General features: G+C 43.2%; 1 protein-coding gene across 2 annotated transcripts; it reads right to left on the bottom strand.

Moving 5' to 3' along the window:
- Positions 1-29,062: 29,062 nt before the first annotated feature.
- On the bottom strand, positions 29,063-64,537 carry cops9 (COP9 signalosome subunit 9). Of its 2 annotated transcripts, none has more exons than XM_068042043.1 (3): positions 64,357-64,537; positions 60,978-61,050; positions 29,063-40,311 (listed from the first exon to the last, which is right to left on the bottom strand). In XM_068042043.1, the coding sequence occupies exons 1-3, from the start codon at positions 64,417-64,419 to the stop codon at positions 40,292-40,294; spliced, it is 156 nt and encodes a 51-aa protein (XP_067898144.1). In that variant the 5' UTR covers positions 64,420-64,537; the 3' UTR covers positions 29,063-40,291. The 2 variants fall into 2 exon arrangements, with proteins under 2 accessions (XP_067898144.1, XP_067898143.1); XM_068042042.1 differs by lacking the exon at positions 29,063-40,311 and adding an exon at positions 46,127-46,395 and having other exon boundaries at positions 64,357-64,533.
- Between the last annotated feature and the right edge of the window lie 7,552 nt (positions 64,538-72,089).

Genomic DNA, 72,089 nt, shown 5'->3' with positions numbered 1-72,089 from the left:
CAAAGAATGTCATTTCTGACTTTTACAAGGGCCATTTCAGTACTATGGCCGGGCCAGGAACTTTTTTTGGAGGGATCCAAACATGGAATTGCAGGAAGAGCGGGCACAGATTTAGAATATGACAATGCATTCAAGGGCTATGGAGAGGAAAGGGATGTGGGGATGGGGTGGTAGTTTGCAAGGATAGAAGGGTCAAAGATCTTTTTTTGAGAGGGACGATGACTGTAGATTTGATGGCGAGGGAAGTGTCAGGCAAACCCCACCCCCCCAACCTGCCAAGACTGAGGCACACATTATTTCGTCACATGAACATTAAAACCTAAAAATTGCAAGTCCTGACTGGAAAGACATTTGCATAATACCAGACAATGTGGAAACAAAGGGAGCCAGTCCCTGCCCCAATACACAGAAAGAGACTTGGTCAAACCAGTTGGTCACGTGACCACCTGTTGGTCAACTAGGGGAGTTTTAAACTGGAAAAACAGATTTTGAATTCAGAACGCCACTTGCTCATGGACTGAGAACATCTCCTCTCCTGTCTGCCTGTTTCATCTCTTCCCACAGAACTGAATCTTGTAAAAACACATAAAACTCAAAGAGAGAAAGGTTTCCTCCGTGAACAAGGTTTTTAAGATGACTACTGGGCCCCAATGAAATGCAAGACCATATCTTCAATCAAGGACTACAGCAAGCTCGAGAAACAGTAACAAGATATTGCCTCAAACTGTTCTACTTATCTTTTCTTCTGCTCTTTTCTGTCCCTATCTGCATGTTTATATCACGTGTGCATGCTAGCATGGGCGCATCGTATATCCGTAGGCATGAGCCACATTAGTGTTTAAGTTTAAGGTTTAATAAATTTCATCTTCCTGCTTTAAACCAAAGAAAGCCTGTTTGTGCTCATTTCTTTATGTTATAATTGGAAAGTTGTGAACAAGGATTCACAAACGGGGAGCTCAAAACACAGTGTGTTTAAAATTAAACCCTGTTACAGTAAGACCAGTTGAAGACAGCAAAAGACCCCTAGACCATTGCTCACCTGGTCGTAACAGAAGGGAAACAGTACCCGAGGAAAGGGAACCATTAACAGTATCAGCTAACATGGGACCCAGGAAGGGAAGCTGAATGGGCAGCAGTTTGGTCGGAATAGTATCAAGGAATGCAGGAGGTGGGTCTCATGGCAAGATGAAGTCAGAGAGAACATTGCAGGAGATGGGAATAGAATCTGGAGAGGGACGTGAGTTTAGGGCAAGGGCAGTAGGGAACATTTAGGGAAATTTGTCCTGATGGGCTAAGGGAAGGGAAGGAAGCAGCAGAGACAGCCAAATGGAAGGTATCGATCTCAGTGACAAAAAAGTCGATGAGTTCCTTACACTTGTTGTCGGAGGGGAGGATGAAGGATGGAGAGACAGGTGGTTTAAGATGACAGTTTGTGGTGGTGCAGTGGCCTCCAGGTGTTATCTTTGAACAGTGAGCAGTATTAGTGATAGAGAGCATAATTCAATAATGCTTTAAGTAGTTCAGTCAGATAAGGTGATGGATGGTTAAACCAGTTACTTGCCAAAGACAACAACAATTATATTTATTTAGTGCCTTTAATGTAATAAAACGTCCCAAAGCGCTTCACAGGAGCATTATAAAACAAAATATGACACAGCCATACAAGGAGACATTTGGTCAGATGACCAAAAGCATGGTCAAAGAGGTAGGTTTTAAGGAGTCTCAAAGGAGGACAGCGAGATAGAAAGGCAGAGAGGAGTTGGGAAGGTATTCCAGAGATTAGGTCCTAAGCAATTGATGGTGTGACCACCAAAGGTGGAGCGATTAAAGTCAGGGATTTTAGATTAGATTAGAGATACAGCACTGAAACAGGCCCTACGGCCCACCGAGTCTGTGCCGAACATCAACCACCCATTTATACTAATCCTACACTAATCCCATATTCCTACCAAACATCCCCACCTGTCCCTATATTTCCCTACCACCTACCTATACTAGTGACAATTTATAATGGCCAATTTACCTATCAACCTGCAAGTCTTTTGGCTTGTGGGAGGAAACCGGAGCACCCGGAGGAAACCCACGCAGACACAGGGAGAACTTGCAAACTCCACACAGGCAGTACCTGGAATCGAACCCGGGTCCCTGGAGCTGTGAGGCTGCGGTGCTAACCACTGCGCCACTGTGCCGCCCTAAGAGGCTCAAGAGGCCAGAATTAGAAAAGCACAGATATCTTGGAGAGTTATGGAGCTGGAGGAGATAACAGAGATAGGGAGGTGTGAGGGCATGGAGAGATTTGTAAACAGGGATGATAATTTTAAAATCAAGATGTTGATTGACCAGGAGCCAATGTAGGTCAGCGTGTACAAGGGTGATAGGTGAATGGGACTTGATGTGAGTTAAAACATGGGCAGAAAAATTTTGGATGATCTCAAGTTTATGGAGGGTTAAATATGGGAGACCAGTCAGGACTGCAATGGAATAGTTATGTCTATAGGTAAGCAAGGCATGAATGAGGGGTTCAGCAGCAGATGACTGAGACAGGGGTGAAGTTGGGCTATGTTACGGAGGTGGAAATAGGCGGTCTTAGTGATGGAGTGAATATATAGTCAGAAGCTCATCTGAGGGTCAAATGTGACACCAATGTTGTAAACAGACTGGCTTAATCTACATATGTAATCTATGTATAATGTAAAGACATTCAAATCCTTAACCCGTGCACTTAAGGGAGTGGAGAGGAGAGGTATGCCAGAGTGAATAACTGTGGTGAAAAAGAGTAATAATTCTAATGGTGACAAGGGCATTAAAGGTGTTGGGGAGGGTGTGATTTAATAAATCAGTAGCTGCAGAAATATCAGGATGAATTGTATGCCAAAAGCTAAATAATTGGGAATTTGAGACTGCAGTGGTAAGTGACTTACAGCAAGAGTTTTTTCAGGGGTGTACACAGAAAGAAATGCATTTGGGATGGGGAAGAGGAATATGATTAGAGAGCAATACAAGGAAATGATCAGAGATTGCCTCAACAGTGATAGTTACGATGGGAGTAGTGAGGCCACGTGGGACATAGGATATATCGGATACATATACCATAGATAAGCTATTTTTAAAAATCCTGGTTAAGATGAGAGAACTGGTGAAAGATCGTCACCAGATTTGGAAATAGTATTCAAATCTTAGAAGGGTTGACTTTTATAGAGAATTAAAAGTAAATAGGAATAGGAGAGCTCCATTACAATAGGAAAATAAATCACGATGTGTTAGGCAATACATTTAATTTGAATTTAGCCAAAATCAAAAATTAATCTGCTGCCCCTTATAGGCATTATTTTATTAATACTCTGTAGACTGCGTAACATAATTTCGCACTGAGGGAAAAATTGACACATTGAAGTCTAATTGCTGTGGTGTCTGGCTGGCACCAGATCCATCTTCAGCCATACATAAATATTTAGTATTAGCAGTAATTACAAAAGCCATTCAGCAATCTGAGTTTATTAAGAATTCACAATTTTGTTCCAGTACGCAGAGAATATAGAAAAAGCAGGTGTTCACTTAATGTAAAAGCAAAATACTGCGGATGCTGGAAATCTGAAATAAAAACAAGAAATGCTGGAACCACTCAGCAGGTCTGGCAGCATCTGTGAAAAGAGAAGCAGAGTTAACGTTTCGGGTCAGTGACCCTGCTTCGGAACTGCAATTCGTTCACTTAATGTGCTAGTCATACTGCAGATTGTATGTTAGCACAGCACAAATTGATGGAAAATCTGCAGTTCCAGTTCAATGATCTCACCATCACTAAAAAATACCATCAGCATTTGGAGACCAGTTATCAGAACACTGCTCAAGTACAGAGTTCCACTTCCCCAAGCACACAGTATTATAACTCAGTGCTGCCAACTCAGTCAAAAAGCAGGTACTGGTGTTAAAACATAAAAATTTATGCAGGATACTTAAGATCTCAACTAATGTCATTTATGGACAATAAAATATTTATTGTAATTGAATGCAAACTACATTCATTAGTTTCCTATTATTTAAGGAATGATTTTAGAAACAAATACTAATTTAAATAAATAAGGAGGCTGCTTGAATAGATCAATGAGTCAATCCAGCTAGTGGTTGAACCATACTGATCAGGTTTGCTCCTTTACATGTATGCTAGTTGTAGTATCACTACAACTAGGCTCAATGTCCCTGAGGCAGGGAAAGGAAAGTCAATCAATATTCCAATTGCTGTTCATTAACCAGCAGCCCTGCTAGACATGTGTGTCTATAGATGTTAGATGAGAGTGATCAGGCATGGCTGTGATCTCACTCTATGGATAAATAGCATTCCCAACACTCACCTTAAGACTTTTTTTTATTTATTTCCAAAATATATTTTATTCATAAAATCTGTAAAAAAAATACATTACCAAACAGTTCCAAAAAGAACCAAGTCAAACAATACAAAGGAGATCAGTTTCCTTCAATACAGGAGCGAGTTGCCTCACAACCCTTCCATTTTATTTTTCATGCCATGTACATTTTACAGCAGACAACTATTTTCTGGATACAGTTCGAGGGGTATCCCATGGACCCCCCAGCCCCTCAGTTCACCTTGGTGGGGGGACCTTACACAGTGGTCTTTCCCCATTGAGCCTTTGCCGCAGTTGCCCCAAGCTTTAGGGCGTCCCTCAGCACGTAGTCCTGGACCTTGGAATGTGCCAGTCTGCAACATTCGGTCGTGGACAACTCTTTGAGCTGCAAGACCAGCAAGATTCGGGTAGACCAAAGAGCATCTTTCACCGAATTGATAGTCCTCCAGCAGCAAATGATGTTTATCTCGGTGAGCGTCCCTAGAGCACAGTCTCCTGTGTTAGAACTGCTTGGGATGAACCTCAACAAAAACCACTGCATCTCTTTCCACACCTGCTTTGCAAAGACACATTCCAGAAGGAGGTGGGCAAATGTCTCTTCCCCACCACAGCCACCGCGGGGGCATTGTGCAGAGGGTGTGAGACTCCGAGCATGCAGGAAGGATCTGACAGGGAGGGCTCGCCTCACCACCAGCCAAGCTACATCTTGGTGCTTGTTTGAAAGTTCTGGTGATGAGGCATTCCGCCAAATGACTTTGGCAGTCTACTCGGGGAACCATCCGACAGGATCCACCATCTCCTTTTCCCGTAGGGCCTTGAGGACATTCCATGCAGACCACTGCCTGATGGACAGACCACTGCCAAGAAATTTTCCACGAAGGATAGGTGGTACGGCATGGTCCAATTGGATGGAGCGTTCCGCGGCAATGTGACCAGGCCCATCCTTCGCAACACCGGGGACAGATAGAACCTCATCACGCAGTGATACATGGTGTTTGCGTACTGGGGATCTATGCACAGCTTAGTTTAGTTTAGTTTAGAGATACAGCACTGAAACAGGCCCTTCGGCCCACCGAGTCTGTGCCGACCATCAACCACCCATCTATACTAATCCTACACTAATCCCATATTCCTACCACATCCCCACCTGTCCCTATATTTCCCTACCTATACTAGGGGCAATTTATAATGGCCAATTAACCTAGCAACCTGCAAGTCTTTGGCATATGGGAGGAAACCGGAGCACCCGGAGGAAACCCACGCAGACACAGGGAGAACTTGCAAACTCCACACAGGCAGTACCCAGAATTGAACCCGGGTCGCTGGAGCTGTGAGGCTGCGGTGCTACCCACTGCGCCACTGTGCCGCCCCGCACACGAAGGTGGTCATCAGGATGAGTGTGACATTGGGTACTTTTTTCCCGCCCTTATCCAGAGGTTTGAACATCGTGTCCCTCCGGACCCGGTCCATTTTGGATCCCCATATGGAGCGGAAAATGAATCGGGTGACCGCCATGGCGCAGGAGAGGGGTATGGGCTAGACCTGCACCACGTACAGCAACAACGTGAGCGCCTCGCATCTGATGACCAGGTTCTTACCCACAATGGAGAGAGATCGCTGCTCCCACATGTTGAGCTTATGGTATATCCTGGCTACTCGCTCCGTCCAGGTTTTGGTGCACGCCCCGGCCCTTCCAAACCATATCCCCAACACCTTCAGGTAGTCTGACCTGACGGTGAAGGGGACAAAGGATCGGTCAGCCCAGTGCCCAAAGAACATGGCCTCACTCTTGCCTTGGTTAACTTTGGCTCCTGAGGCCAGTTCGAACTGGTCACAGATGCTCATCAGTCTGTGAACGGACAGTGGATCCGACATCATCCATGTACAGGGAGGTTTTGACCTGAGTGCCTCCACTGCCTGGGATTGTCACCCCTCTTATGCTCGCATCCTTCCTAATAGACTCAGCAAAGGGTTCAATACAGCAAACAAACAAGACCGGGGAGAGAGGACAGCCCTGTCTAACTCCAGATTGGATCAGGAAACTTTCTGATTCCCACCCATTGATTGAGACTGTGCTACTGATGTTTGTGTAGAGCAGTTTGATCCAATTGCAGATTCCCTCCCCAAACCCCATTTTGGAAAGCACGTTCATCATGTAGGTGTGCGATATCCTGTCAAAAGCCTTCACCTGGTCCAGGCTGATGAGGCAGGTGTCCACCCTCCTGTCCCATACGTAGGTGATCGTATCCCTGAGTAGCGCGAGACTATCAGAGATCTTCCTGCTGGGTACAGTACAGGTCTGGTCAGGGTGAATCACCAACTCCAGAGCAGACTTGACTCGACTGACTATGACTTCGGACAGGATCTTGTAGTCAACATTAAAGCAGTGAGATGGGCCGCCAGTTTCTGATTTCTGCCCTCTCCCCCTTCTGCTTGTAGATGAGGGTGATGATGCCTTTCCTCATGGATTCTGACATGCTGCCGGCCAGGAGCATACTCTCGTATACTTCCAGCAGGTCTGGGCCGACCCAGTCCCACAGGGCCGAAAACAACTCAACCGGTAAGCCATCGCTTCCGGGAGTTACTCATCATGAAGGACTTGACGGCCTTTGTCAGTTCGTCCAGAGTTAATGGCTTGTCCAGTCTCTCCCTCATGCTGTCATCTAAGACCGCTGTGATAGATGACAGGAAGGACTGGGAGGCTCTGCTGTTTGTGGGCTTCGCGTCATACAGCCCAGCATAAAAGGATTTGCTGATCCTTAGTATGTCGGACTGTGAAGACGTTACCGAGCCATCCTCTTCCTTCAGGCTTCTGATAACAGAGCTCTCTCTGTGTACCTTTTGGAAGAAGTAACGCGAGCACGTCTCATCCTGCTTGATGGAGCGGACTCTGGACCGGAAGATGATCTTGGAGGCCTCCTTGGCAAAGAGCGAGGCCTGCTGGCTCGTCACCTCATGGAGGTCCTCCTTGACCCCGACCCCCATCGACTGCAGCCGGAGCAGATTTTGCATACTTTTCTGGAGTCGGGACATTTCCCTCTGTCTCTCTCTCGCCCTCTGAACACCTTTGAAGATAAAGAACCTTTGATGTTCTGCTTGATCGCCTCCCACCAGTGAACTGGAGACTCAAAGAGGGGTTTCATGGTTCTCCAACTTTTGTAATCCCTTTCGAGTTCCTCAACGTTCTCTGGGGTTAGCAGTGTAGCATTGAGCTTCCATGTCCCCCTGCCAACCTGCTGGTCGTCCTGTAAGTGACAGTCGGCCAGTAAGAGGCAATGGTCGGAGAAGAACACCGGCTTGACGTCGGTGGATCCGACCGTGACAGCACGGGACACAAACAGGAAGTCAATTCTGGAACGGGCAGACCCGTCCGATCTTGACCATGTGTATTTACGCTGCGCTCCGTCTGCAGGTTTGCTGAAGACGTCATGCAGTTTGGCATCTTTAACTGTTTCTATTAGGAATCTGGACATAGCATCCAGTTTGCTGTCGTCACTGCTGGATCGTCCAGCTGCATCAATGAAGCAGTTGAAGCCACCGCCTAGAATGACCGGCCTGGACGTCGCCAGCAGCAGTGGGAGCTGCTGGAAAACGGTCAGCCGTTCGCTGCATTAAACCGGGGCGTACACGTTGATCAACCGGAGTGGAGCATTGTTGTACATTACATTTGCTACGAGGAGGCGACTGCCCATCACCTCCTTAACTTCGGAAATGGTGAAGTTACCTCCCCGCAGCAGAATACCCAGGCCGGAGGAACGGGAATCATTACCCCCTTGACCAGATTGATGATCCGTGGGCCCACCATTGCAACCATTGCCTGTAGGTGCTGAGGTGTGGTATTCCACACTCCTGCAGAAACAGTAGATCGGCTTTGACCTTGGCAAGGTAGTCCAAGGTTGAAACACATCGCGTAGAGGATTTAATGCTACGCCCGTTAATTGAAGCAATCTTGATACCCATTTTCTAAGTTAGTTTTTGCTTCCCATACCATTTGTCCTTGCTAGGCCCAGTCCTTCAGTATGTTCCTGCATACCCATAGCGTACGCAAGCTGTTTCACGTTCGTTGGGCTCAGAAACCCCTCCTGGTTTCTCATGCAGGGTTTGTCTCGCCTGGGTGACATCGGAGGGGGGGCGGTCTTGCAGGCAGCAAGGATTGGGTTTTCCTCTGCTGTTCCCCTCTGTTCTTCCTCGAAAATATCACTGCTCCCAGCTTCCCGGTGCTGGAGTGCGCCAAATGTGTCGTTGCTCTCAGTGTCCCGGAGCTGGGATGCGCTGGGCATGTTGCTAGGTTCGGCGCTTTGGGTTTGGGGCACGCTGGGCCCATCACAGCTTCCAGCGCCCGGGGGCTTTATCTTTCAGCTCCTTTGAGTTTTGCTGCTTCTTTTGCAGGTGCCGTCATTCCGGCACTTCCTTGTCCAGTGAGGAGGAGCTGCTGTAGTCTGTCTCAGACGGTAGCCTCCTCTTGCCACTGGTTTGGGTGGTGGCCTGTTCTGCTTTTGGAGATTTTTTCTTTCTGGTTTTCCTTTTTACCACTTGCCACTGGCCTGTTTGTCCTCCTGCTGCCTCCTCCTCCATTGATTCTGCCTGTGGAGGAGGGGTTTCCAGGCACAGGGTAGGTGTTGGGTCTCTGGTTTCAATTGCCTCCCCTTTCTTCTCCTTCTTAGGTAGACTTTCCTCGCAGCGGAGAGGGTTGCTTGTCTCCTTCCCAGCACCAGACACATTCGTCGTTCCTTCTCCTGGCCTTTCCTTGGACCTTGCCGCCTGAGCATAACTGAGGCAGCGTTTTGGGCAGGTTTTGTAGAGGTGACCTGCCTCACCGCACCACACAAGTTGCAACACTTACTCTGCTTACACTCACCTTCAAGACCACCCATGAATAATGGACACTCGAGTGATGCACCAGAGGGTGCCAGATAACTAGAGAACCGTACCACAGCAAAGGAAAAACACCTTAAGAGGAAAGTGGCAAGAAATAAGCTAATTTTGAATATAGAATACCCAATTATGTTGTGGTCCGTCACTTTCCAGTGTGCAATTGTTAAAATGCAAACAAAGTGCACTGCCAAATTCATCAATCTCCTCAGATTTTAACTATGGGCCATTTAAAAGAATACTTTACTAATAGTTACAATAATGCTCATTTCAAAACATATTCAAAATTACAAATGGAAAAAGCACAAGACAAGCTAAATATGCCATCATAAAGGTTGAGCAGCAGACCGGCCATTTTTTCTTGAAATTTCCCATTTCCCCCCATCCCTGAAGGCAGTGACTCAGGTTGAAGGGCTGTTCCTTGGGCACAAGCACCCCTTCCGCTCCCTTGCCCGACAGGCTGTTCTTCATGTCTGAGCTTCGAGATTGCCAGCAAGCTATTTGACTTTCACTGGGAGGGGGATTTGTGACAGAGGGAACAAACAAACCAAAAATATTTCCAGCAGGGGTTATTGGATAGTGAACAACCCAGGAATCCTGGTTGATTTTTTTTCTCCAAGAGTATATTTAGGGTTAATTATACTGTTCTTATATATGTTCCAGCAATGATCCGCATCTGATCGCAAAGCAGAGATCAGACCTGAGACCTACCTGCTTGGTATGGCTTAATACCACACCAAGGAGCACAGCTACTGACTGTGTCATCTGGGGACCCCTGGACCTGCTGCTTTTTAAGTAACACAGGTAGTTTACTAGAAAGAAAACAAACTGTTCTCCCCACAGTAATTACTAGCCACATGGATGGTTCTTGCCATGTTCTATTAGCATGCAGCGGTCTACTTACCATCCCTTTTAAAGAGCTGGCGTAGTACGTTAGCCTCCAGCGTGTCTGAAAGAGAACAGCAACAAGGCAAACCAGATGTGAGAGACTGAAAGAACAAGAGAAAATCCACTACGAGCTAAATAGGATGTGCACACAGTGGGATCCTCATGTTTCAGTGCTACAGGTGGTATTTTAGTGGAATAATCTTCAAACACTTTATGTCTTTAGTCCCAAAACTAAATCAGCAGGAGCTAGTTGTTAATGTGACTAAATGGAAAGCCAGGCCTAAAACTACAAAGCTAATCCAATTTGCCCAAGGCATTATAGAAATAAAGCCTTCTAGAGCCATCAAGTAAGGCATTTTGCACGTTTGTTCCATATTTCTATTTAAAGAAAAACTTTGCTTAACAAAAAACAACAGTTTATGTTTTAGAATGATTCAGAGCTGATTCACAAGATCGCTTAGACAAACCATCAACACGGTTTTACACTTTATTCTCTCTACAAATTTAAGGGTTTATCACATCTAAAATTTTACTTGCTGGAAATTTTCAGTATTGCAAAGAGGTTAAATAGAACTTGAGCAATGAATGGCACAACATATAGAACAGTCGCTGGGTCAAAATCCTGGAATGCCCTACCCAACAGTACAGTGGGAGTACCTTCACCAGACAGACTGCAATAATTCAAAAAGGCAATTTACCACCACCTTCTCAAGGGAACTAGGGATGGTCAATAAATGCTGGTATTGCTAGCAATGCCCACATCCCAAGAATAAATAATTTTAAAAAGATAACTGGGAGTTTGTTATAAAGCTGTAATTTTGTTGGAGTTTATTTAGTATTTACATAGTTACTGGCTTGTCAAGGTATCTCAACATTGAAATTGAATTACAGTACATCCTTTAACACATTCAAAGGGATTTATTTATATTCACATATATATACGTATTTTATAATAAGTAGGGATTTTCCCCATGATACATACTGAGGACATTAAAATGGCAGTTGCATAGATTAGGCATTGTGATGAGTGTCTTGAAGTTAGATAACATCACAGAGGACTTGTATTACAATGCTTCATTGTAACAATTTGGCAGTTGATAAATATAGATATTGCAGCATATTCATTTTCATTATTTTATGGATAATTTACAGAATTGTATGCAGTCCCACTTCAGTATGAGACAGTCTGAACATTACCTTTATCACAGGCTTACTTCTATTGACTGGTGAATCAAAACGGAACCAGAACCAATGACCAAGTAAGTAGGAACTCATTGTTGTGTGACTTGTATTACCAAATTGCTCACTTTTTAAAAAAATGTTAGACATTTCAATGAATTGGATGAACTATGGGACAAAGAATCTTTGTTATACTCCTGTATAGTTTTCATTATATATTTGTTCCAAAAATGTTAACTTTATGGCCTACAGTGCAGAATGCATTCCACAGAAACATTGATAATGCTTCATTTTAGGTACCCAGTGGTGTAGTCCACTGATGTATTGTATTGAGTCAGATAGGAATTATGGATCCACTCTCCCAACATGACTTTCCACAATGAGTTCTTATGATGGCCAGGCTAGCATAGATGGGTACTAAAGAATGGTCATAGGTCTTTTCTAAAGATAAGAAAGGAGAAAAATATCAGAAGGCAAATTAACCAATGTTTTTCTTGAGTATCTCCTCAAAGTCAGCCCAAGATCAGCTCTTGTAGAAGCCTACGAACCAGTCATCTGTTTTCACCCAACCAATGCCTAGTGTGCAGCTTGCGGGTGGGGGTGTAACAGAAGGGACAAATTAATTTATTCAATGACGTGAGTTCATTTGTGTTTTATATTTGCAAACAATTTAAATAAATTGGTTGAGTGTGAAAACTGCAACATTTTGATTTGGCAATTCTAACAGTTGTGACAGTTCCTGCAAACAGAAACTGCTTCCAACAGGAGGGTCAGTAACCAGAGGACACAGATTTAAGATAATTGGCAATAGAACCAGGGAGAAAAATGAGCTTTTTTTTTTAATATATACTAAATTACAATGATCTGGAATGCACTACTTGAAAGGGTGATGGAAGCAGATTCAATAGTAACTTTCAAAATGCAATTGAATATACAAATGTGAAAAGGGAAAAATTTGCACAAAAAAAGGAATATACTGGATACTGGATAGCTCTTTCAAATAGTCAAGCATAGACACAAGGGGCTGAAATGGTGCCTTTCTATGCTGCATCATTCTATGAAACAGAAAAGAAATTTTATTCATATCAAATATTAAATGTGAAAAATAGGCTTGCAATATTCAAGGGCATTTTATGCTGAAGGAGTATAATTTCGATAATCACAATTTCAGTAAACCTGGTTTTTAGACAGAACTATATAAAAATAGTTGATATACAAAGAGAATTCTTGTGAGGTGAGGATCAAGACTAGTAAGGCAAAACTGAGGGGAAGTCCAAGAAAAAAAATAGCAAACTTTTTTCTGGTGTGATTCTATTGCATAGAATACATTTTAAACAAATAGCCCAGTAATGTGCAAAATAAAACTGACTGTTAAAAGTCTCTTTGTATATTGATCCTCTATTATATTTGCAAGTCAATATAATTTTGCATACAAGTGTACTGCAATATTTACTAATTTAATATACATAGTTCGGCTTTGAAATAGGAACAATTGGGACATTTGGCCAGATGTGGTGCAGATGTCTACTATTTTAATCACCATAAATGCAAGAAAATAGAAAATCTTTAATAAAATATTAAAAGTGGTTAAAATAATTCCACTCACCGGGTAAGAACAAGGCAGTTAGAACCACAGTAGGCAGGATCAAAGACAGCATGTTCCCCTTTGTGCAGCCAATGTTAACCTATATTTCAACACCTGTATATACTGTGGAAAAAAAAACATAATAAAAGATGTGTTTAATTGGCTCTTGTGAGGTTGAGTGCAAATTGATGGCACATTTTCATGTACAATATGGGATTAATAAAATCCCATTTACCAATAAGTAGGAAAATGACAGATCCAGTCTATTTTGTAAGGATTTTTAGAAAGAGAAGGCGGCCATAAACCCATCCCTTTCCACAAACCAACTCCACTTTCTCACCAACTCCATTAATCTCCTTTCTTGGAAATTATCTCATTTATACTTTCCACATCAATGACCATCCTTGGTGACTTATTCCAAAACTCTACTCCTCAGGTTGAAAATATTTAATCTAGTTTTCCTTATTACTCAGTTTGAACCCTTTTCTCTGTTGTCTGCAGCTTCACCAGAGATTTGGATCCTTTCATAATTTTGAAAACGTAAAGTAGGTTGAAGAAAACAAGCCCAACCTCTTTAAACTGTCCTCATAGTTTAAATTCCTGTAATTGGAGCTATCTTTGTTAAGCCCTGTAGCCAATCAACATTATTTATGGAAATCACAGAGTATATTTTGTGAGAGTTTTTTTTAAGAAAACATTATCTCTATTAATAGAGGAAACCATTACCAGCACAGCTGTAATCAGAACTTGCATATTATGCAATACTGTAGCGCATTGATCTAACTTCTCTATCATATAACATTTTAATCTACCTATATATTGGGTTTAAGAGGTGGAGCATTGTCTACTTGTGACACGTGAGCCTTATAAAACCAGCAACAATTCAAAGTAAAAGTGCCCCTCATTTGTTCAGATTCTTTATTTTCACTGGGTCAAAATCATGGACCTTCCTAACTAACAGCATTGTGGGAGCACCTTCACCATGCCAACTGCAGCAGTTCAAATGGAAGGTCAATACCACCTTTTCAAGGGCAATAAATGCCAGCCTTGCCAGCAATGCCTACATACTGAGATTGAATGAAAACAAACAAGAGGATGGTCAGGGAGATTAATTTTTGTTTTACCGGATCAGCCCGTCTTAGTGAATCGGACAAGTGTACTGTAGGGGTTGCTACCAGTTGAGTGACATTGACATGGGAATTAGTAGCACAAGCATCCCAGTAAAGCTACATTCTTCTCTCAAATGTTACCTCCCCTTTTAAGTTTATACTGTCTAGAAATTTATACTGAGTTGTACATCAACCATACAATGCTACACGAGGGTGAATGATCAGATTTTATTTGATGTGCACTGGAAAATTACAGATATGGTATATATTTCTTGATCTGTTTTTGCAAATGTTCTTTCCTTCTCTAGTCTAGACATTGACTCCTTGCTGAATGGTATGGTAAACTCTACTTGGCTAAATGGCCATTATTCATGTGTGTTTTGACAGTGGCCATCAGTAGGGAATTCTGCCACAGTGGGATACCAGAGTTAAGCCCGATCCTGTCCTCACTAAATGGCCACGCATTTCCAGCGAGAGCCATTGGACAGCATCAGGAGTGCCAAACCTTATTGAATTTCCCTTTGTCAGTGCAAAACACAAGGTTGAAACATTTGCAACTAGCTTCAGCCAGAAGTGCTGAGTAGACGATCCATCTCAGTCTCCTCAGAGATCTCCACCATCACAGATGCCAATCTTCAGCCAATTCAATTCACTCTACGGTCAAGAACCGGCTGAACACATGGGATACAGAAAAGGCTATGGGTCCAAACAACATCCTGCCTGGAGCATTAAGGCCTTGTGCTCCAGAACTAGCCGCACCCCTAGCCAAGCTGCTGCAGTACAACAATGTGGAAAATTGCCCAGGTATGCTTCGTCCGCAAATAGCAGGATAAATCCAAACTGGCCAATTACTGCCCCATCAGTCTACTCTCAATCATCAGCAAAGTTATGGAAAGTGTCATCGACAGTGATAACAATCAGCAGTTACTCACCAATTACTGTCTCACTGATACCCAGGATCACTCTGCTCCAGACCGGATTACAGCCTTGGTGCAAACATGGACAAAAGAGCTGAATTGACTGCCTTTGACATCAAGACAGCATTTGACTGAGTGTGTCATCAAGGAACCCTAGCAAAATTGAAGTCAATGGGAGTCAGGGAGAAAATTATTCACTGGCTGGAGTCAGACATAGCACAAAGGAAGATGGTTGTGGTTTTGGAGGCCAATCATTTCAGACGCACAATCACATTGCAGGAGTTGCTCAGGGCACTGTCCTATGCCCAGCCATCTTCAGCTGCTTCATCAATAACCTTCCCTCCAACATAAGATCAGAAGTGGGGATGTTCACTGATGATTGCACAATGTTCAGCACCATTTGCAACTCCCCAGATAATGAAGCAGTCTGTATCCACATGCAGCAAGACCTGGACAACATTCAGGCTGGAGCTGATAAGTGGCAAGTAAGATTCACACCATACGTGGTGGGCAATGACTATCTCCAACAAAATGTCTAACAAGTTCCCCTTGCCATCAATGACATTACCATCATCAAATCCCCCACCATCAACATCCTAAAAGTCAGCATTGACCAAAAACCTACTGGACCAGCCACATAAATACTGTGGCTACATAAGGTCAGAAGCTGGTTATTCTGCAGCAAGTGACTCAGCTCCTGACTCCCCAAAGCCTTTCCACCATCTATAAGGCACAAATCAGGAGTGTGAAGGAAAACTCTCCACTTGCCTGGATGAATGCAGCTCCAACAACACTCAAGAAGCTCAACACAATCCAGGACAAAGCAGCCCGCCTGATTGACACCCCTTCTACCACCTTAAGCATTCCCTCCCTCCACCACTGGCACAATGTGGCTGCCATGTGTACCATCTACAAGATGCACAGCAACAACTCACCAAAGCATTTCGACAGCACCTCTCAAACCTGTGACCTCTATCACTTAGAAAGGCAGCAGGGTCTTAGGAATGCCACCACCTCCAAGTTCCCCTCCAAGCCACAAACCAACCTGACTTGGAAATAGATCACTGTTTCTTCATTGTCACTGGGATAAAATCCAGGAATTCCATACCTAATAACATTGTGGGATTACTTTAATCACACAGACTGCAGTGGTTCAAGGAGACAGCTCACCACCAACTTCTCAAGGACAATTAAGGATAGGCAAGAACTGATAGCCTTGCTGGCGACACCCACAAATGAATAAATTTATGATTCAGTGAATTAATACATTTTATAAAAATTATGAAAATTGAAAGTATTTCAGTTTAAATGGATATGACTTAACATGAATGTAATGCTAGCTGCAGGGGTTTCTCAGAACAAAACTGGAAATTCTAGAGGAACTTTGATCATACTTTACTCAGAATATGTTGTTTTACAGTCTATTAAAATGGTAAGTAGGTTTGGCAATGTGCCAAGAGACTACTGACCAAATGTGTGGCAAATGAATCAGTAAAATTGCCAGACACAAATCTGAGACACGAAACTGTTTTAATATGCTGTACTATCTCCTTTTACTTCGAGCCATCTGAATAATTCCTCTTGTAATGAGTTTCCAGCTATTGTAAAGGCAACATAATATTCCCCTGCCTACAAAAAAGGGTCCTTGAGTTTTCTTTAATCATAGGATGAAAGGAACATATAAACTAGCAGGGAAACTGTTAGATGATGTGATAAAGTACTAACACTTCAGCCTGCTCACCAAAACCTGCATGAAATGTAATGCTATGTTTCTCATTATACAATTAAACAGCCAAAACTGTTTTTCTACTGAAGTAGATGCTTTTTACAACTTGATCCCATCCATTCCCAACATTTAGCAGATGCTAATATAGCTGGGGTTTCAGAAAATAAAAGTTAGTAAGAATTTTAAATTTTACTTTATTATTGTAATTAAAGTATTTTCGGTGGACAATAGAAACAACAATGCTGGAAATTCTAGGGACTTGAGTCAGATGTTAGGCCCATTACCTATGCAAATCAGGGGCCTAAAGTCTATTTCAAGCAGGCATCCCAAATGACCAGAGGACACTCTCACCAACATGTTGTGGGACACTCCAGTGTGTAATGAGCATGCACGCGTCATATTGGATCCTTCAGCAAAAAAACAGGCACTGTGCAATCAAATCTTTTGGCTTGTTTTTAGAAAGTTTGGATGAGGGACCCTCAGCAGCATGTCAGTACTTGAAGGTGTATCTACACAGAAAAGTTTGAAAATCACTGGCTTTATAACTGTGTTGCTGCCGTGTTTATAGCTAAGCAAGAGTAAGATGTCGGCTGGTAATGCTGCTATGTCTGAGGCTTTGGTCCATCCCCCAGTATTTTGGATTAATCAGTGCATCCAAAATATACAAAATGGTTTTTATTTGTTACAGATGATAGTGCTGATTCTGAGTCTTTACTATCCAAGCTCTCCAATACAAAAATTTTCAGATGGCATAAATGATCTTAGTAGCACTTGTCATGCCACTGAATTATCAATGTGGCCCCTCCATGGTAATGGAGAGCAAAGAACCACCTAAAAATGCGGCAAAATAGATTTTGCAATGCAGATCAAGGTTCATTTTTCCATTATTGTAATAAAAATTATCCTATTTGTCTTTTTCTTATTCAAGATTTAAGTTGAGTAGGGAAAGAAACTCCAGCAGATGAGCAGAACTCCCCCAACCTCTTCACCCCACCCCCCTCCCCCAGCGCGGCACAGTGGCGCAGTGGTTAGCACCGCAGCCTCACAGCTCCAGGGACCCGAGTTCGATTCTGGGTACTGCCTGTGTGGAGTTTGCAAGTTCTCCCTGTGTCTGCGTGGGTTTTCTCCGGGTGCTCCGGTTTCCTCCCACAAGCCAAAAGACTTGCAGGTTGATAGGTAAATTGGCCATTATAAATTGTCACTAGTATAGGTAGGTGCTAGGGAAATATAGGGACAGGTGGGGATGTTTGGTAGGAATATGGGATTAGTGCAGGATTAGTATAAATGGGTGGTTGATGTTCGGCACAGACTCGGTGGGCCGAAGGGCCTGTTTCAGTGCTGTATCTCTAATCTAATAATCTAATCTAATCTAAACAATTCTTTTGGAGGAACTTTCCTGGATTGGATTGTTCATCAGGAAAAACATCATGACTGAATCCTACCATGCTAATGTTGCACTATTTCATAGAGCCAGAGTTTACAGAAAAAGCAGTCTTTCTCATATGAATCCAATTTCAATACTGCATTCTCAGTAAAATGATCCCTTTAAAAACAAATTTGTCCATTTTCCCCCCTCTCCTGAAGGCACTGACTTCTTGATGGGATATAGTTCTAGATGATTCACTCAAGTGGCCATTTTTAATGCGGAGCCTTGACTGAAAGTATGATTGAGCTATTCAACTACAGGAGCATCACAGTCGAGCCTGATCCTGTTTTGAAAAGCAGAATTTATTTTTTAAAAAGAGCATGAAACTTCTAAATGTTGATGTTCAGAAAGATTTGGGTGTACTTATACGAGAAACATAGAACATTAGCATATAGGTACAGCAGCAATTAGGAAGGCAAATGGCATGATTTCCCTTATTGCAAGGGGATTGGAGTACAAGAATAAGGAAGCCTTGCTACAATTTACAGGGTTCTGATGAGGCCTCACCTGGATTAGCGTGTGCAGTTTTGGTCTCCATATGTAAGGAAGGATATACTTGCCTTGGAGGCAGTACAGCGAAGGTTCACTAGATGTGTTTCTGGGAGAGAGGGTTGTCCTATGATGAGAGGCTGAGTAAATTGTGCCTATACTCTTGGAGTTTAGAAAAATGAGAGGTGATCTAATTGAAACATATAAGATTCTGAAGGGGTTTGACAGGATAGACACTGAGAGGTTGTTTCCCCCGGCTGGGGAATCTCAAACATCGGGGCACAGCCTCAGGATAAGGCGTCGATCATTTAGGACTGAGATGAGGAGAAATTTTATCAAAGGGTTGTGAATCATTGGAATTCTCTACCCCAAAGGGTTGTGGATGCTCCATCATTGACTATATTTAAGGCTGAGAGAGACAGATATTTGGTCTTCAGGGGAATCAAGGGATATGGGGAGCGGGCAGGAAAGCAGAGTTGAGGCACAAGATCAGCCATGATCATATTAAATGGCAGAGCAGGCTCGAGGGGCTGGATGGTTTACTCCTGTTCCTATTTCTTATGTTCTTATGTTTACACAGTATATAACACAGACACATTTTAACGATGTAGGGGGTTGGGGAGGAGGGGGGATGTGATCAGGAGCAGTAAACCCTGGTTGATATTCCCCTCCACTCCTGTAAGGAATCCAGCATGAAATATTTATTTTTTTAAAACAAAACTCTTACTAAACTGGTGTTGTAACAGGAGAGAAAGGGGAGATTTTTTTTTAAATTTCTGGGGTAGGTGGGACCTCTACAAACAGGATGGTCTTCACCTGAACCAGAGGGGTACCAATATCCTGGGGGGGGGGAGATTTGCTAGTGCTCTTCGGGGGGGTTTAAACTAATTCAGCAGGGGAATGGGAACCTAAATTGTAGTTCCAGTGTACAGGATGTTGAGAGTAGTGAGGTCAGGGATAAGGTTACAAGGACGCAAGAGGGCACTGGCAAGCAAGAACTTGGTTTAAAGTGTGTCTATTTCAATGCCAGGAGCATCCGGAATAAGGTGGGTGAGCTTGCATCATGGGTTGGTACCTGGGATCTCGATGTTGTGGCCATTTCGGAGACATGGGTAGAGCAGGGGCAGGAATGGATGTTGCAGGTTCCGGGATTTAGATGTTTCAGTTCTTTTGGGCCTCCTTATCTCGAGAGACAATGGATACGCGCCTGGAGGTGGTCAGTGGTTTGTGAAGCAGCGCCTGGAGTGGCTATAAAGGCCAATTCTGGAGTGACAGGCTCTTCCACAGGTGCTGCAGAGAAATTTGTTTGTTGGGGCTGTTGCACAGTTGGCTCTCCCCTTGCGCCTCTGTCTTTTTTCCTGCCAACTACTAAGTCTCTTCGACTCGCCACAATTTAGCCCTGTCTTTATGGCTGCCCGCCAGCTCTGGCGAATGCTGGCAACTGACTCCCACGACTTGTGATCAATGTCACACGATTTCATGTCGCGTTTGCAGACGTCTTTATAACGGAGACATGGACGGCCGGTGGGTCTGATACCAGTGGCGAGCTCGCTGTACAATGTGTCTTTGGGGATCCTGCCATCTTCCATGCGGCTCACATGGCCAAGCCATCTCAAGCGCCGCTGACTCAGTAGGGTGTATAAGCTGGGGATGTTGGCCGCTTCAAGGACTTCTGTGTTGGAGATATAGTCCTGCCACCTGATGCCAAGTATTCTCCGAAGGCAGCGAAGATGGAATGAATTGAGACGTTTCAGTAAGAACAGAGAAGATGGTAAAAGAGGGGGAGGGTGTGGCATTGTTAATCAAGGAGGGTATTACAGCGGCAGAAAGGACATTTGAGGACTCGTCTACTGAGGTAGTATGGGCCGAGGTTAGAAATAGGAGAGGACAGGTCACCCTGTTGGGAGTTTTCTATAGACCTCCGAATAGTTCCAGAGATGTAGAGGAAAGGATAGCGAAGATGATTCTCGACAGGAGCGAGAGTAACAGGGTAGTTGTTATGGGGGACTTTAACTTTCCAAATACTGACTGGAAATACTATAGTTCGAGTACTTTAGATGGGTCAGTTTTTGTCCAGTGTGTGCAGGAGGGTTTTCTGACACAGTATGTAGACAGGCCAACCAGGGGCGATGCCACATTGGATTTGGTACTGGGTAATGAACCCGGCCAGGTGTTAGATTTAGATGTAGGTGAGCACTTTGGTGATAGTGATCACAATTTGGTTAGGTTTACCTTAGCGATGGGCAGGGACAGGTATATACCGCAGGGCAAGAATTATAGCTGGGGGAAAGGAAATTATGATGCGATTAGGCAAGATTTAGGATGCGTAGGATGGGGAAGGAAACTGCAGGGGATGGGCACAATCGAAATGTGGAGCTTATTCAAGGAGCAGCTACTGCGTGTCCTTGATAAGTATGTACCTGTCAGGCAGGGAGGAAGTTGTCGAGCGAGGGAGCCGTGGTTTACTAAAGAAGTTGAAGCGCTTGTCAAGAGGAAGAAGAAGGCTTATGTTAGGATGAGACGTGAAGGCTCAGTTATGGCGCTTGAGAGTTACAAGCTAGCCAGGAAGGATCTAAAGGGAGAGCTAAGAAGAGCAAGGAGAGGACACGAGAAGTCATTGGCGGATAGGATCAAGGAAAACCCGAAGGCTTTCTATAGGTATATCAGGAATAAAAGAATGACTAGAGTTAGATTAGGGCCAATCAAGGATAGTAGTGGGAAGTTGTGTGTGGAATCAGAGGAGATAGGGGAAGCATTAAATGAATATTTTTCGTCAGTATTTACAGTAGAGAAAGAAAATGTTGTCGAGGAGAATACTGAGATTCAGACTACTAGGCTAGATGGGATTGAGGTTCACAAGGAGGAGGTGTTAGCAATTTTGGAAAGTGTGAAAATAAATAAGTCCCCTGGGCCAGATGGGATTTATCCTAGGATTCTCTGGGAAGCCAGGGAGGAGATTGCAGAGCCTTTGTCCTTGATCTTTATGTCGTCATTGTCAACAGGAATAGTGCCGGAAGACTGGAGGATAGCAATTGTTGTCCCCTTGTTCAAGAAGGGGAGTAGAGACAGCCCTGGTAATTATAGACCTGTGAGCCTTACTTTGGTTGTGGGTAAAATGTTGGAAAAGGTTAGAAGAGATAGGATTTATAATCATCTTGAAAAGAATAAGTTCATTAGTGATAGTCAGCACGGTTTTGTGAAGGGTAGGTCGTGCCTCACAAACCTTATTGAGTTTGTCGAGAAGGTGACCAAACAGGTGGATGAGGGTAAAGCAGTGGATGTGGTGTATATGGATTTCAGTAAGGCGTTTGATAAGGTTCCCCATGGTAGGCTATTGCAGAAAATACGGAAGTATGGGGTTGAAGGTGATTTAGAGCTTTGGATCAGAAATTGGCTAGCTGAAAGAAGACAGAGGGTGATGGTTGATGGCAAATGTTCATCCTGGAGTTTAGTTACTAGTGGTGTACCGCAAGGATCTGTTTTGGGGCCACTGCTGTTTGTCATTTTTATAAATGACCTGGATGACGGTGTAGAAGGGTGGGTTAGTAAATTTGCGGATGACACGAAGGTCGGTGGAGTTGTGGATAGTGCCGAAGGATGTTGTAGGGTACAGAGGGACATAGATAGGCTGCAGAGCTGGGCTGAGAGATGGCAAATGGAGTTTAATGCGGAAAAGTGTGAGGTGATTCACTTTGGAAGGAGTAACAGGAATGCAGAGTACTGGGCTAATGGGAAGATTCTTGGTAGTGTAGATGAACAGAGAGATCTTGGTGTCCAGGTACATAAATCCCTGAAAGTTGCTACCCAGGTTAATAGGGCTGTTAAGAAGGCATATGGTGTGTTAGCTTTTATTAGTAGGGGGATCGAGTTTTGGAGCCACGAGGTTATGCTGCAGCTGTACAAAATTCTGGTGAGGCCGCACCTGGAGTATTGCGTGCAGTTCTGGTCACCGCATTATAGGAAGAATGTGGAAGCTTTGGAAAGGGTGCAGAGGAGATTTACTAGGATGTTGCCTGGTATGGAGGGAAGGTCTTATGAGGAAAGGCTGAGGGACTTGAGGTTGTTTTCGTTGGAGAGAAGGAGGAGGAGAGGTGACTTAATAGAGACATATAAGATAATCAGAGGGGTAGATAGGGTGGATAGTGAGAGTCTTTTTCCTCGGATGGTGATGGCAAACACGAGGGGACATAGCTTTAAGTTGAGGGGTGATAGATATAGGGCAGATGTTAGAGGTAGTTTCTTTACTCAGAGTAGTAGGGGCGTGGAACGCCCTGCCTGCAACAGTAGTAGACTCGCCAACTTTAAGGGCATTTAAGTGGTCATTGGATAGACATATGGATGAAAATGGAATAGTGTAGGTCAGATGACTTCACAGGTCGGCGCAACATCGAGGGCCGAAGGGCCTGTACTGCGCTGTAATGTTCTAATTCCAATTCTAAAAAAATAAGAGCATTGAAATCTCACTCTATGAGATCAGACTGGTGGCACACAACGTGCTGATGTTAGGGATTTTATCAGGTCCACATGGCACTGAGTGGGGACCAGGTGCTTCTCCACAGGGAGGGAGGACAAATGGGGGAAAAAAGCCATCATTTGCTACTTTCAAGTACTTTCTGGCAGTCAATTGTAGAAGCCTGAAAGCAGGCTGCCTCCTGCTGTGTTGGCCAGGGAATGGTACATTGTGTGCAGAATCGAGGAGGGTGAGAGGGAAAACAACAGCTTGCATTTATATCATGCCTTTAAAGTAGTAAAACATCCCAAGGTGCTTCATAGGAGCATAATCCGTCAAAAACTAACACCAAGCCAAAGGAGGAGACATTAGGTCAGGTGACCAAACATTTGGTCAAAGAGGTAGGTTTTACCTGTTTAAAAAAACCAAAAAGGAGACAATATAATTCAGAAAAATGAAGTACAAATTAAAAACCTCTCTATTGTCTCCAGAAGCACAGTTTCTTTTTAATCTTATCCCTCTTACACTTTAAATACTTCAAGACGACAGAATATGCAAAAGTTAGAATATTCCTTCACTGTCAAAATTCTTTATAGTTCAATTTTTCTAAAATCAGCATTACTAGATTTCACTAAAAAGTTAGAATTGCTGGCCAAAGCTCAAAATTATTAGTGCCCTTTAATTGTTAGTTTTCAAACCTGCAAAACAGCTGAATATATTTTTGAACCATTAAAAAATGCTTTCCTAACCAGCTGACTGGAGGTACAGTATGTTGTTTTTTCCCCTGATGTAAGTCTCCTGCTAAAGTAAATATATTTTTGGTGTAAATTTGGCATTTAATCAAGATAGCAGGTAACCCAGGAGGCTGTACTGAATTGGTCTTCCCTTTGTGCTCCATGATGATATCAAGCACAGTACTGATCTGCTCATCCATAATGTCACTCAGCCTCAGATGAGCACTGTTGCTTCAACAATGTGCTTCTTTCACTTGCTATACTCTCTATCCTTGTGCTTTCTCCAATATCTTATTTGTCGCAGTGCAAATTCAGTCAGGAGCGTAGTTCTTTATGGTCACCAACCAGAAGGAGAAAAACATATTGATGATAGCAAAAACAAATACTGCTCCCATTTCTTCCTTTTTACTTCTATCCTGCCTACTCTCGGAATAATTTCATTGGAACCTCCCATTGATACAGCCCCTTTCAGTATCGTTCAACTGAAAAAGTACAACAATAAGAAAGCAGTGACGTAAGGACCACTAATAGGCAGATAATTGTGTCTTAGCACGTGTGGTTGTTCCAACTTTTTTCTACAACTTTCTTTTTTGAACTAAAACACAAAGTTTAAACCAAGGAGACGCTATTTATGAAAAGCAACTTTCTATGAATGGTGAAGGTGGATCAATATTCTGGAATTTCACTTGATTGCCTGGAGTAGTTATGCAAAACATTCCCTTAGTTTAAATGAGTAGGGTATAGTCTACAATAGATTGGACTATATAGAGTATATGGAAAGAATAAGAATTTTCTTATTCCATGCTTTCTTATGTGGGATTTTTTGTCTGCTCTGCTGAAGCCAATGAGGAATAAGACAGAAAGAATGACTACTCATGACCATGATAATCCAGCATTGCAAATATAAGCGTGAAGCCCTCTTGTAATACTGACTTCCTGATCCACAGAACAAACAAATATTACCAAAAAGGTGGATTTAAGGTATTCATTGTTCAACAGGACCATGATTAGGAAACAGGAGTCAAAACACACAATTTCATCCCCGTTCCCACATTAACAGCTATTATAAATAATATTGATGAGACTTGGCTAACCGGTGTCAATTAAACTCGCATCACAGGCAACCTTATGTTATGAATTTGTGTCCACTGGGAATTCAATTAGAATTCTTTAAACTGTTTTTATTTGGGGTCCTGAACAACCATCTGAGACAGGAAGCTACCACACGGACTGTATTAAAAAGTTCCAGATGCAAGAGGGTCTGTTCTAAGTACCACTCAGTCCTCGAATCTGAGCTATCACTATATTGTTGCACTGTTTAATTTACACAAAACCACACTTTCACACAGTCAAAATGCACAGTCTGAAAGTTATGTGAAATGAATATATCAACATTTTTATAAAACAACCTTTATTAGAACTTATTTTTAAATAAATAGAATTTCTGAAGCTGTTGTTTTCATCTCTTCATGCTCTCTCTCAGAGAACAGTGCTAAAGCATTCGCAGGCTGACGTCAAACTAACAGGTCTGGAGAATGGAGAACTACAGACCTATTAGTTTGATGTCAGTAGTAGGGAAAATGTTAGAAACTATTACAAAAGGATGTTAGAACTGGACACTTGGAAAATAATGATAAAATTGGAGAGAGTCAATATGGATTTATAAAAGGGAAATCATAGAAAGGGGATTAGAGTACAGAAGTAAAGATGTCTTGCTCCAGTTGTATAGAGCCTTGGTGAGACTGCACCTGGAGTATTGTGTACAGTCTTCGTCTGCTTATCTAAGGAAGGATATACTTGCCATAGAGGGAATGCAACGGAGGTTCATCAGACTGATCCCTGGGATAGCAGGATTGTCTTATGAGGAGAGAGTGAGGAAACTGGGCCTGTATTCTTTAGAGTTTCGAAGAATGAGAGGTGATCTCATTGAAACTTACAAAATTCTTACAGGGCGTGACAGGGTAGATGTGGATAGGATGTTTCCTCTGGCTGGTGAGTCTAGAACCAGGGGACACAGTCTCAGAATAAGGGGCAGGCCATTTAAGACTGAGATGAGGAGGAATTTCTTTACTCAGAGGGTGGTGAATCTGTGGAATTCTCTACCCCAGAGGGCTGTGGAAGCTCAATCATTGAGCATGTTCAAGACAGAAATCAATGGATTTCTGGAGATTAATGACATCAAGGGATATGGAGATAGTGCAGGAAAGAGGCGTTGAGGTTGATGATCAGCCATGATCTAATTAAATGGCGGAGCAGGCTCGATGGTTGTGTTGCAGGGAGTTCAATCATCCTCCCCATGTGGGAGTTCAGTCACCCTCCCTTGCCTTTCGGGAGTTCAGTCACCCTCCCTTATTTCCAACCTGTGCGGGTGTTCAATCACCCTCCCTTATCCCTGGTACTTACGGGAGTTCAGTTCCCCTCCCTTGTTCTGCTACTCGTGAGAGTTCATTCTCCCTCTCCACATGCAAGTAGTTACCAGGTGAGACTCAAGACTCAAGTTTCTTTGTTTGAACACCGGTTTATTCAAGCATGCAGGGGAGCCACACGAATCAATTCGAAACGTGCAAGCTCCCCGAAACACAATGTTCATACATGTTTATAGGATTACTTATGAGACATTGTTTACATACACCAATCAGATTATACAGAGTGATTTAAATGAGCCAGTCACGACTCATACATCCCTGCCACAAACACATCTGATGAGCACCAGTTTACCAGAAAGCCACACCTCCCCCCTGCTTGTCCGATTCTGTCTGTCTCAGCAATTTCATGTATCCAAGGTCTTTTGAAGCTTGTTCTTTGTTTCATGTATCTTTCTAGTTTATTCTTTGTGTCATATATCTTTTTTTTTCTTTTCAGGTTGCATGGCCTACCCCTGTTCCTATGTTCCTATGACAAACAATCTGACAGGCTGTGACTTGAACATTCCTTCCACGGTCATTACCATCTTCATTTACAGCTAAACAGGATGGTTAGTCCTACATTGCGGGACGGTTTTATGAACTTCAATTCATGAAATGGAGCATATATAATCTTGGGCCAAATGGCCACTTCCAAAGTAATGAACCTGAAAAATTATTTTCAAAGATATATACTTGCAGTGCAGATTTATTTTCCCTGCAATGCAAATAATTTTTGTGAATATTTTAAACAGAGGAAGCGGTGAGGTCTAGCTTTGGATACCTTCATTTGCCTATGCCTATTAAAATTTATGTTGCACTACCTTTACTATTTACAAGGTTGAGCAATCTGCTCATCCTAACAAAATAAATCCAACCTTTAGTTGAATCACATGACATCTGAAATCCAGAGTCTTACATTTGGGATCACCATGACAGGATGAAAAGTTCTTGTTTCATTAGGAAATATTTAAGAATGGAGCACTTTATTTAGCTATGCAGTCAGCATACATTCCAACTTTAAATATCAAATATGGTGCAAATATTCTTGACACACACCATGGATAAGTATCTACTAATGGCTAGGACTGAACTGTTCTACTGCAAAACAACCTGAAGCCAATTAAGTCATGTGACAAGACAGTCCAACATATTACCTTTAGGGGCTTATGGGGTGAGCCCTAAAGGTAATACCACAGCATGGCAAACAACCACAGCCAGTAGGTTAGTTTTACCAGCAGTTCGTCCTGATCACTCAGCTCTCACTTGTGGCTCCAAGTGCCACACCCTGGGAATTTGCCTCAGTTGGCATCCTGAACCTAGTGAGTAGCCAAGGAATAATGATCAAATACCTGGCGAATTTCAGACTTCATCAGCCCCACCATCGCTGTTTATCTGATGGGTGGGAATTCAGAAGTTGTATTATTGACGGATGCAAAAATCAACTGATATTCTCTCAGAGTACATATGCATGAAAGCATTAGCAGACCTGTAAGCAGGATTTTATTGATGTATTCTATCCTTCTTAAATTTGGTTATTTTAATTATTGGTTCACAATTTAATCCGTTTGGCATCTGATATTGCTCTTATCAATAAAGCTACTGAAAATAAACCTTTTAACTGTTTAAGCCTGGTCAAGGTAAAGCATAATTACAGACAACAGCTACTGATTAAAACCGCCTAGGTTAGTTTTGTGCAGTCTTCAGTACATATTATTAGAAAAAGAGATTCCCTTTGTGGAATGGCGAGCACCAATATTGTCATAAAGATTTGCATGACTTATCGTACAGAACTAGACAATTTGCAGTTTACACTTTAAAGTGCATATTTAATTTATACCAAAATCTGTACTACGTTCTGAACCTTCACAACCAGTCATTCTCCATTTCACAATTATTCAAAAATATCTTTTCAGTTTATTTATTTTTCACTGTAACACTCTAATGACTTAAAATGGTAGACTGAGCAGTGGTGGAACATATGCCAGTCAGAGATCAGGATTTGTGGCCACTATTTAAAAATGGAAAGGTACCACAAGTGGTTTGGATCCTCTTCCTGAAAGCTCACTCAAGCAATGCTCCCTCACCAACCTCATGACACATCCCTGTAGAAAGAGAGTATCGATTGGTGCATGAGGGAGTTTGGGTGCCACCACCTTTTCGGCATGACAAGAATAATGACCCAATCCTGGAAAGGTTGAATAGTCTTTATGCACCACCGACCAACAATTCCACCCCTGTTCTGATCCTGAAGCACATAAATCTCTGTACTAACATGCTGACAGACTTATTGTATAAAATACTGTCATTAAAAACATACAATTGCATCAAAATGCAAATCAATATAATGTAATTAAAGGTTCTTAGTGAAATATAAAATCAAAAGCAACTCACCACTTTTTCATGGGTATCATTACCTAGTTTTTTTCAGTACCTCTAATCTGAGTTAACCAAATCTTCCAATGGAAAGCAGTAACTCCAAGGTGTCGCGCTGCTGGCTCTCCCAGGTGACACTGCTGTTGCTGCCACTGCTCTGCTGCAAATCCTAGGGACCACCTTCAGATTGCTCCTGTGATCCTGCAACCTTTAGGAGCTGTGCAAGTCTAACAGGGCTACAGCTCCAATAGTACCTTTTTAAATCAGAAACAAGTAGGCACCTCACATGGAAGCATGCGGGAAGCTGCAAAGTGATTGGACAGTCAAAAGGAACCAATAGACTCTTGTAACTGAACAGCCAGTTAAAATATTAAAGACACAGGTTCTGGTCTGATAGGCTGCAATTTGTGTTAAGTACACACTAGTTTAAAAAAAAAACTGCAAAAGGTAATTTACTGTACAATTCACTACAGAAAAAAAAATCATGATCAAAAATTTTGTATAAAATTAAGCAGCTGTTTTTTTTACAATATCCTTTTTATTACACAGATAAAGAAAATATACAGGACATGAATACAAAAGTCATTTTAGCTTTTGAATAGTGAAAAACATGAGAACGACACAAAAAAGGCTGGTAAGCATTATTTCTGAGCTCGTATCCAATAGCAGAAAAATTCCAGAAGACATAAAGCCAACAAGTTTAGTTTAGTTTGTTTCTGGAAATAAATCAATGATCCAAATCAGAGCATTTGAACCATCTCAAAAACTGCTCCTTAAATTGTGATTGAAACTTTTTATAAAGTTTGATTTCAATGATTACAGGTCATTTTCTCCTTAAACGTAATAAAAGTAATAAAATACCACGTGTGCTTTAATAGGGAACACTATGCAGGTTAAATTCAATAGCCCGTAAAACAGGGATCATGATGTGGGATTAACATGTGCCTGTTGCTTCCGATGCAGGTGGCACGCCAACTTGGTGCTGCCTGCTAATTAACACCATTGCAGCTTGCAGCCAGCGCTGACTGTGATATTGAGTTGCTGCACACCCCAGTGGGGGGCCCAAAATTGAGAGGGGCTGGGACCACTAAAGCTAGCCTGCACTCCTTAAAGGGGAAATTCATTGTGGCTGGAGCAGGTGCTGGAGGTCATTGTGTAACTCATTTTGACATGGGAGAGTATGTGCTCCAAAGTTCTTGAATACTGCACTACAAACCATGGTGCAGGAGGTGGAAAGAAGAGAACTGCTGTACCGCCAGGAGACCCTCCAGACAATGCTCAGAAGGGATTGGGACCAGATAGATGTGGTCAATGCCACGAGTTGAGCCCTGAGGACCTGGATGCAGTGTTGCAAAAGTTCACTCACTTCAGAGAGGTCAAGGTCAGTGAACGCATCTTCAAATGCCATAATCCCACCATCTGGTCAATGCACCACACCCCATCTCTCAACTACCAACAATAAATAAATCACGACTCATGCCCAACATTAAATTAAAAAAACGTTGGAAATACTCAGCAAGTCAGGCAGCATCTGTGGAGAGGGAAACAAAGTTTTGATGAAATGTTAACTTACCTAACATTCATAGCTGCACCTCATCCTCACACAATTAGCACTGCTGCAAACCTCACACCCACATCTCACAGCTTGCACACACTGCCAGCTATTCAACCATGACAGCCACATCACCCAAACACATTGCACTACTCCTGCTGACAACCATACTACTCTCTTGCAGGACAAGGTGGGGCACAACCCGAGACAGCAGGAGCGAGCCAGCGGGGGACAGGCGCGGCTGCATGTTCTTACCCCAATGGAGGAGATGGTGGCCATTGCTGAAGCTGTGGCCAGTGGCAAGGCTGAAACCATAGAAGATTAGAGTATCCTCATACCTAACCCTCCATCTCACAGTCCACTTCCTCCTCATTCCATAATCTCTTCTGATTTACAAACTACAGATGGTCCAAGCATGCACCTTATGTTTGTTGCTCATCACGCCAGCCACCCCACTCTGCCCCTCCCTTAATCCACTCATCACAACCTTAAACATGTGCCTTTCTCCCTTCAGATGCCCAAAAACTGCCACCAGGACAGGCAGCGGTGGAAGAAAAACAAGACACTGATGATGAAGAAACACCATCACTTGATTTCACACTCACAGCCCTCAGCTCAGATACTGACACTGCATGTAATTTAGAGAGTAGCACAGAGGCAGGATCTGCCTGCAGCCAGGGCAGGAGGGATGGTTTACTTTGGTGCCAGCTCGCCACAGGGTGAGGTCACACAGGAGGTCTGCTGCAGAAATCTTAGATGAGCACGTCAATTGGGGAGGCTACAGAAGATTGATGGGTATGCACAAAGAAATGCTTGGTGCATTGGTAAGCCTGCCAAAAAGCCTGAGGTCAATGTCAAAGAGCAGGGAGGCCAGCACTAACTTTGCCCAGGACTTTGCGCAGAGCTTGCAGCCTATCCTTTCTAGCCGATGGAAGTAGTGGCCAACTCCATTAGCACACATGCGGATCTAACCATGATATAGCCCGATGGCCGATGTCTCAGCTTCTATTTCAGCACAAGCAGAAGCCACCCAAAGTCTGGATGCTGCAGTAGAAGCTCAGCCTTCAGTTTTGCAAGGCCAGCTTGCTAACATGCAAGCTCAGACTGCTCTTAAGCAAGCTCAACTTGCTGCCATCATGGTTGCGGATACCAGTGTTGAAAGGGGCTTGCAGGATGTTACAGGGTGTTCTCCAGCAGACAGTGGGTTTGCTGAGGCACCGCCCCAGGGTAGTGGCCATGACTCCATGGAGCATGAATCTCCTGTCCCCTCTCAGGATGAGAACATTAGTCACTGCCACTCTGGCAGTGTCCTTGCTATTGCCAGCCAGCCAGCCTGGACTGCTGTCACCTATACTAAGATGCTTCAGTCTGAAATTGGACCTTCCAGAACATTCGCTGATTGAAAGCGTTCTGCATGGCTACCTGTAGTCTCTCCCACTAAAAGTCTGCAGCTTTCCACTAGCCATACTGCAGCCACTGGGACAGGTAAAAGCACACAGAAGATGGACGCCAAGGGAATGCACAAAGGTGATTAGTTGACTTTTGTATGCAATATTGCATGGTTTTAATTTTAAATTTAGTTTGGATTTATTTTTGTGTTGGCTTTCGTTCTTGCATTCTGGCCAAGCGGATGCTGTGATGTTCAGTGACAGAGGAGGTAAGGTGGGTACTGTTGGTGAATGGAGAATTGGTGTTGCGTTACTGATATTGAGCTCAGTTGAGATTACCTCCTCCTCTCCTCTTCTGCTCACCGTTTAGCCACATATTGGCGACGTTTTGCAGGGTGCAGCAGACCACCATAAATTTTGACACCCATTCTGCTGAGTACTGTACGGCTTGTCCAGAGTGGTCCAAGCAGCAGAAGTGTTGTTTCAGCACGCCAATGGCCTAGTGGTCATATAGGAACATAAGAAATAGGTGCAGGAGTAGGCCATTCAGCCCCTCAAGCCTGCCCCGCCATTCAATAAGATCATGGCTGATCTGTCCCAGGCCTCAACTCCTCTTTCGGGCCTGCTCTGCAAACCCCTTGACTTCCCGGGATTTCAAAAATCTATCTACCTCCTCCATAAATACACTTAGTGACCTAGCCTCCACAACTCTCTGAGGTAGAGAATTCCAGAGATTCACCACCCTCTGAGAGAAGAAATTCCTTCGCATCTCAGTTTTACATGTGTACCCCCTTATTCTGTAACTGTAATATTTCATGTAGCAGCATGGCTTTCATTACATGCATGCTGCCCACGTGTGCAAAGGTTGTGCACTGGTGTCATGAGCCAAGTGGTCAGTGGATAGCCCTTGTCACCCAATAGCCAACCTCTGGTTTGTCATGGTGGCTCAAATGCAGAAGGCACGGTGGACTGCTGCAGAATGAAGGCATCATGACTGTTGCCAGGATACTAAGCATTGACCTACATGATTCTCTGTCTATGGTCATAGACGGCTGGACACTGAGGGAATGGAATCACTTCCAGTTGTGGTACATCTCAGACTTGACATGTGCTGGCTGCAAAGTGGTGAGTGTGTAGTCAATGGCATCCTGCACCATGGGGAAGCCTGCACTTCTCACAAAGCCAGGTGCTGATTCTGCTTGCTGCTTTCGGGCAAGAGTGAATATAATGTCGTCAGCTCTCTTTGAATAGAGAACTTTGGTGACCTCCCTTACTCAACAGTGGATGGCAAACTATGAGATGTTGAATATCACCTGCTGCAGACAGGAAGGAGCCAGGCACAAACGTTAATGGCCACATTCAGCTTCATATCCACTGGCAATGCCGTCCTATCCCTGCTCTGAGGTTGAAGCTATGGTTGCAACAGGTGGCAGATTTCAGTAAGGTCCTCCTCGCTGCTCCTCACTCAGGTTCAGCTAGAACAACTGCTCCCTGAATACCCAGGCAGATATGGTCTCCTGCTGAGAGCACTTCACCCCCTCCTCTCTTTTCTATCAGCTTGCCCGACTGTGACACCTTTGCTCATTCTCCCAGTCTTGCTGTATTCCAAGGAAAATGTCTGGGAGCAACTGGTTTGTGCAGAATCCTTGAAGGCAGAACAAAGGCCTTCAGTACCTGCCACACTACTCCCCATAGTCTGTAGCAATTTTAAAGCACTCTAGAAAGCACCAAACACTTGTACAAACAGAGCAACGGCCTGTAGAAATCAAGCAGCAACTAACCTGTAAGTAGTTGATAATCCCTTTAAATAGCGAGGGTCTTTCCTGTTACTGAATGCATGATTCAGAGAGGGCATTAGCTGGAGTGTTGAGCTCCAAAATGGTAGCACTGCTGTCAAATCAGTGTTACACGCTGACTGATGTCATGATCTGTCTACTCTGCATACTTCTAGCGGATGTTCATTGTGCACACAAAAATCCTCACCAATATGGCATCCAGCATGACCAGATGTGTGCATCTGCACCACAAATGCCATTTTGAATCTCTAAGGACTCTGTGGATACCCATAAAACAGGCACTATGGATTGGAATTTTGCACTCAATATGTTTTCAGGTGTAATGCGACAGCTTACCATATGGGTCTGAGTTCTCAAAAGAATATACTGATCCCTCTCTCATACTTTTAAAAGGGGCATCCTTCATAGACTATACAGCATATAAACTGTTAGGAGAGATTTGGAAGAAAATTTCAAGAATAATTAAGCATCCATAACATTTTTGTTGACTAAAGAAAACTCTCAGACATCCGCATGTCCACCGTTTTCAGCACAGTACTGAGCAGGAGTGGCAGCTTGCATAATAGCACCACACAAGGAAGACAATAATAGACATTACAGCAGCAAAACAATGCCATTTAGTCCCTCACACCTGTCCCATTGCTAGCTCACCAATTTACTTGCTCGTCCCTTTATATTATTCCTTTTCAAACACTCATTAATAGTCTTATAGTCTGCTGCTTCATTAGCCACATGTGGGAAAACAATGAGAATCCTTTGTGTGGCAATAATGTCTTCCAACTTTTCCCTTTTCCTGAGTTTATACTCCTTGGTTCCAAATTGACCAAAAAATGGAAACATTCTTTCACTTTCAGAATTTTGAACATTTACAATAGGTCTACTCTTAATCTCTTTCCTGTGAAAAGAGACTTTTTAAAAATCCTTTTTCATAACTACAGCCTCTCATTCCTGGTATCATTGTGATGAATTGATTATGTACTCATTCCAGGTCTAATATCTTTCCTATAGTGAAGTACCCAGAATGGCACACTATAATACTCATCCAGTCGAACTAGTGTCCTGTTCAAATTCAGTATGATGCAGCAGTTGCCAGGTTTCAGCTTTGTAATGTTTTAAGGTTGCAGTAAGGAAAGAAATTGTCTTAAATACAGATAAAGGAGCAGCTGATAAATTACAGCATTCCTTTTTCAAGCAAAGTCAAACTCTTCGCAACATTGACTTGATTTCAAATACAATTCATTTGACGTGAAACATTTTGGGATGCCCCAAGGACAGTATATAACTGGTTTTGTTAATATGTGTGCCTCCAGTTGCTGATTCAAGAGTGGGATTGGTGAAGGCGTGGAGAAGACTAACTGCATGCTCTCTCAACCAGGACACATGGCACAGGGTGGGGGAGATTTAGTCAAACGAAAGAGGGGACAATAGGTTACAAAAACAGGAAGGGTGGCGTAATTGCAAATCTCCATCAGGGTGCTTCACACAATCCAGATTGATAAACAAAATGCGGAATTTTACAACTTTAGATATTTACACTGGAATCAGGAATCATTCCTCCTTTAAGGCTGTCCACAAAATAAAAAAATCCTGGATTATTACTAAAGCTAGGTGGTTACCGTAATGGGACCCTGCCACCTGTTGGGATGGACAACGCAGATGCCTATAACCAAACTTGGATACAAGAAGCAAAACTAGGGCTTGGTAAAAATGTTCAAATATCGTGACAAGACCAGGGCTAGATTATACTGCAATTCTATTATATAAAGAACTGTACTCAACTGTAAAACAATTGACTTATACATTTGTAATTAACTTAATGCTTAAATAAATCCTTTTTAAACATTCATGCCAACACAGTATTATAATCGGGACATAGGAGCAAGAGTAGGCCATTCAGCCCATCGAACCTGCCCTGTCATTCAATATGATCATGGCTGATCATCCACTTCAATGCCTTTTTCCCGCACTATCCTCATATCCCCTTATGTTATTTGTATTTAGAATTCTGTCCATCTCTGCTTTAAACATACTTAATGAGTGAGCTTCCACAGTCCTCTGGGATAGAGAATTCCAAAGATGCACAACCTCTGAGTAAAGAAATTTCTCCTCAACTCTGTCCTAAGTGGCTTCCCCCTTATTCTGAAATTGTGTCCCCTGGTTCTAGACTCCCCAACCAGGAGAAGCATCTTAGCTGCATCTACCCTGTCTATCCCTTTAAGTATTTTATAGGTTTCAATGAGATCACCTCTCATTCTTCGAAACTCTAGAGAATGCAGGCCCAGTTTCCCCAATCTCCCTTCATAGGACAGTGCTGCCATCCCGGGAACAGGTCTGGTGAACCTTCGTTGCACTCCCTCTATGGCAATAATATCCTTTCTAAGGTAAGGGACCAAAACTGCAAACAGTACTCCAGGTGTGGTCTAACCAAGGTTCTATACAATTGAAGCAAGACTTCACTACTCCTGTACTCAAATTCTCTTGTGATAAAGGCGAATATACCATTAGCCTTTCTAATTGCTTGCTGCACCTGCATGTTAGCTTTCAGTGACTTATTGACAAGGACACCCAGGTCCCTTTGTACATCTACACTTTCTAATCTCTTACCATTGAAGAAATACTCTGCACATCTGTTCCTCCTACCAAAGTGGATAACCTCACACTTTTCCACATTATATTCCACCAGCCACATTCTTGCCCAATCACTAAGTCTGTCCAAATCCCCCTGAAGCCGCTTTGCATCTTCCTCACAAAATTCCCACCTAGTTTTGTGTCATCCGCGAACTTGGAAATACTATATTTGGTCCCCACAACCAAATCATTGATATATATTCTGAACAGCTCAGGCCCAAGCACTGATCCCTGCGGTACCCCACTAGTCATAGGCTGCCAACGTGAGATGACCCGTTTATTCCTACTGTCTGCTTTCTGTCTGTTAACCAATCCTAATCCATGCCAGTATATTAACTCCTCTCCCATGTGCTTTAATTTTGCTAGCCAACCTCCTGTGGGGGATTTTATCAAAAGCCTTCTGAAAATCCAAGTCTACCACATCCACCGACTCCCCTTTATCAATTCTGTTAGTAACATCTCAAAAAACTCCAACTGGTTTGTCAAACATGATTTCCCATTCATAAATTCATGGTGACTATGCCCAATCAGATCATTATTATCCAAGTGTCCATTTATCACATCCTTTAGAATAGATTCTAGCATTTTCCCAATGACTGATGTAAGGCCAACAGGTCTGTAATTCCCTATTTTCTCTCTCGTTCCCTTCTTAAATAGTGGGGTGACATTTGCAACCTTCCAATCTGCAGGAACCACTCCAGAATCTATAGAATTATGGAAGATGATCACTAATGCATCCACCATCTTCATAGTTACCTCTTTTAACACTCTGGGATGTAGAATATCAGGTCCTGGGGACTTATCAACCTTCAGCCCCATTAATTTCTCCAATACAACCATCTTGCTAATTTCCTTCAATTCCTCATTCCCCCTAATCCCTTGGATCTTCTAATTCTGCGAGATTTCTTGTATCTTCCTCAGTGAAGACTGACACAAAGTAATCATTTGGCTTCTGTGCCATTTCTCTATTCCCCATTATAAATTCTCCTGACTCTGCCTGTCTTAGCCAAACTTTTCCTTTTTATGTACCTGTAGAAGCTTTTACAGTCAGTTTTTATATTTTTTGCTAGCTTGCGTTCATATTCTATTCGTCCTTGTTCACAACATCAACAATTTTTACAATTTGACCTCATTTTCTCAACTCTCTTCTTGAATCACTTGGAAATGGATCATATAATTCTTCGACTATTCTTTCTAGTTAATGTATTTCCACCGATAAATCAAAAGCTTGGGACAGAGATTGGGCAGCTGTGTGCATGCATGATTATTGTTAGTTCATTACTTTTTAATTGGAAGTCAGTTATAGATTGCATTTCCTTGTGGTGTGGTTATTTGGTGTGATGCGCTCATCCATCCTTAAAAAAAGTTGTGAAACTATTATTTGTTGGAGTAAACGTGATTCCCTTTGCCACAGGGACATCAATAATTTTTGGGCAACTTTATCTGTTCTTCATCACAACACTGTGCAGTGTTTCAGCAATGACAAAACTTAAGCTTACAGGCATGCTGATAACAGAGAGAGATGAACAGCAGCTCTACAGAAACCTGGATTACCCATTATCCCAGCAGAAAGACAGCAGCAACAGAGAAAGGAGGCTAACAAAAATGGGAGGATATAGTCTGAGCTTTCCAACCAGTTCTGTGCTTATACTTTCTGCAATCAGCACCAAAGCTACCTTGTGTTTGGTTTGTGTCTGAGTGGCTACAATCACGTCTTAAAAGTAACCAGATACTTGGAAAAACACTTTCAAATCCCTTCCAGCTGTTATGCCAGTTCCCTCTTAAGTTGCCACAGCTAGCACCAAACAAAAGAGGTAAGTTTGAATTTATTGTCATAACTTCTGCCAACAGGTTTAACAGTACCTTGGAAAGCTGTATGTTAACCTTTTCTCCACACAGCCCTCTAACTCCATTGCCACCATCACCTTAGCCCTAAGCTACTAACATGGTCCTGTAGTTTTTTTTTCTGGGAATATGCAGTTTGCCTTTAAGGCTTGCAAAGGATCAGTATTGCTTTAAGAACCAGCAAGCCTCAGGAGTTATAGGAAGGTGCATTTTCTTTGCTTTAAAAACAGCCATTTGGAGACTGCGATTCAAAGGGTGCATTCCCGATACCATGGAAACAGCCACTGGGAGAGAGTCTCACGCGATACATTTGTTACAATTCAGTTTTGAACTGGCTTTTAGTTGAAGCTTGTTCTAACAGAACACACAGACACAGAGACTGACACAGACAGAAGACAACAGCTGGTGTTGGCACCTGTTGCGAAGGATGGGCCTGGTCACATTACCGGAGATCGCTCCATCCAGTTGGACCGTGCTGTACCACCTATCCTTCGTGGAAAAGTTTCTACGGAAAAACACCTTTGACCACCAATCCATCAGGTAGTGGTCTGCATGGAATGTCCTCAAGACCCTCCGGGAAAAGAAGATGGTGGATCCAGTCGGATGGTTCCCTGAGCAGACTGCCAAAGTCATTTGGTGGAATGCCTCATCACCAGAACTTTCAAACAAGCACCATGATCTAGCTTGGCTGGTGGTGAGAAGAGCCCTCCCCGTCAGATCCTTCCTGCAAGCCCAGAGTCTCACACCCTCTGCACAATGCCCTCGAGGTGGCTGTGGTGGGGAAGAGACAGTTGTCCACCTCTTTCTGGAATGTGTCTTTGCAAAGCAGGTGTGGAAAGAGATGCAGTTGTTTTTGTCGAGGTTCAGCCCAAGCAGCTCTGTAACACAGGAGTCTGTACTCTATGGGCTGTTCCCAGGGATGCAAAGACGCCTTTTGGTCTACCCGAAACTTGCTGGTCTTGCAGCGCAAAGAGTTGTCCACGACCGAATGTTGCAGACTGGCACATTCCAAGGTCCAGGACTATGTACTGAGGGACGCACTAAAGCTGGGGGCAGACGCGGCAAAGGCTCAATGGGGAAAGACCACTGTGTAAGGTCCCCCCACCAAGGTGAACTGAGGGGCTGGATCCATGGAAAACCCCTCGAACTGTAGCCAGAAAATATTTGTCTGCTGTAAAATGTACATGGCATGTAAAATGAAATGGAAGGGTTGTGAGGCAACTCACTCCTGTATTGAAGGAAACTGATCTCCTTTGCAGTCTTTGTCTTGTTGTGACTTGGTGCATTTGGAACTGTTTTGTAATTTTTTTTTTTTAAAACAGATTTTTATGAATAAAGTGTACTTTGGAAATTAAAAAAGTGTTGGCACCTGAAGAAAGAGCTCTCAACCATTTAAACTGAAGAGGATTTTAGTCTGTTTATTATCTCTCAAAATTCTAAAAAAAAAGTCAAGCCAAAACAGAGATCTCTGGTAATTTAAATTGAAGAAAGGGAAGTTAGACTGAGACAATCTTTTATCCCTCAAAAACTCTAAAGAAAGCTTGATTCCATTGCAAATGTTTGCAAGTTGTTAATTGTTGAAATTTGCTGGAGAAGGAAAGCATCACCTACTAAAGTTAGACTACGGACTGTTCTACCGTGGAAGAACCTTTTTCCCCCCACATTGGACTGTGATGACTTCAAGCAACATTGGACTGTAAATTTGCAAGGACTCTAATTTTTTCTATTTTAAGTGTTGTTTATATCTTCATAGTGTTTAAGAATTTAGTTCTTCTAATTAAAGAGTTAATTTGTTGATTTAAAGTTACCTTGTCTGGTTAGCCTCATTCGGGGGGGGGGGGGGGGGGCGGTGGTGTTGGTGTTTAATAGATGGTACAATTTGGCTGGGTCTTTCTTTAACTTGGAAAGTTTTAAATGATATGTTAACTGATCTGTGGAGCAGCGGGATTGAATTAAGAGTGCGTTGGTCCCACCACAATCAGAATCGTATATTTTGATTGGGGGCTTTGACAGGAGCGATCGGTCATAATACTACCAATTGCATCCCCAGCCTCACACCACCGGATTTGTCTCCTCCTAATATTTGATCCCAAGTCTCCTGCTCTCCTGTTGCTCGTTGGCCCTTGTTCCCAACCTTCTGGCTCATTCTTGGATCGTTGTATCTGCAATTTCTCTGGCCTCATTCTTGACCTTTAAGCAAGACTGTGGGTTTTACAAGACGTAATAAAAACAGAAAGGAGACAATTCCAGGTCCGTCAGCATTTCAGCAAGATTTGAAAAAAGGGTTAATATTTATTTTGGGTAGAAACCTTCACTATAATGTGGGCTTCTGACAGAGGGTCTCACTCTAAAAAGTTAACTTGGCCTGGAATTTGCAGACAGCAGCGAAGCAAGGGTGCTCCCTGCTGACCATGAAGTAAGTCTCGCTGAAAGGTCAAATTCTTGCCAGAGAGATTGCTTGATCTATCACTGTACAGTGATACTGCAACTGATTGCAGCATTCTTTATTAGGGATTCCCAGTTTAGAACAGCAGTGATGTCTTCAGGCTGTACAAAAATCCAATCACATTAAAAGGAGTCGCACAAACCTGCAGAACAGGAAACAAAAAACAAATAAAATTTAAATGTATTTTTTTTAAATATAAGCTTTAAAAAATCTATTATTTAACAGCACTCCACAATTCTAGAATTATTTTTTCTGTCAGTTCTGTTCATCAAATGTTATTAATCACTTTGCCGTTAAAAACCCAGTTACACTTAATTAAAAATTATTTGAGGGGTTTCAAATGACGATGTAGGAGTGGGAAAAATAAAGTTCTCTGATTTTAACAATTACTGGCTGTGGGCGGTAGTCCACAGCACAGCCTGTATCAGAACCTTCAGTGACAGACGCAACTTCAGGACTTCCATGCTAATCTGCACATGCCCCCGCCACCCCTGCAAGATCCAGCCCATTTCCAGATGCTGACAGGCCTGCTGTGTATTTCCAGCATTTTTCCATCTTCATTTCAAATTTCCAGCATTTTCAGGATTTCTTTTTCTCTCTCTATATTTTTAACATTTGCAAAATACTAACAAAAAATGAGCGAGTTTCAGTTAATTCCGGAAAAAACACCAATAGTTTTTAGATGAATGATAAGAAACTTTGAGCATTTAAACCAAGCACATTCCTTGGGTGCACAAGTATGTTAATATCATAATCTGAACTATGCATATTTGTCACATAGCAGTTTTCACCTATAACTGCATTTTGTAAATTTTGAACAGACCCTCTTCAGAACAACATTGATGTTAGTGTCTTTTAGGTAGGCTAGTAATAATATTACACTGCATGGAGAGGACAGGTTAGGCACCACAGTTCATTCCTACAAACTGCAATTACTTCAAAACACCTATTTCAAATTTTGCATACTTTAGTTTAAAAAATGCAGCGACACGTTTGTCAATAAATTTTATTGCTTCCTCAAAATTTTTCATATCGGATACTCAGGTATTTCTGGACCTGAAAAAAAGTTACCAGGATCTTGAATATTGCTTCATGACATCTTATTTTACAGAATATTTCATTCCCAAATGTCCAATCAATTATCTTCAGGTCTTTTATTGCCTGTCTCTCCCTTGCACTACGTCCTGTTGTGAAGGCTTTGGCAATACCAGTCGGGTCAGTCAGAGAATTGCTCAGAGCCAGATCAGGTTGGCGCAACCAGCTTTCTCTTCTTCCACCACCACCACCCCACCCATTCCCCTATTATCATTTTCACTCTGTACCTTTGCTAGTGACAATGACACCAGTGGAAAGTTGTCAAAATCAGTATTCTTGAACCTTGTATCCTAGCAGTCTGTGGCAGATAACAATTGTATTTGAATATGTCGTACCACTGAACCTTCGAATGTTATACTTGGTAACAATTTTTTTTCTATTGTTCAGTAACAGAAACCACTTCATTTTAATGCTTATTCCCCAGTGTTTTAAGAGATCCAACATTATGAATGCAACATATAATTCTGTCTGTCGTGTCTGCTATTAAATGGTCATGTAATAACTCAACCGTTTTAGAAACCTTGGAATTAATTAAGTACATAGAGTGGCTCTTAAAATTGTTTAGCATTTCTATCTGTGCAGTATCTTGGTTTAAAAAAGCTACAGCTTACCAAGTCCCTTATGTTTTTTGAGATGCACAAACACCAATTCACTACATTGTTTCAAAGTACTGTGCAACACAGCAGAAAAGGCAACTTTAGTAAATTAGCTAAATATACCAATAGCAAATGTGCAAATAATTACAATGCCCACATACATCTTTGACAAATGGTATATTATAAATATAATTGAAGCTGTTCCCAATTACGTGTGTGGGAGTTGGGAGGAAGAAAAACTTTAATGTGCTACTGTTTACAATTAAGAACAATTGCTGTGAGTTTGTCTGAAGTATGTAACTGGCTTGAGATTCTGATGGGGAAAATAAATCAAAACAATTGGACAGCTCTACTACTGTGACAGACTTGCAAATATTCATGCTCCTTTGCAGCAAATAGAAGTCCAACTGCAAGCAAAATCAATTGTGACTCATTAGAAGCAACAACCATTCATTTTGGTTTAAAAATGTAACCTACATTAAAGCGTACATCATTCTTAAAGATAAACGTGGTTCTTATTTAAACAAGTTAATACTTCCTACCATTCCTGCTGATTTTCTTTCCATTCTCAGGAATTACATTTACGCCCACATTCTAATGTTTTCCCGATGTTGAAAGATCTGCGTAGTTCAGCAACCTTTTAAAAAAACATGATAATCCATATTCAAGGGTCCTGACCTATATTCTGGGGCATCACTATGGTTGTAAAGATTCAAAAAAAGATGAAGACGATCACCAAACCTGGGCTTTAAAAGCCTGAACATTATTCCTACTGCAACCGCCACGACATTCCGTGTAAAGGCCACGAGGTTAGGTATACATTGCTAGGGTTGCTATTTTGAATATACTAATGTCCACAGGGGCAGGAAGATGATGAAAATAGCTGAAGAGGTCACACCCTACATGTTACTGACACTATCACTTTATGTGTTGAGGGAAAATGTGCAATTAAAATTTGAAATAAAAATGTGCCAGGATGCGATTTTCCAATAATGTATTTAATTAGGCCCAAAGTGACACTTTATCACAAGCAACTGACCAGATCACACCACAGGCATCAGTTGTGATGTGTAGCTCTGCTCCCTGTATCAGTTGCAAAGAAACATTATATAATACACCTCAAAAATGTTTAACAAAAATGTCAGTACTGAATGCAAACATTTTCTACATGGGGAAAAACAATTCCATTTACATCCAAGTTAATTTAAGCCATACCCACATGACCTTACAGACCAAAGATATTTTAAATATATTAGTCATATTTCATGGCATTGCACAGTGTGAATAGTCTTCAATTAATGCAAGTCAGAGAACAGGGCAGAACTGGACTAGGGTGTGTATACTGATAATAGAATCTGTATTTTAAATTTAAAGTCATGCACTTTACGCCCCACCCCCCATATTCGTATTTTACATTATTTTATCCCCCAATTTTCTTTCCATTGAACAGAAAGGAAAATTGAACTGATGTATGAGAGGCAGCCAATGTGCAACTCAGTTTACCACCATGCCCAAAGTAAAATTACCTCAGAATTTCCCAAGTTTATGCCTCCATGGGTCTGATTTTTGAAAGAATTTGTACATGCTTCTGTACAATGAAAACATCTGAAATCATAATGTACATAAAGCACCATTGATTCAGAAATCTGTAACTATAATATAACCACAATTTGGGTCCAACTCACCAACCATCCTTTAATATCTGAGATACTTCAGTGAGATCAAAAAGGAGCAGAGACATTAAAGAATCCCATAAATACACCATTTGAGAGGAGGCAGAGAGAGATCTGGAGACTATAGTACACTTAATATAAACATGTTCAGTTACTGTTCAGCAATGAATAAAGCAAATAAAATGCCAGCAACAATTTATATAGCATCCTTAACATAAAACATCCCAAGGGATATGAAGCAAAATTTGACAGTGAGCCATGTATTAGAGCAAATAACTGAAAGTTTGGTCTGAGGTAGATTTTAAGGAGAGTCTCAAAGGCAGAAAGAGGGGGAGACAGGCAGAGACATTTAGGGCTAAAATTCCAGAGCCTAGGGCCAAGGCAGCTAAAGGCACGGCCACCAGTGGTGGAGCGATTAAAATCGAGGTTGCTCAAGGGGCCAGAATTAGAGCAAAGCTAACTCAGAAGGTTGTGGTACTGGAGGAGATTACAGCAAAAAGGGAGGGGCAAGGCCATAGAGAGATTTGAAAACAAGGATAAGAATTTTAAAAATCAAGGCATTTGAGTCACAATGTAGGCCAACGAGCACAGGGGTGATGGGTTAACGGGACATGGTGTGAGCAAGGACATGGGCAGCAGAGTTTTGGATGATCAAGTTAATGGAGAGTAGAACATGGGAAACCAGCCAGGACTTTATTGGAATAGTCAAATGATAACAAAGGTATGATTGAGGGTTTCAGCAGGAGTGGAGTTGGGCATGCTACGGAGGTGGCAATAGCAGACCCGAGCGATGGCGTGGATATGTGGTCGGAAGTTCATCTCGGGGTCAAACATAGTACCAAGGTTGGGAACAGTCTGGTTCAGCCTTAGACAGTTGCCAGGTGAGGGATAGAGTCGGAGGCTAGGGAATGCAGCGCATGGCAGGAACCAAAGACAACGGCTGTGGTCTTCCCGATATTTAATTGGAAGAAATTTCTGCTCATCTAGTACTGGATGCTGGGCAAGCAATCTGATAATTTAGAGACAGTGGAGGATTCGAGAGATGTGGTAATGAGGTAGAGCTAAATTAATATTGTGAAACTACTGCACCAGTCTAAAGTTTCAAGCTATATTGCACTCAGTTCTGGTCACTACAGCACTCGGGGAACATCAAAGCCCCGGAAGAGACGCCAGAAGGATTATCGGGTTTATCCCTATTATCAAAGAAAAAGAACCAAACGAGAGGGGATCTTAGACATATACAAGATACTGACACAGAAAAAGTTCATCAGGAGCACTATTCCAATGTAAAAACCATGAATGCAGGGCAAGGGGACATAGGTACATGACATTCAATGACATTATCATTGAACCCCCCACCACCAACAGCCTGGGGGTCAGCATTGACCAGAAACTTATCTGGACCAGCCATATAAATACTGAGCTGGGTATTCTGCGGCAAGCAACTCATTTCATGACTCCCCAAAGCCTGTCTACCATCCACAAGGCACAAGTATGATGGAACATTCTCCACTTGCCTGGATGAGTGCAGCTCCAACACTCAAGCTCAGCACCATCCAGGACAAAGCAGCCCACTTGATTGGCACCTCATCCACCACTTTAAACATTCACTCCCTTCACCACCAGCACAGTGGCAGTCGTGCATATCATCCACAAGATGTACTGCAGCAACTCATCAAGACTTCAATTGTACTTTCAAATCTGCGACACCTCCCATCTAGATGGGCAAAGACAGTAGATGCATGGGACCACCACCTGCAAGTTCCTCTCCAAGTCACACACCATCCTGACTTGGAACTAAATTCCTTCACTCTTGCTGGGTTAAAATCCTGAAACTCCCTCTCTAACAGCACTATGGGTGCACCTACACCATATGGACTGCAGTGGTTCAAGGCGGCGGCTCCTTCTCGAGGGCAATTAGGGATGGGCAATAAATGCTGGCTCTTGCCAGCATTTCCCATGTACAAATCTTTAAAGAAAGATAAAAAGTAAATTCAGAACTAATGTTAGGAGGCACTTCTTCACACAGTGATCAATTTTTGGAATGGTCTTCCAGGTAGGGTAATCGATGCAAACTCAAATAAGCTAGAGGCAGCTGGATATTATGAGGAAAATAAGCATAGTCACTCATGGAAGGGCGGGTTAGATGAGTTCAATTGCTTCTTTCATCTGTACTTATTTTTGTGGTAATTATATACTCAAAGGTGTGCATTTAGCATCTGAGTCAAACACCAGGAGAAAACTGGAAACCTCCACAATGAGTTTAATACACTTCACAGCTCTGTAATATTCCCAGTATGTATTTTTGAACAAAACATAGCCTAATCAATCTGTATGCTTGCACACACATAACAATGATAACCAAGTGGTCTGCTGCCATTAGACCAAAGAGTACGACTTTACTCAAATTATAAGCAACCTGTGTACCCTAGCAGGTGTTTTGCAAAACTTAGCCCTTCAATTACATTTAAACTGTGATTAGGATCTGAAAAACCTCAGCAACAATGCATTCATGATGGAACGTCAGGTTGGTTGGGGGAAAAAGCTGCAACTTATCTGTACTATCTACTTTTCAAAAAAAAAACCCACAAGATGTTGTTACATTTTACTTTAATAAAATAAATTCACAATTTAAAAAAAAAATATTAACATGGTGACCATACACAAGTCTATGCATGTTTGTAAAATGTGGACACTTTGGAAAATGCCTTCAGCATTTGTCCATAGACCATTATCAGCAGCCTTTCCAAGGTGTTGATCATTCTTTCCCTTCTCCAGGTTTGAAAATGTACAGTAGTTCAGATGCTGAAGTGTGGAGAATGAATCACTGAATATCGTCATCATCAAAGAGGTCTTCAAAGTCTAAAGAGTTTAAAAAGTACAATTAATATCCTCAAATCAAGATTTACTTTATTTCTCTGCTCTCTTTTCCTTCCTTCTCTATCCCCTTCTCCCCAACCTCCCTCACCCCCAATGAGGTTCAATGAGAAATGCAGGAGAGCATGTCAGGAACAACACCAGGCATACCTGAAAATGAGGTGCCAACCTGATGAAGCTACAACACAGGAGTACATGCATGCTAAACAGAGGAAGTAGCATGCAATAGCGCTCCCACAACCTACGGATCAGGTAAAAGCTCTGCAGTCCTGCCACATCCAGTCATGAATGGTGGTGGACAATTAAACAACTAAGCAGAGGAGGCGGCTCCACAAACATCCCCATCCTCAATGATGGGGAAGACCAGCACATCAGCACAAAAGGCCAGGTTGAAGCATTTGCAACCGTATTCAGCCAGAAATGCTGAGTGGATGATCCATCTAGGCCTCCTCCTAAGGTCCCCACCATCACAGATGTCAGTCTTCAAATTCGATTCACTCCATGTGATATCAAGAAACAACTGAAGGCACTGGATACAGCAAAGGCAATGGGCCCTGACAACATCCCAGCAATAGTGCTCAAGACTTGTGCTCCAGAACTAGCCACGTCCCTAGCCAAGCTGTTTCAGTACAGCTACAACACTGACATCTACCTGATAATGTGGAAAATTGCCCAGGTATGCCCAGTCCATAAAAAAAAAGACAAATCCAACCTGGCTAATTATTGCCCCATCTGCCTCCTCTCCATCAGCAAAGTGATGGAAGGTGTCGTCGATAGTGCGAATAAGCAGCGCTTTCACAGCAACAACCTGCTTACCGATGGTCAGTTTGGGTTCCACCAGGGCCACTCGACTCGATATCATTATCGCCTTGGTCCAAACATGGACAAAAAGAGGTGAGATGAAAAAGTGACTGCCCTTGACACCAAGGCACATGACTGAGCATGGGACATAGGCACCCCTGCAAAATTGAAGTCAATGGGAATCAGGAGAAAAACTCTCCACTGGATGCAGTCAAAACTAGCATGAAGGAAGATGGTTGTGGTTGTTGGAGGCCAATCATCTCAGCCCCAGGACATCGCTGCCGAATTTCCCCAGGGTAGTGTCCTAGGCCCAACCATCTTCAACTCTGATGCTTCAACTCTGCAACATGAGGTCAGAAGTGGGGATATTTGCTGATGATTTCACAGTGTTCAGTATCATTCACAATTCAGATACTGAAGCAGTCCATGTCCACATGCAGCAAAACATTCAGACTTGGGCTAAGTGCCAAGTAACATTTGTGCCATACAAGTGTCAGGCAATGACCATCTCGAACAAGAGAGAATCTAACCATTTCCCCTGACATTCATTAGCATTACCATCATCAAATCCCCCACCATCAACATCCTGGGGCTTACCTTTGACCAGAAACTTAACTGGACCAGCCACATGCATACTGCGGCTACAAGAGCAGGTCAGAGGCTGGGAGTTCTGCAACGAGTAACTCACCTCCTAACCCACAAAAGCCTGTCCACCATCTACAAGGCACAAGTCAGGAGTGATGGAATACTCTCCACTTGCCTGGATGGGTGCAGCTCCAATAACACTCAAGAAGCTCGACACCATCCAGGACAAAAGCAGCCCGCTTGATTGGCACCCCATCCACCACCTTCAATATTCACTCCCTTGATCACCCCCGCACAGTGACAGCAGTGTGTACCATATACAAGGTGCACTGCAGCAAGCTGCCAAACTTCCTTCAATGGCACCATCCAAACCCACGCTCTCTCCCACCTAGAAGGACAAGGACATCAGATGCATGGGAAAACCACCACCTGTAAATTGCCCAAGACACACACCATCCTGACTTGAAACTATATTCGCCATTCTGTCACGGTCACTGGATCAAAACCCTAGAGTGTGGCACTGTGGCGCAGTGGTTAGCACTGCAGCCTCACAGCTCCAGGGACCCGGGTTCAATTCTGGGTACTGCCTGTGCGGAGTTTGCAAGTTCTCCCTGTGACCGCGTGGGTTTTCGCCGGGTGCTCCAGTTTCCTCCCACCGCCAAAGACTTGCAGGTGATAAGTAAATTGGCCATTGTAAATGGCCCCTAGTGTAGGTAGGTGGTAGGGAATATGGGGTTAGTATAAATGGGTGGTTGTTGGTCGGCACAGACTCAGTGGGCCGAAGAGCCTGTTTCAGTGCTGTATCTCCAAATAAATAAAATAAAACTCCCTCCTTAACAGCACTGTAGGTGTACCTACACCAAATGGACTGCTGCAGTTCATGAGGGTAGCTCACCACCACATTCTCAATGGGCAATTAGTAATGGGCAACAAACCATGAAAGAATTTTCAAAAACTTGCCTCCCAATAAGTTCCATTCACGTTCAAAAAAGAGAAAAACTAAGTTATTTTTACAGCTGTCAATACAATCATCAATCTCTAGCTCAGAAAGATAACACATTTGATGATGTCAAAAGGACTTCCCACCCATGCCTGATCAATTTTCCTTCCTTTCTGGAGCAACAAGTGAAAACTGAGAGCATAAGCTCCAAGAAAATCTTAGGTCAGATGCCATTCAAGAATAGGATTTAAACTCAGGAGTCCAAGACAAGACTTGGTTTGCCCTCCTTTTTCTCATTCATTATGACAGATGGAACACTTAACTCAGGCATCCAACAAGCACTCCCAGGTCAACTAGAGCACATCTTGTTGCAAAGTGAAGCGCTCTCCCCTCAGCCCCAACTATCAGCATACTGCACCAGTGTGACATATTTTCCATTTCCAACACCAGCCACTCTATTGGCCTCTGAGTGAAACTGCCAATTAGTGACTCCTGTAACCTTGTGCAAGCCTCCAAGATCTCTGCGCTGCTCCAATCATGGCCACTTGCACATTCCCGACTTTCATCACTCCACCACTGTCAAAAGCATCATTAGCCCTGCAATTCCCTCCCCAAATTTCCCCACCTCGCGACCTTCCTCTCATCCTTTAAGATGCTCGTAAAAGCTTTCTCTTTGACCAAGCTTTTTGTTACCTGCCCCAATATCTCCTTACCTGGCTCAGTGTCAAATTTTGTTTGATAATGCTCCTGTGAAGCAGTTTGGGATGTTTTACTGTATCAAATCCAAGTTGCAGCTGTTGAATTTGGGACATTTTTATGCCATACCCAGTAATTTAACTATTGGAGACTGTCCAAATTAATTCCACACAAGACCTAAAAGGAGTTCTGATGAAAGGTCACTGACCTGAAACGTTAACCCTGCTTCTCTCTCCACAGATGCTGCCAGACCTGCTGAGTATTTCCAGCACTTTTTGTTTTTATTTCAGATTTCCAGCATCTGCAGTATTTTGCTTTTATCCACACAAGACCTTTTAGGTGGGGCACCTAGGCTGTTGAAAATCTTCTGTCAAACAGCGTCTGATGCAGAAACTTACTACCATGAATCAATGTAAATTTTCTGCCTCGCCAGAAAGTCTTTAACCAATGGATTTTTCAGTTGACAAATTTCAGTTGTCTAAGCTTTTCATCATTCTTGCCCTCTGTAAGCTGTTTGCCACCAAATACCTTTTACAACAATGGTCAGGCCTCAAATCTAACTCAGTACTCTGGGTCAATGGCACTCTAGAAGGAGGCAATAACTGTGATAAAAGTATTTGGTGTTTCTTAATAAGCCAATGTCATTCTTAAGTGAACTTGAGATTGAGAGAGACAAAGAGCAGCCACATTTACTTCCTACAAAGTTTATAATAATTCTTTTCAATTACAGAATAGAAAGTGATATTAACAGTCAGAATACAAAATGCTGTAAGATTCTGTTGCAATATTGTGTTTTTGTTTAGAAGCACCAGCATTCACGTATGCAGACTGGGATACCACCCATACACTTAAATACTTCAAAACATTTGAAGTTTTGCTCATCTGGCTACTGTTCAAGTTCACTCAGTTTTTTGAATGCAAATAAGTTTTGAGGATGGTTTAGCTTTCATCAACCTCTAGTTTTATTCTCATCAGCATTCCAAATATTTGAACCAGATCTCTGCCCTCCATTTCAAAAAAAATATAAAAGCAGCCTGTCGCCACCATTCAATACATCTTAACTTTGAAATTTTACTGACATTTAGTACTTATTGCAGTGAAAGATCTTGGTGCTTTTCTACTCCCACCCTCCGGCATTCACGTCATATATTGCCAGTTAAGGTACAGAATAGTCTGATTCAGGGGAAATGCCTCTGTCTATTACACCAACTGAACCAGCAGGCATTTCCCAAATTAGCCACTGAAGTCTCCATGTGAGCTTTTCAAATTAGTGCCAATCCGTGAGTAGATTTGTCCATACACCTGAGCAGGGCTACATGGGAGCTATGTGGTGGGAGAGCACTATTAGTTGTGCAAGCAAAAACTAATAATGAACATCTAGTTAAGATCATCACCTGCTGGCTAAGAAACTGGATGAAACTGCCTCCACAATTGGACTTCTGCTAGGCAGGACAAGCCAAGTAAAGGATCTTGGCAATGTCTAAAAATCCTATTTAGTTACTGTGCAAGAGGAAGATTCCTCATAGTAAGGCACATTGGGTGCGTTTCTACTGTCTAAGCCATAAATTCCTACATTGGAAGCTACTTAACTTCATGGTTTCCATTAAAATCAATAGAAATGAATCAGTGTTTAAAATGTTAGACACAAAGACTTGAACTTGTGATCCATGTACTACGAAGTCAGCTCAATGGGAGCTAACAAATTGCAAACCAATAAAATGTAAATACAAGACAATGTCATCAATATGATCACAAATACCCACCCTGGAGTTATCTTGTTGAAATTCACAATGACACCACTGTCTTATTAATATTTTACACATTAAACCAAAACTTCAAATGCAAAGTAAATGATCATTTGGGAGCTGTCACATAAAATTTGGAAAGAAGCACAAAAATACTTTACTTTTATTATTGTTTTGGCAAGAACAGGCGTGACAACCACTACATTGCTATTTCTGGGTAGAAAAGCATCTCTAGGAGCTATGAAAATTTAACATAAACGTGGTTCTACATTCGCAAGATGTTCTACAGTTGCAGTATTTACAGCACTGTAACTGGAAATTTGCTTATGCAACTTAAGTATGACAATGTAGATAATGTTTATGTCAGTATGCTGGAATCTGCTGATATGTAACCTTGGGCATTAGAATAAAAAGAACAAGTTCAAAGTAGACTCAAATTCTGGGAGGAATCTTTAAGAAAAAGGTTAGTCACTGCCACGTTACAGTATTCCAATCAGCAAGCAACTCATTCAGTGTTTGAACACTACCAGTCTGAGAAAAATACACTAAACACAGAACAAAGGTTGTAACTTTGAGCTTAAAAGAAATTCATATCCACAGGAATCATACTGCCCACAAAGTATTTTATTGCCTATAAAAGATTTTACGGTGATTCATCATTTTTAATATGGCCATGTCATTTCCTCTGTAAATCCAACATGCAAAGTATTTGAGCAATTGGAGCTGTAGCATTGATAAGTACACAAAGTACATATATAACCAACAGCATTTAACTAACAATGCTAACTTTAGATAAAGCAAACAAGTAATCTGAAATCCTGTAACTTGTGAATTTATCTAAATGATTCAATACTTTTCCAGCTGGTTTCAGACACCATCAGGTACTGAAGGGACACTTGGACAAAAACTGAATTGGTATACAAAATATAATGATAAAAGCAACAATTCCATCTTTTAATTTAAAAAAAGAATGTTTCTCAGGGTGATGTGATAATGTTGCCCCTTTCTATAAACTCGACTGCCTGCAAGGACCACAATATGGTTTTGGCAGATTGATTTGAAACTCAGTCTCCAGTAATCATATGATAATTTCCTCCAATCACATGCTTATATCACCCAAAGTCTGCCAGAAGCCACTACTGACCAACAACTTGCTCCGACAGGTTCCTTCACCACTTGAAAAACTCAAGCCTTTGTGATTTTTTAAATTTTATTCGTTTTTACCAATTTTATTGAATATTGCACAGCTTAATCACATTTCCTTTGTATTTCTAATCATTTTTCAATCTAAATTCAGCTTCCTAAGCCATTCTATCCTCTGACAAGTGGAGTTTCATTCAGTTTTGTGTTCAAATTTACTGAAATCTAGACATTTTATTCAGCTGGAGTATTTTGCTGGAGTAAGCCTCGGGCTTAGTGATAGAATTCCCTCCTCTGAGTCAGAAGGTGATGGGTTTGGTTCCCACTCTAGACAGCCTCAGCAAGCAGAACAAAGAATTATAGTCCATTGGACCTGCCGCTCAACATGACCAGACAGCCTTGCTCGAAAGTTAGCTAAAACAAACACTTGCTGGACTTGAAGAGAAATGAGCTGCCAGGTGATAAATATGACAGGGTCCGTCCTCACAGCTTGCTGCGTCTGCATATGTATGAACTGCCCAAGACACACAAAAGTGATGTCCCTCTACACTCTATCTTATCTATGACCAGTTCTGCATATGAATTGGCCAAATGGTTGAGCGAATTGTTACAACCAGTTTTGAGCAAGTTCTCCACATACACGGTGAAGGATTCCTTCACATTTGTGAAGACCATACAGGACTTGTATATCGATAGCAATGCTGTGTCCATGTGCTCATTTGACATCGCTAGCCTATTCACCAATGTACCACTTAAGGAAGCAATAGATATTTGCGCTTCAGCTCTATGTCACGCTGCCATTACATGAATCAGTATTCATTGAGCTTATGAACTCGGCAACTCACGCAGTTTTAACACCACCATGTTTGCCCAAATAGATGGTGTTGCCATGGGATCCCCTCCAGGTGCAGCTCTCGTAAACATATTTGTTGAGTTCCGTAAGAAGCGTGTCTTTGAGGGAATGATACCTAACCTCCTACCTCTTGCATATTTCCGATATGTAGAGGATACGTTTGCTATATTTGAATCCACAGCTGCATGCAATAATTTCCTTACACCTCTTAATGGGCTCCATCCTGCTCTCAAATTCACCTTTCAAATGCAGCAGTCAAATGAGATCCCTTTCCTAGACGTTCTAGTTGAGAAATCTGCGAAAGGGTTCTCGATCACGGTCTACCGCAAAACTACCTGCACTGGTCAATACACGCATTGGGATTCTTACAGTTCCACGTGGCCTTATCAGCAACCTCGTAAATAGGGCGCGAGCCATTTGCTCACCATGCAAGCTTGATGCTGAAATAGGGTGAATCAAAGACATCCTGCCTAAGAATGGCCACCTTGCATGGATCATTTCTCGTTGTACATCACGCAAACTTATGAACGGGCCTAAGGCCGTAATTTTCGGCCCTGAAAAGTGCCCAGTCTACCTCAAGTTACCTTGGAAGAGTAATGTATACTAGAAATTTGAGCAACAGGTAAAGCCAACTGTTTCACGCTGCTACTATGCAGTAGCAACATGTGTGGTGTTCGCCACTAACAGGATGCTGCTGTTAAGCCAAAAAGATGTCCTGCCTATCACACAAATGAGTAATGTGATGTATGCATTTCAATGCCAGTGTGATGCTAGGTATACAGGCCATACGTCCCAAAGACTGGTGGATCATATCAAACATGTCCCTTCTGCTGTTCACAACAGGCAAGGTACGGGCTGTACCCAACCAGCCCCTGCTTACAAAACTCAAAACGCAGTTTCGAACACTAGATGTGATTCCACGATTGGACAACATTTGCTAAATAATGCTCAGTGTGCTAAGAATTACGCTGACAACCAATTTAAGATTGTCAGTCGGGCTTGCAGTGTGGCACATCTGTGCGTACTGGAAGCTACATATATTAATACAGAGGGCCCTGTTCTTTGCAGACAGAAAGAACATGTACAAACATTGCATCTGTTTCAGCTAAACAAAATAAGTGACAGCCATCTGCTGGTTCATTCCTCAGGTCACTGCCTTGACCAGAGTCAAGCTGCCTGGTTTAAATTTCAAACAAATCTTGGCAATTAATAGGCAGTCACCGTAAACTGGTGCATTCTCCATGCCAATACCTCAACCAGAGTTCACTTGCCAACCAATCAACACTCTCTTCTCATATAGTATAAGTTGTTACTTTTCCTTACATTGGTTATTCTGGAGGATTGTCCTGTAGACGAAAGACGAAAAGCTTCGACAACATGTCTCTATTTTCAGCAATACTCAAATTACAGTCTGTGAATACTAGGCTGAAATTCAGAGGGCAACTCGCATCCCATGGAAGTGTTGGACCCATTCATCATCGCCCTGGTGAGGAGATCACAGCTCTAACCTCAACATTGGGTTGTTTCAGCCTGTTCCTGCGCCATTGATCTTATTTCTTCCTATCTTGACTATCTTTTCTCGCCTGGACCAGTCTCTTCCCACCACTTCTGATGCCTTACGTCATTTTGACAATTCCCAGTTTCCTGGCCCTAACCGCCTCCTCTTCACAATGGACGTCCAATCTCTCTCAACCTCCATTCCCCACCAAGACGGTTTGTGGGCTCTCTGCTTCTCCCTTGAACAGAGGCCCAACCAGTCCCCATCCACCACCACCCTCCTCCGCTTGGTTGAACAACTTCTCCTTCAACTCCACTCACTTCCTTCAAGTAAAAGGTGTTGCTGTGGGTACCTGCATGGGTCCTAGTTATGCCTTGTCTTTTTGTGCAATATTCCTTGTTCCAATCCTACGCAGGCCTCTCCCCCAACTCATTTTCCGGTACATTGATGACTGTATCGGTGCTGTTGCCAGCTCCCACCCCGAACTGGAAACCTTTATCAACTTTGCTTCCAATTTCCATCTTTCTCTCACCTTTACATGGCCTATCTCTGACACAGCCCTGCCTTTCCTCGACTTCTCTGTCTCCATCTCTGGGGATAGACTGTCCACCGATATTCATTATAAGCCCACTGACTCCCACAGCTACCTCAACTCCAGTTCTTCACACCCTGCCTCCTGTAAGGACTCCATTCCATTCTCCCAGTTTCTCCATCTGACGCACCTGCTCTGATGATGCAACCTTCCACAGTAGCGCCTCTGATACGTCTTCCTTTTTACCCAACCGAGGATTCCCCCCACTGCCTTGAATCGTGTTCAGCCCACTTCCTGCACTTCTGCCCTCACGCCTTCCCCTCTCTCCCAGAACAGTGATAGGGTTCCCCTTATCCTCACTTTCCACCCCACCAGCCTCCACATCCAGAGGATCATCCTCCGCCATTTCCTCCACCTCCAGTGTGATGCCACCACCAAATGCATCTTCCGCTCCCCTCCAGTCAGTATTCCGAAGGGATCATTCCCTCCGTGACACTTTGGTCCACTCCTCCATTACCCCCGACACCTTGTCCCCTTCCCACGCAATCGCAGGAGGTGTAATACCTGCCCTTTCACCTCCTCACTATCCAAGGCCCCCAAACATTTTCAGGTGAAGCAGCAATTTATTTGTACTACTTTCAATTTAGTATACTGTATTCGCTGCTCACAATGCGGTCTTCTCTACAATGGGGAGACCAAACAGAGATTGGATGATCACTTTGCTGAACATCTCTGCTCAGTCCAAAAGCATGACCCCGAGCTTCCAGTTGCTTGCCATTTCAACACTCCCCCCTGCTCTCATGCTAACATTTGTGTCTTTGGCCTGCTCCAATGCTCCAGTGAACATCAATGCAAGCTCGAGGAGCAGCACCTGATCTTTCGATTCGGCACTCTACAGCCTTGCGGACTGAACATTGAGTTCAATAACTTCAGAGCATGGCTGGCCTTTCTTTAATATTTTATTTTTTAACCATGTGCCTGCTTTTCATGTAGTCAGAGCTGCTCATTATTCCACTATTAACACTCTCTCTGAACTAATGCTTTGTCTTTCACCACAAGCATTAACACACGCTTTGCCTTTGTCTCAGGATAGCTTTGTTATTTAATCTGCCTCTGCCCTACCAAATACCTTCCCCTTTGTTCTCTTACCTCACTCCCCTCCACTTCACTTGCTTAAACCCTAATTCTTTTCTAACCTTTGCCAGTTCTGATGAAAGGTCACAGACCTGAAACATTAACTTTGCCTCTCTCTCCACTAATGCTGCCAGACCTGCTGAGTATTTCCAGCACTTTTTGTTTTGTTTCAGATTTCCAACATCTGCAGTATTTTGCTTTTATTATGGTGTGTTGCCTCCCTGGTGCCAGAATCAAAGATGTCACTGAGCAGCTGCAGAGCATTCTGAAGGGGGAGGGTGAACAGCAGCAGTCGTGGTCCACATCGGAACCAACGACATAGGTAGAAAGAGGAATGTGGTCCTGCAGTCAGAATTTAGGGAGCTAGGTAAGAAATTAGCAAGCAGGACCGCAACAGTAGTCATATCAGGATTACTTCCAGTGCCACACACAAGTGAATTTAGAAATAAAAGGGTAAGATAGATGAATGTGGGGCTGAAAAGATGGTGTAGGAGGGAGGGCTTTAGATTCCTGGGACATTGGGACCGGCGCTGGGGAAGATGGGACCTATGCAGGCCGGACAGGTTGCACCTGAACTGAGCCGGGACCGAGTTCCTTGCAGGATGTTTTGCTAGTGCTAATGGGGAGGCTTTATACTAGTTTGGCAGGGGGATGGGGACCTGAAGGCAGACTCAGTTCGAACAAAATCAGAAATGAAAATGGAAGGCAGAAAATTAATGGGTGAGTCTGGAAGACAGAGGAAAGGAGGGTTAGAAAATTTAAAAAGAGAGTTTGTGATTGCTCAAGGGTATCCATTTCAATGCAAGGAGTATAGCAAATAAAGCAGATGAGTTGAGGGCACAGATAGATACGTGACACTATGATATCATAGCTATTATAGAAACATGGCTTAAGCAGGGACAGGAATGGCAGCTCAACATTCCTGGTTACAGGGTTTTCAGACACAAAAGGGAGGGGGAGTGGCAATTTTGGTCAAAGAAACTATTACAACTGTGAGGAGGGATGATATGTTGGAAGGTTCATCAAATGAGGATATATGGATTGAACTAAGGAACAAAAAGGGGCAATCACACTGCTGGGAGTGTATTATAGACCCCCAAATAGTCAGAGGGAGATAGAAGAGCAGATTTGTAGCTAAATCTCTGAGAAATGCAAGAATAGGACAGTAATAGTAGGGGATTTTAACTACCCCAATATTAACTGGGATAGTTTTAGTGTGAAAGGATTTGAGGGAGCAAAATTCTTGAGGTGCATTCAGGAGAATTTTTTGGCCAGTATGTAGCAAGTCCAACAAGAGAGGGCGCAGTTTTAGTCTTAGTTTTAGGAAATGAAGCTGGGCAAGTGGAAGGAGTGGCAGTGGGAGAGCATTTTGGTGGTAGTGATCATAATTCAGTCAGTTTTAATATAATTGTGGAAAAGGACAGAGATAGAACAGGAGTTAGAGTTCTCAATTGGGGCAAGGCCAATTTTACTAAACTGGAGTGATTTAGCAAAAGTGGACTGGAAACAGTTACTTGAAGGTACATCAGTATCAGAGCAGTGGGAGGCATTCAAAGGGGAGATTCAAAGGGTTCAGAGTAAACATGTTTCCACAGAGAAAAAGGGTAAGACGGCCAAATCTAGAGCCCCATGGATATCAAGGAGCTTGGCGGGTAACAGAAGGCAGAAAAAGAAAGCTCATGTCCGACACAGAGAGCTCAATACTACAGAAAGCCGAGAGGAATATAGAAAGTGGAGGGGTGAAATAAAAAAGGAAATTAAGAAAGCAAAGTGTGGGCATGATAGAATATTGGCAAGCAAAATCAAGGTGAATTCACAGCTGTTTTATCAATACATTAAGGGTAAGAGGATAACTAAGGAGAGAGTAGGGCCCAGAAAAGACCAAAAAGGTGACCTATGTATAGGGGCGGAAGATGTTGGTATTGTTCTTAATGAATACTTTGCGTCTCTCTGCACAAAGGAGGGGAAAGATGTAGATATTGCAGTTTACGAGGAGTGTAATGTATTGGATGTGATAAACATAGAGAGAGGGGAAGTATTAATAGGTTTAGCGTCCTTGATAAATCAGCAGGGCCAGATGAAATGTACCCCAGACTGTTTAAAGGGAGAGGAAATAGTGGAAGGTCTGACCATCATTTTCTAGTCCTCACTGGATACAGGTGTGGTGCCGTAGGCTTACAGAACTGCTAATGTTGTACTTCTGTTTAAAAAGGCAGCGAGGGATAGACAGAATAATTACAGGCCAGTCAGTCTAACCTCAGTAGTGGGCAAATCATTGGAATCTATTCTGAGACACAGGATAAACTGTCATTTAGAAAGGCACAGGTTAATCAACGATAGTCAGCATGGATATATTAAGATCTTGTTTGATCTAATTATTGAAGTATCAAACAAGACTGATGAAGGTAGCGCAGTTGATGTGGTCTACATGGATTTTAGCAAGGCTTAACAGTTTCCCACCAATCATAGCACAAAACTGGTCCTCAAAGTACATCAGTAAAATATCAAAGAATCATGTGAAAACAATGTAAATTGAATGGCTCACATATGTAAGTTTGTCTTAAAATCAGAAGTTTTACTCAGGGAGGCCACAGCATGGCTGGTGTAGCAAGTGAAAAAATGTTGCATGGGAGTGTTCTTATAAGGGTGAAACTTGGGCACAACATTGGAGCCGAGTAGATGAAATTTTACTCTGCGCCTCACCAAGTACCTTCTCCGGGAGTGCTGGATAAGGATATTGGGTTCCTGAAATGATAACAGACCCAGCAGACAAATTCACTTAATCTGTAGTTTTGTAAATGTATATTTGGAAAAACATAATTATTTTAAATAGTCAGAGCCTAAATCAGCCTTTTATGCCTGCTGCAATGCATAATTACCTTACTGCAACTAACAGCACCTGCCCCCTAGCTTTAACCAATTCTTTTGGGCCTCCTTATCTCGAGAGACAATGGATACGCGCCTGGAGGTGGTCAGTGGTTTGTGAAGCAGCGCCTGGAGTGGCTATAAAGGCCAATTCTGGAGTGACAGGCTCTTCCACAGGTGCTGCAGAGAAATTTGTTTGTTGGGGCTGTTGCACAGTTGGCTCTCCCCTTGCGCCTCTGTCTTTTTTCCTGCCAACTACTAAGTCTCTTCGACTCGCCACAATTTAGCCCTGTCTTTATGGCTGCCCGCCAGCTCTGGCGAATGCTGGCAACTGACTCCCACGACTTGTGATCAATGTCACACGATTTCATGTCACGTTTGCAGACGTCTTTATAACGGAGACATGGACGGCCGGTGGGTCTGATACCAGTGGCAAGCTCGCTGTACAATGTGTCTTTGGGGATCCTGCCATCTTCCATGCGGCTCACATGGCCAAGCCATCTCAAGCGCCGCTGACTCAGTAGTGTGTATAAGCTGGGGGTGTTGGCCGCTTCAAGGACTTCTGTGTTGGAGATATAGTCCTGCCCAATACTAACAGTTAAACATCCCAAATCATGATTGCACTGAGAAACTGCCCCACTGGTCAATCGTGCACAGGGATTATTTCCAAAAAAAATAGTACTTGGGGTAAAAACATGAAAAACAAATTCCATTGACGAGCTGGGAAATCAAAATAGAAAATATCAAAAGAAATGTAAGTCATTTCATTTGTAAATGTTAGTAAGTCTCATTTCTTTTCAGTTGGCCATTTTTATCAATTTCTTTACTGCAGACATTTTCTAAAAATACCTCCGATATTCTTTTAAATAAGGTAGTTTACATACTGATTGAGGTGCATTACTCATATTTCAACCCTATTAAGAGCGAGTAATGTAAAGTTGCCCAGATAACTTCCTTGAAGTTTATTTTTCTATTCCTACCAGGCATGCAGTTGTTACACTTCCTGTCAAAACTGATGGAGAGGGAAAAGAAATAACTTGTTCAAAAAAATGTTCATTCAAATCTAACTTTCCCAATGATGTTGGATGGCAGTTCACAAGGTTACATCAGCAATAACTGGACTTTGAAGTAATGAAAAGTGGGAAATGGAGAGATACCTGCAGCCACGACAAACTTTACAAAGAAAGAAGATTTATTGTAAGAGGTGATAATGTCAGAGAGATTTGAGAAAAGATGAAACAGATGAGAAATGCTTGACACAAAAGATAGATTTGTGTAACTGAACAGAAATCATATTAGCAGATTAAAAATGTTAGAGATAGAACAGGATATAGTAGGAGACTACAAGGACTAACTGCAATGTGTGACGGAAGTATTGGAGACATATTTCAAACAATCCAAGACATGCAGAAAATATCTCAGAAGAGCGAAAATGAAACCCCTGACAATTTGGTACACAAGAACAGAAGTAGGACATTTAGCTCCGAGCCTGTTCTCCCATTCAATGAGATCATGGCTGATCTATGTCCTTATTCCGTATACCTGCCTTTACCCCATATCCTTTAATATCTTTGATTAACAAAAATCACCCAATCGCAGATTTAAAGTTAACAATTGGTCTAGCAGCAACTGCCATTTGCGGAAGATTGTTCCAAACTTCTACCACACTTTACATATAAAAGTGTCTCCCAATTAAAAGAGAAACTACTCAGTCAGCCACTACAATAAAAAGGCTGAGCTTATGAAATAGTTTAAGAAGTTGCTGAAGAATATCTCACCGTTAAAGAAATCTGCATGGACTGCTTTTTCATTAGCTGCAAGATCCATTAGAAGTCCTGAACTTCCTCCCGCCTGAAAAATAAACAAAACTGAAGTTATTTAAAGACATTTTATGGGGTTCAAGGTCTGTCAATCATTAGATCTACTTAGAAAAATAGCAAAGCCTAGCTTCTCCCAGTGAGTTACAAATAAAGAGTAAATAAAGATGGGCCACAGAACCAAATAACTTCACATTAAATCCTGGACTTCTGCTGAATTAGTTGATCTGAACTGTGGCAGTAATGTGGAAGCTCTAAATGAACTAAGGAAGAAAAAAAAAATCAGCCATGGTTTCTCTTCCCGATTCCTGCTGGAAAGTACACTTGTGGGCATTGGGCAAGGACAGGATTGGCTAGGCTGTGTTGTGCCCATGATCAACCTGTCAACGCTCCCTCTCTAGACTCTCATGAAGAATGCCCATTTCAGCAATGTACTGGACTGCTGAATGTAGGGTCATATGCCTTACGGCAAGGGAGAACATTAATAAAAGGTCAAAATATAATATTCAAATGCAGAGGCAATGCACAATAGCTGGAACTTTACTTTCCAACACAGTTTCCCGACTTTGCTATTGAAATCAGACACTGAATAGTGCAAGCACTTGAAAGGAGAAACAAAATGGAGTTTACACTGAATTCACCCATATTCTGATAGCAGTTTTCACCTGGAAACAGACTACCTACCTATTTGGTCAGTTGCAGCAAGGAAAAAAAAATACAAAATAACTTCTGACAATCCACAAGTGTGGGGAAGTCTATGAAACACCTTACTCCAAAAACCTGAACTCCCTTCCTAACAGCACTGTGGGTGTACCTACACCACATAGACTGCAGCAGTTCAAGGTGGCAGCTCGCCACACCTTGTCAAGGGCAATTAGGAATCTGCAATAAATGCTGATCTTGCCAGTGACACTCACATCTCACGAAAGAATAAAAAAACACCAACTTGTATTTTTATAGTGCTTGTAATGTAACAAAATGTCTTAAGGTGCTTCACAGGAGTGTTATACAGCCAAATTCGACACCGATCCACATAAGGAGATATATGGGCAGATGACCAAAAGCTTGGTCAAGGAGGTAGGTTTTAAGGGGCATCTTAAAAGGAGGAAAGAGGGGTTGGGGGGGTGGGGGGCAGTGGAAAGATGTGTAGGGAGGATATTCCAGAGCTTAGGGCCTTGGCAGCTGAAGGCATGGCGACCAAATAGATGGTAAGGGGATGAATTCACCATTCACCAATCACAATTGGATTGTGTACAAGTGAGTCAGACCTAATGCCTTTCACATATGTATGATTCCTGACCATTATTTTGTTAAATTTTTCAACTTCAGTGGATAAACAAGAGCCCCAAATGTTGGTCTTGCATATATGGTACAGAAATACCCTGTGAATGAGAATGAAGACAAGCGTAGTACCAATAACAAATGACTTTACATACCAAGAAAGAAGAAAGTTTACGAATATCAAAAGATATCAGGCAAGGTTTTGTGCCAGCATCTAAACTGCAAAACTTTCGGCAGAAAAAAGGAGTGCAAATAATGAAAGTTCCATTCCAACAGGAACAGGAATAGACCATTCAGACCCTCAAGCCTATTCCATTAGATCATGGCTGATCAGCTCTCAATGTCATTTATCCATATTTGGTCCATATCCCTTGATACTCTGCCAAAAACTATCAATCTCAGATTTGAAAATTCCAATTGACCCAGCATCCACAGCCTTTTGAGGGACAGTTCCAGATTTCCACTACCCTTTCCTTTTTCCTAAGTGGCCTACCTCTAAGATTCTGCCCCCATGTTCTCAATTCCCCACCAGAGGAAATAGTTTTTCTTTATGTAGTCTATCATTTCAAACACCTCAATTCGATCACCCCTCAACCTTCTAAACATAAGGGAATACAAGCCAAGTTTAAGCAACCTGGCTTCAATTTAATCCTTTAAGCTCTTATCATTCTTCACTATATCTTCGCCAACCCCTGCATCCTACCCAGTGCCCAGAACTGACACAGAGCTTCAGATGAGGTCCAACCCAAGCTCTGTACAACTGAAACATAACCCTTCCCCTTGGACTTAGATCTACCTCACCAGTACCTCGCTTGACCCCCTCCACTACTTCCAATTTGTCACGCTCTTGTCTGACATCCAGTATTGGATGAGCAGATATTTCCTCAAACTCAATACTGGGAAGATCAAAGCCAATGTCTTCGATCCCCACCACATCCCCACTAATTGCTAGCCACTGACTCCATCACTCTCCTCACCAACTGTCTGAATCAGTTTGCAACCTTGACCATCTATTTGGCCCTGAGATGAGCTTCCAACCCCATATCCATTCCATCAGCGAGAGCACCTACTTCCACCCCTGGAACATCACCGCCTCCACCCAGCCTCAGCTCATCTCCTTTATTACTTCCAGACTTGCCTACTGCAATGTTCTCCTAGCTGGCCACCTATGTTCCACCCTCCTTAAACTCATCCAAAACTCTGCTACCAGTCTCTTAACTTGCACCAAGTCTCATTCACTCATCACCCATGTGCTCACTGACCTACATTGGCTTCCGGTCCAGTAATGTCTTGATTTTAAAATTCACCTCACTTTCAAATTCCTCCATGACCTTACCCATTGCTATCTCTGTAATCTCCACCAGCTCTGCAACCCTTCAAGGTCTCTGCACTCCTCAAATTCTGGCATCTTAAGTGCCCCACATTTTAATTGCTCTACCATTGATGCCTGCCTTCACTGCCAAGGCCCGAAGCTCTAGAATTTCCTCCTGAAATCTCACCACCTCTCCCTTTCTGTAAACTGCACCTTAAACCTACCTCATTTCTCCAAGTCGTGGGTGTCAAATTTTGATCGATAACATTAAAGGCACTGTATAAATGCAAGTTGTTGTTTGTTGCTTCCCCTCACACACTCCTCCTCACTTACCACCGCCGCCCCCGGGCTGCCAACACACACACAACAACTAGGTCTGGGGCTCTGTCTTCACCCACCCCCCTCCAACTCTTCACCCCACCTCCCCAAAGTTCCTGAGACTCTGCCCTCCCTCCCCCAGCTTCTGGGACCATGCCTGGGGCTCTGCCCTTCATCCACCCCTTTTCTCTCCACTTCACATACACCAGGCCTGGGGCTCGTCCCTACCCCCCACACCCCGGGCCTAGGGCTCTGCCCGTCCCCTTCCCCGGGCCTGGGGCTCTGCCCGTCCCCTTCCCCGGGCTCTGCCCGTCCCCTTCCCCGGCCTCTGCCCTACCTCCTCACTCCCGGCACCGGGCCTGGGGCTCTGTCCTCTCCCCCCGGGCCCGGCCCATTTCCATGTTTGACGCGGCCTCCCTCCCCACAAACCTCGTCCAAATCCACGTACGGCCCCGCGCCCTCGGGGAACATCTCGTCCACCGCCGGCTTCATTGTAACTGGAATTTTCTGTCCCAGACCGCCGCCCGTTTACGAGCCCGAACTCCAAATCAGACGGAACTTCCGGTGTCCGCCACTCGTGTTGGTCCGCTGGAACCTGGATCCCCGGATAAAAGGGCCGCCGATAAAATCATGGGCTCAGCCGCAAAACTCCACCTGATGGGAACGGCAGGATGTTCCAGGGGTTGGTTTATTTACGGATGCAGCTATCTACATATATGCATATAGACATGGATATGTCACTGTATATTATATACATCGAGGGATACTTAGTGATATTATTTTTGTGTAAATGTGATTACTTAGCAGCAACACATAAAATATTTTTCGCTAATAACGAAGTGCAAATCCAAACACATTGCAATCGGTGAATTTTGTTAAGCAAAGAAAATAATAAAAATAATTAAACCTGTAAAAACAGTAGATGTTTACAACCCATGTCACTCTTGTGTATTAAAATGTAACGTCAAATACTTCCATATTGCTGCTTCAGATTTTGATAATACTTAGCAACAATGTCAATCAAGCAAGACCATGCAGACTCAGTTCAATATAATTGTAAATATTTTCTAAAGTATATCATTCAGTGTCAAATTGTGAGAGTGAGAGCCAGTGGCCAGTTCATCTCACCACAAGTAGCTGCCTCAAAAGTAAGTGCACTTGGGGAGCCAGAAACTTTTGAGCTATCTTATATTTCAACATGTCTCATTGTTTAAATTTCACATTAACTTCAAAAATCTTTTTGAGTAATGACAGCCAGATGTAAGACCTACGCAGGGATTCAAATGAAGATTTACAAAGTATGACCGCTAATGGGGAAAATTATAGTTTCATCAATAGATTAATACAAGTCCTGTGGCTACAATTTCCACACACCATTTGATTACACATTCTTTTCTGTGACATCCTAGAATAAGGTAAGTCTGCTAATCCAACAGAGAAATTCTTCCTCCCCTAATAACATGTAAGCATGTTCATTAATCTGAAAAGCCGACGGGACATCAGAAGTAGGAGTACTCGCTCACAATGCAGGTAAGTCTGGATATACTGGGGTTCAACTCTGCATACTGAAAGGGGGGTGGAGGATGGGATTATCAGGGTCTCAACTCTGTATACTGGAAGGGAGGTGGGACAGGGGATAGTATCACAGGGGGCAGAAGTACATAATGAAAGGCAGGTGGAAGGGGGGATGGTAAACGGGGGGTGGGGGGGGGGGCACATCTGCAGACGTGTAGGGAGCCACTGTGTTTCCGCGCTCTAAAGGTTGTCCGCTCTGCCGTTGATTGCCTCAGTCAGTGAAGGAGCAATTTTTGTGATAGAGATATTTCACCCTATATGCATTTTCCCATTTCTCATCAGCATCCATATGTGCTGCAGACAAAACTAACAGGCAGTTGCAACCCACGTAGAGGCCCCTAGTCGTGAGCAGCAGCATCCATGGGGAGCTCGCCACTACAGATCACTGCGCATCTACAGGTCCCACAATGCATACCTGCAGATGTCAGAGCGACAGTGTCAGAGGCAACTGTGGATGTCAAGAGAGGCAGTAACACATCTCTGTGCCCTACTCAACAGTGACCTGCAGCTGATGGGCTTCAGTGGACATCCTATGCCTGTGGCCCTCAAAGTGACAGTGGCTGTTAATTTTTACGCCTCTGCATCATTTCAGGGGCCCACCGGAGACCTTTGTGGGGTCACACAGACAGCAGTGCGCCGCTGCATCAGGGAGGTCACCGATGCCCTGTACCAGAGGGCCGGTGACTATGGCCGCTTCACGACAGACCCTGAAAGCCAGGCCCAGAGGGCCACCGGTTTCAGCTCCATTGAGCATTCCCACAGGTGCAAGGGGTCATAGATTGCACCCATGTGGCCTTCAAGGCTCCTACTGGACAACCAGCTGAATATGTAAACCGTAAGGGCTTCCACTCAATCAACAAACAGCTAGTATGTGATCACCAGAAACGCTTCTTGCAAATCTGTGCCCTGCTTTCCAGGCAGCTGCCATGACACCTTCATCCTGTGCCAGTCCCAGCTGCCATTGCTGTTCACTGAACTGGCTCAGATGGAGGGGTGGCTTCTTGGAGACAGGGGCTACCCCTTTGCAGACATGGCTCCTGACACCTGTGAGACACCCCACTACTGCTGCAGAGGAGAGATACAATGCCAGCCACAGAGCTACAAGTGCCACCATTGAGCAGGCGATAGGCATACTGAAAATGTGCTTCCACTGCCTGGATAAATTGGGTGGTGCCCTGCAGTACAAGCCGGAAAGGGTAACTCGCATCATTGCTGTCTGTTGTGCTCTGCACAACTATACACTCAATACAGGGGAGGCCTTGCAGGATGAGGGCAGATGTGAGCAGGACTCATCCTCGGACAATGACGACTTACAGCAGGAAATGTGCATGGGGGGACAGAGAGCATCCAAGCGCCGCATGCAGGGCAAGCAGCGAGCAATTGATGCAAGCATCACCTCATTGATGAAAGGTTCTCCATGCCATAGGACCCACCGTGGGCTCTGCAAGCCACACAGCACCCTCGTTCACCTGTGGTGCAGCAGTCCACATCTGCAACATCTTTGCGTCCACCATTACTGGCAACAGCATAATGAGCTGTTGTCAATGTTACTGCATCCGTGGAGACGCACATGAGTAATACTGGCATGGCAATGATCTTATTCCATACATTAGCAGTTCTGAAAGGCCAATGATGTAATGGGAGGAGATATGATCGGTACATGCTGGCACACTTCATTCACACAGTAAAAGCAACACACATGTTAGTGAAGAAGATTTTTATTTCGACCTTTCTACATTGTTGTGTCACCTGTGCAGATCCATTTGTGTCACAGTGTTTTTTGGAAACATTTGCGGCTGCTTCTTCACTGTGACACTTCTGCGCTAGCAGCCTGACTGGAGGAAGGCTGCTGATCTGATTGCCCTTCGGCTGTGGATGACTTTGGCGGTCGTCCTCTGTGCACACGAGGCCTGGAGGGCCCCGGCTGGCTAGGGGAATCCTGTGTCACTGCACAACTCTCCTGAGACTTGTGGCTGCTGGAGTTTGACTCACCGTCGGAGGGGCGGAGGGGCCTGTGGTCACAATGGATGCACCTTGAGGGGGACGGCAGATATGGTGCAGGCTCGCCTTCTCCAGCTCAAGACTTGTTTGAACCTGTCTGCTCTTCCGGGAAGGACCAGGAGCTGGGGCAGTCTCCATGCCCTTTGTCCCTCTCGCACCTTCCTACTGATTTGTGTATCTGATGGCCTCGGCGAGGGATTGTAAATCAGCGCGTATTAATGGAATGGGGCTCACCAGGAGGCCACCGTCGTCTCCATGTATGACGCCATCTTCCCAAATGCCTGGGACACATCAGCTGTCATGACCTGGATGGACTCCCCCGTTGTCCGCTCAAGGCTGCGCATGGCCTGTGACATCTCCACCTGATGTTTCCACAACTGCTGCTGCTGCTCCAGCATGCCCTGTGCTATCCAAAACAGAGGGTCATCAGCATCCTGGGGCTCAGCATGGGCCTGGCCACCCACAGCCCTCTGACTGTCAGGGACCTCGGCTGTCTCAGCCTCGGTCAGCTGCTCGGGTGTGTGTGCAGTGCTCTCACCACCTTGTGAACATGACCTGACCGGATTCCCACCGAAGTGAGTGTCTCTGCGCTGGTGGAAGGTGCGGGAGTGTCATGGGATGCTGCGTCCTCTGAGGATGTCTCTTCCTCTGAGGTGCAGGAGGTGTCCTGGGCCGCCATTGCCGACTCAGAGCATTGACCTGCAAGATACAGTGAGAAGAGCACATGTCAGTCTTTATGGTGAGCTTGTAACAATTGTGACAGCATTGTGTCAAACAGCATGATTTTCACAGTGATCATTGTATATATCAAATGGATGCATGTTCACCCAGGAGCCCGAGCTCAACAGTATCAAATGCACTGTCCACATGTGTCACAGCCAATTTGAGGAACTCTTCCTCAGCCTGTGTCATCGTCCACATATCTGGCACTCCTCCAACAGTCTGACTCACTTCTCAAGCATTGTAGGCTCTGTTTACCTGGAGAAGCAAGGAGGCAGAGATTAAGGATGGCAAGGCAACAGCCCGACAAGAGGGGTGCTGGGTCCAAAGATGGGGAAGGCTCAGTCTGCACTACTGAGTGAGCCACTCATGTAGGTGCCATGTTGTAAACATGGGTGAGTTCTGTCATACTTTCATCCATTCATGTCACATCATTCATCCCTGCCCAACCCCCTGTCTTTAGCATTGCAGTGGCACACATGTGCCACCCTGTGTGGGGACACCCAGGTTCAGTGGGGCCATGATACAGAGTGCTGCTTACTTTTGCAGTGCAAAGCAGATCATCCATCCTCTTCCGGCATTGGACCCTTTGACGCCAGATGACCCCATGGCTACTGACCTCCTCTGCCACCTCCATCAGGCTGCCATGGTCAAGCGGGAGGGCTTCTTCTTACCATTGCTGGGGAATAGGACCTCCCACCTGGCCCACACAGCCTGGAGGAGAGTGAGCAGGGAGGCATCGCTGAACCGTGGGGCCACCCTCAAGCACCCCTTTGCCATCTTCAGTTTTTGCTCAGGTCCTTTAAAGGCAAAGGTAATTCCACAATGTAACTGCTCTAACTACTGGCTGCAAGGTTTTTCTTGCATATGTTTGAACACTAATGCAGGACTAGTGAGGAAATCTGTGCTGTTGTCCTAGTTTTTCATCTATGACAGATCGACACATGTTCACGTACACTTTGCTTCTGGAGCAGTTGATCATAATTATTGATGTAATATTTGTGGTTTGCAATGCAGCTAGAATATAAATATATTTTTCTGGTTCTTTAAGAAGTTCTTTTAATTCCAATGATGTGTTTTCACCTAACAGCAGCGAGATGAATACAGATTCCAAAAGCATATTAGTCTGCAGCTTTTCACATTCAGGTAATTAAAAGCCTATAGTATGTAGATATTCTTAAATTATGCTTTTATTTCTGATAGTGTATTTGCCTTTTATTATACAATTCAGTCCCACATCCTGGAATGTGCAAAATTAAGATTATTCACCCAGGTGCAGCAAGCCTACAAGAAGGAATGTTACACTTGAGTGGAAGAAGAGGATCTCAACTGCACAGGACACTGGGACAAAGCAGAGTATGTATGTGGCAGCAAAGCAGGAAGTGCTGGAGAAACTCAGTAGGTCTGAAATATCGCGGGGGCTGAGCGGCGGCTGATGCGTGTAGGCACAAATAAAATACAGCCCTCTCTCTCTGACAGTTGCTGAGAGCAGGAACTGTAAGCAGTGGAGCTTTGTGGTTGGCCAACTTTTTAAAAAATCGCAACTGTCAGTTTCACAGCTAACAGATGCTGAGAGCTGAACAGTGGCTTCTGAACTTCAGACAGTTTCATGGTTTTCCGGTGGGTTTTTTAAAAAAAACCCGCCAAAAAACCATGAAACTGTCTGAAGTTCAGAAGCCGCTGTTCAGCTCTCAGCATCTGTTAGCTGTGAAACTGACAGTTGCGATTTTATTTTTTAAAGCCGGTCTGGTCACAAAGAAGAAGCCAATGGTGGATTTCCAAAATCCCAATGTCAAAAATCCACCATTTAGCTGAAATTTAATTACCAGTCATGGACCTCAATTTTTTTTACCACGGACATTGGTGGCCGTGTACAGCCACATTGCCAACCTCTGACCACATCCCACATCCCACGTGAGCAATGCCATGGGTGATATCCCTGTCTTTATTTTTAATATGATTAGATACAGAAATTCATATGAAAGAGATAAAAGAGACTCAATTGCATATGAAAAATCCTTTAAAAATAACTTTGATTCTTCAATGTGAGTTTCAGTCTCTGCTCTGCTGATTCACTAGTCTAAGTTCCAGGCAGCTACAAAAGATAAACACCAGATTCACTGCACAGACAGCCAAGATGAACAGACACATTTTAAACTGAACTTCCCAGAAATAATCCATTGCATGCACCACAAAAAAACAGACTGGGGTTCTGGATTTCACTCAATAAAATGTCCTATCAGTGCATGATACTCAGCTATGCGAGCTTTTCCCTTATAATCTCACTGCTAAGTTAATAATATCAATGCCAGAACTAACAGCCAAATGAAACAAAATCTGTACTTCAGTCTCACTACCTCACATGGTCTCATACCTTAGCCCTTTTCTTTGCTGTTCCATTCCCATGGGATTGGGGGTAAGTCAATATCTGAGTAACCACAGAGTTTATGTGTGTAAAAAGGATGAGCTATTTGAAAAAAAAGTCAGAAAAAATTCCAAGCTCTACAGTTTAGAGGGAAAAATGGGCCTGATTTTCCTCAGCATTGCGCCCTGGGCTTGTTTGTTTTCCAGGTGCAAGTCAAACATAAAAGAGGCAGAGATATTATGTAATTTCTCATCCCCTTTTGTACCTCACACACATTTCTAAAGCTATCCCTGAGCAAGGGTAGCGTACTCCTGCCTGGATTGAGAAAGAGCTGCCAACAATTTCCTCCAACCTCCAAAGAGTCGAGTGTTTTTTTGCCGGGGCTGAGACAGAGGAGCAGCAAGACTGGAGGTCTGTTTCCAGACAGCAGCCAGAAAGCCCTGAAGCCAGACGATAGTCAAATTTCCTCCTCCTGATTTTGGGAGCAAGTCAGAAGATAAAACTTTAAATTAGTGAAAAGCAGCTGGCCATGTCACCATGCTGCTGCATTTCCTATAGAACATAAGAACATAATAGGAGCAAGAGTAGACCATACAGCCCGTTTAGCCTGTTCTGCCATTCAATATGATCATGGCTGATCATCGGCTTCAACTCTACTTTCCCACCTGCTCCCCATACCACCTTGATTCCCTGAGGGACCAAAAATCTGTCTATCTCAGCCTTAAATATATTCAATTATGGAGCATCCACAACCCTCTGTGGTAGAGAATTCCAAAGATTCACCACCCTTTGAATGAAGAAATTTCTCCTCATCTCAGTCTTAAATGGTCAGCCCCTTATCCTGAAATAAGGCAGAGGCAGGGTTTCCCCTGCCTTTTTGGCCTAGCGCCGGGAGCCCTGCCTCCAGCACAAAATCCATCCCCAGGTGTGGTCTCACCAAAGCCCCGTACAATTGTAGCAAGACCTCTTTATTCGTGTACTCCAATCCCCTTGCAATAAAGGCCCACATTCCATTTGCTTTCCGAATTGCTTGCTCTATCTGCACGCTAACATTTTGTGTTCAAGTACACCCAAGTTTTTCTGAACATCAACACTTACAAGTTTCACACCTTCTAAAAAAATTTTGCTTTTCTATTCTTACGATCAAAGTGAATAACCTAACACTTCCTCACATTATACGCTATCTGCCACCTTGTTGCCCAATCACTTAACCTGTCTATATCTCTTTGCAGCCTCTGTGTCCTCCTCACAGCTTCCATTCCCACCTAGCTTTGTCAGCAAACCTAGATACATCACTTTGTTTCTTCGTCTAAGTCACTAGTCACAGCCTGCCAACTTGGAAATGCCCCATTTTTCCCTACTCTCTTCTTCCTGTCCTTTAACCAACCTTCTATCGATTCTAATATATCACCCCCAATTCCATAAGCCCTGATTGTGTATTAACCTGTTGAGTGGCACCTTCTCAAATGCCTTTTGAAAATCCAAGTATATAACATCTACT

This window comes from Heterodontus francisci, chromosome 11, assembly GCF_036365525.1.
Source record: "Heterodontus francisci isolate sHetFra1 chromosome 11, sHetFra1.hap1, whole genome shotgun sequence".
Classification (NCBI taxonomy): domain Eukaryota; kingdom Metazoa; phylum Chordata; class Chondrichthyes; order Heterodontiformes; family Heterodontidae; genus Heterodontus; species Heterodontus francisci.
The sequence above is the reverse complement of the archived record's forward strand: the minus strand, read 5'-3'. Positions and strand labels throughout refer to the sequence as shown.

Coding starts and splice junctions, on each gene's coding strand:
- cops9 (XM_068042042.1), bottom strand. CDS start 64,419: ATGAAGCCGGCGGTGGACGAGATGTTCCCCGAGGGCGCGGGGCCGTAC. Junction 61,051..64,356: donor CGTACGTGGATTTGGACGAG/GTTTGTGGGGAG, acceptor TTTATTTTTCAG/GCGGGAGGAAGTTCAGGACT. Junction 46,396..60,977: donor CCATGCAGATTTCTTTAACG/GTGAGATATTCT, acceptor TAAACTCTTTAG/ACTTTGAAGACCTCTTTGAT.